Below are 72,089 nucleotides of genomic sequence, written 5' to 3'. Positions count from 1 at the left end.
ATTAGTTTAACTAGTGCAGATGTAAATTTAATACTGTATGTTATGGGTACCTGCTCCTAGTTTAAACCACTGTCCCAGGTTAGAAAGTAAACAAACCTAAATACTCACCAACCAATCAGTACCTGCTCCCTGTGACGTCACGCCTTATTTGTTTGGAAATAATGTGCAGGCCCACCGCTGCTGATACCGCCTCTGATTAGATCAGCACTGTTTCCCTGCTCTTTCCTTTATGTTCCAACGCTGCTGGTTTCTCCGAGAGCAAGTATCATTTAGGCAACAGTGATCACAGTATCGTAAGATTTACATTAGCGATGGAAAAAGAGCGGGAGCAATCTTGAGTAAAATTACTGAATTGGAGGATGGCCAATTTCAGTGGTTTGAGAATAGATCTGGCCTGGTTGAAATGGAGTCAAAGATTGTCAGGCAAAACTGTAATTGAACAATGGACTGCATCAAAGAGGAGATGGTTCGGGTGCACTCAAGGTACATTCCCAACGCCAGGGCTCTCTGGATGAAAAAAGAGATAGAGAGTAAGATGAAGTGGAAAAAGGGCACTTATGCCTGATGCCAGGTTGATAATCTAAATGAGAACAAGGTTGTATATTGTAAGTTCAGACGGGAAGTGAAAAAGGAAACAAGAGTTGAATAGGGAGAGCCTGAGAATTGATTGGCAGCTAACATAAAAAGGAATCTTAACGTCTTCTTTCAGCATAAAAATAATAAACGGGTATTAAGAGGAGGGGTGGGGATGATTAGGGACCAAAATGGAGACCTACGAATGGAGGCAGAGGACATGGCTGAGGTATTAAACGAGTACTTTGCATCTGTCGTTACCAAGGAAGAAGATGCTGCCTACGTCATAGTGAAAGAGTAGGTAGTTGGGATACTGGATGAGATAAAAAATGAGGAAGAAGAGGTAATAGAAAGGCAGGCTGTACGTAAATTAGATAAACAACAGTATGGATGGGATGCATCCTAGGATTGTGAGGGAAGTAAAGGTGGAAATTGCAGAGGTATGGGCCATAGTCATCCAATCCTCCATGGATAGGTGGGTGGTGCCACAGGACTGGAAAATTGCAAATGTTATACAACTGTTGAAAAAAATTGGATGGTTAAACGCAGCAGCTACAGGACAGTCAGAATTATCTCAAAACTGGGCAAGCTTTTAGAAACGATAATCCAGAACAAAATGAACAGTCACTTGGACAGGTGTGGATTAATTCAGGAATGCTAGCAATATTTGTCAAAGTCATATCGTGTTTACCTAACTTTATTGTGTCATTTGATGAGGTAAGAGAGAGGGTTGATGAGGGCAATGCGTTTGATGTGGTGTTCATGGACTTCCAAAAGACGTTTGATAAAGTGCCACGTAATTGGCTTGACAGCAAATTTGAAGCCCATGCAATAAAAGGGACAGTGGCAGCATGGATACCAAATTGGCTAAGTGACAGGAAGCAGGGAGCAGTGGTGAACGTTTGTTTATCGGACTGGTGGAACATATGCAGTGGTGTTCCCCAGGGCTCGATGCTGGGACCATTGCTTTTCTTAATAGATATTCATGACCTGGACTTTGGTGTACAGGACACAATTTCAAAATTTACAAATGACACAAAACTTGGAAATATAGTGAACAGGGATGAGGTTAGTGATTGACTACACGAGGAGATAGACAGGCTGTTGGAAATGGTGGACAGATGGCAGAATAAATTTAATGCAGTAAAGTGCGAAGTGATAAATTTTGTTCAGAAGAACCAACAGAGGCAATGTCAACGAAGGGGTACACTTATAACTGGGGTGCATTAACAGCGATACCTGGGTGGATATGTACATAAATCATTGAAGGTGGCAGGACAGGTTGAGAAATCGGTTAAGAAAGCATACAGGATACTGGGCTTCATAAATAGAGGCATAGAGTACAGAAGCAAGGAGGTTGTCTTGAAGCTTTATTAAACACTGGTCCAGCCTCAAATGCAGTATTTGTCCAATCCTGGGCACGGCCCTTTAGGAAGAATGTGAAGACCTTAGAGAGGGTTCAGAAAAGATTTACAATAATGGTTCCAGGGATGAGGGATCCAGGGATGAGGGAACTCATTTACGTGGATAGAATGGAGAAGCTGGGGTTATTCTCTTTAGAGCAGAGAAGGTTGAGAAGCGATTTGATAGAGGTGTTCAAAATCATGAGGGGTATAGACGGAGCAAGATACTTTTCTAGATCAGTATATTGTGGAACCAACTACGGTACAGGCTATTTTAGAACTAGTATTGTGCATCGAGATAGTGTTAATAAATAATCTTGTAGTAAAGGGGCATTTAGGGATGACAGACCATAATATGATAGAATTATTTTAAGAGTTTGAAAGTGAATTGGCTGAATCCGAAACAAATGTCTTTATTCTTAACAAAGCCAGCTACATAGGTATGAGGAGCGAGTTCACTAAGGTAGATTGGGAAATTACATTTAAATGTGTGACGGTAGACGAGCAATGGCTAACATTTAAAGTGTTATTACATAATTTACAACAAATATACATTCCTTTAAGGCACAATAACCCCACAGGAAAAGTGATCAAACCGTGTGTAACAAGAGAATTAAAGATAATGACATGACACAGTCATTCATGAAAGAAAGACTTATGAAATAATACTGAGCGGCCTGCGGGTGGCGCTGTCCAGGGAATGTATAAATATTCAGGCACGGGCCCAGATTGCACAGGACATTCTTAACAGGTACTAGTGAAGGGCACAACTTGACCTACATGTTGTAAAAGAGTTGATTAAAGCTTTGTTTAACGCTTAGACCAAGTGCCTAGTAGTTTTTTTTATGTCAGATACTATTATAACAAAGGAAGAGGTTGATAATGCTGACATAAAGAATAGTAAGCCTGGGGATTGGGATGATTTTAGAATTCAGCAAAGGAGGACCAAGAAATTGAGAAGGAAATGTAAGATAGAAAGTGATAGTAAACTAGCGAAAGACATAACAATAGACTGTAAAAGCTTCTATAGGTATGTAAAAAGGAAAAGTTCAGCAAAAGTAAGTGTGGGTAATTTACAGGATGAGAGAAGAGAAATTATAATTGTGAAGAAGGAAATGGCAAAGAAATTAAACTAATATTTTGTGTCTGTCATCACGGAAGAAGACGCAAAAAAAATTTCTGGAAATAGCGGACATTCAAGGGAATGCCGAAAATGAGGAACAGAAAAATATTTGTATTAGTAGTAAAGTAGCAGTAGAGAAATTAAAGGGACTGGAAGCCGATAAATCCCCTGGAGCAGATGGTGTACACCCTAGGGGTTTGAAAGAGATCTCTATAGAAATAGAGGATGCCTTGGTTGCCATTTTCCAAAATTCCATAGATCTAGTATGGTTCCCGCGGATTGGAAGGCACCAAATGTAGCCCCACTTTTTACAAAAGGAGGGAGAAAGAAAACGGGGAACAACAGACCAGTTAGCCTGACATCAGCCTGACATCTGGAAACAGCAACAGATCTCGAGAGCAAGACAGCAGCTCAACAGAAGCCTGAAGGCCGAGGTCCAACAAAAAACTTGCGACCTAAAGAACAGATGGTGTGTGGAGAAACTGCAGGAGCTCCAGCAGCTAGCCAATAACCACCACATGCGTGGATTCTTTAGAGCAGTCAAGAACATCTACGGCCCAAGCACTCAAGTTAATACCCCACTGCGGGCCAAGAACGGAGAGGTAGTCATCAAGGACAGAGAGGAGTCAGTGCCTGCTGGAAGGAGCACTTCTGAGATCTCCTTAAAAGTGACTCTGTCTTCGATGCGAGTGTCCTCAACTCCATCCCACAGCATGCTACACGCCACTGTTGTATCCGTGTGTTAATGGAGACACGGAATGCAGGAGTTGGTTTAACAGGTGTTTACTGAACAAAGTCTGGAGGTGAACTAAAAGATACAAGACGCTATACAGGCTTATATACCCGAGTGGTCACTACCGGTATTACAGTACACAGGGACTCTTAAAGGTACATACACTACAATTCCTCCCCTTTTAGATAATTAGTATATAACATTTTAATAATCATTAATTAACATGTTTACAAGAACAATAATCTACACATTTGCTGCAGTTAATCAATTATAAGTCAGTCTCTCTGGAGGCTTCCTGACTCGGTCCAGATAACGCCTCGGTGGTGCAGTAGTTTTCGGTGGTGTAGTAGGTTCTTTTGCAAGGTCGATTCGGTCGATTCGGCTTGAATGCCAGTATCGGGTTCATCTGGTTCCAGTATCACCGGATCGGAGGTAGATACTATGGGTATCTCTGCTTCATCATTAGGTGTATAGAGTTGTGGTGTAGGTTGTCACTTTTCAGATGACTCTGTGATCTGGTCAGCATGGCTCCTTATTATGCTTTCACCAATGTCCACGGTATACATCAGCAGTCCTAGTCATGTGCAAATAGTTCCAGGCTGACATTTCTCGGTACGGCAGTCCCGGGCCAAAACTTGTTGACCTATCTGGAAGGTTCTAGTTGGCCTTTCATTCATGCCTTGAAATTGTCGGTTCTCTACGTCCCTTATGATGTTTGGCTTGATCAAATCCAGCCAGCATCTTAGTCTTCTATTGCAAAACATCATGGCGGGAGTTTGGTTTGTAACCACATGTGTTGCATGCCTGTACGCAAACAAGAAGTTATCTACCTTATGTTGTAGATTTATGTCTTCATTAACCATGGCCTTTCTGGCCTCCTTGAAGGTCTAGACAGACCTTTCAGCTAATCCATTGGTGGCGGGATGGTATGGGGCGGACGTGTAGTGCTTAACCCCATTGGTTTTTAAGAACTTCCTGAATTCTTTGGACCCAAATTGCGGTCCATTATCAGAACAGATCTGTTCAGGCAGCCCATTCCTGGCAAATATGGTCCTTAATACTGTGATGGTTTTTTCCGTGGTGGTGGAGGACATCTTTATTACCTCCGGCCACTTGGAGTGTGCATCAACCGCGATTAAGAACATTGAGTCCATAAATGGACCAGCAAAGTCGATATGTACCCTTTGCCATGGAGATGAGGGCCACTCCCATGGATGTAGAGGGGCTTGTGGTGGGGCGTTTTGGACCCTCTGGCATCCTAGACAGCTCTTAGTCATTTCTTCGATGTCTCCACCGATACCTGGCCACCACACAAACGCTCTGGCTAGGTTCTTCATTTTCACTCAACCCAGATGCCCCTCATGAAGCTCCTTTAGCACTTTATCCTGGAGTTTGGGTGGAATCACCACTCTGGATCCACACATCAAGATTCCTTGGCACACTGACAGCTGTTCTCTTCTTTGCGAGAATGCTGGCAACAGTGGTTCGCCATGTGCTGGCCATCCCTTCACCATTAAATCGTAGACTAGTGAGAGAGCCGGGTCATTTCTCGTTTCCTTTTCAATGGTAGAATTTGTTACTGGTAGACATTCCACTATGGTTGAGTGGAACATCTCCACTGGGTCCACTGTAGGTGCCCCTTCTACCGTTGGCAACGGTAGGCACGATAAACCATCAGCATTCCCATGCTGTTTTGATCCTTTGTATTCTATGTCATATTGGTGTGCCCCGAGGAAAAGGGACCACCTCTGTAGCGTTTGCGCTGTCACAATGGGAACGCCCTTTTTAGGGTTGAATATGGAGATGAGTGGTTGATGGTCAGTCAACAAGGTAAATTTTTGTCCGTGTAGGTAATGGTTGAATTTCTTCACTCCCATACCAGGCTGAGTGCTTCCCTGTCGATCTGGGCATAGTTACGCTCAGCTGAGTTCAATGAGCATGACGCAAAAGTTATCGGCCACTCCGAGCCATCAGGGGATCTATGCAAAATACCGCTCCTATGCCGTAAGGGGATGCATTGCACGCCAGCCTGATTGGCAGTGATGGGGTGTAATGAGCCAACACTTCCTTGGACGTGATCAAGCCTTTGCATTTATGGAAGGCACGTTTACAGTCTTCGCTCCATTTCCAAATTACTCCCGTTTGGAGCAGTGCGTTAAGAGGGTGCAGAACAGTTGACAAGTTCAGTTAAAATTTATGATAGTAATTTATCAATCCCAGGAACGACCTTAATTGTGAAACATTTTCAGGTGCTGGGGCTTTTATGACCGCTTCATTTTTTTCAGGTGACTCATGCAACCCATCTTCGTTAATTATATGGCCACAATATGATATTTGTTTCTGGAAAAACTCGCACTTGGGGCGATTTGCTCGTAGGCCCCGTTCTTTCAGCCTAGTGAGCACCTGCTCCAAATTGGCCAGGTGCTCGTTGTCGTTTTCTCCTGTTACAAGGATTTCGTCTAGGTAGCATTGAGTCCCCGGAATCCCTTGCAGGACTTGCTCCATAGCTCTTTGCCAGATAGCTGGAGCTGATGCTACTCCGAAAACCAGTCGATTGTACTGGTACAGGCCTTTGTGTGTGTTTATCGTGAGATACTTTTTAGAGGCCTCCTCAACCTCCATCTGTAGATATGCCTGTGCCAAGTCAATTTTGGTGAAACGTTTCCCTCCGGATAGTGAAGCGAAAATATCTTCTATCCTTGGAAGAGGATACTGTACCGTGTGAAGGACCGGGATTACAGTCACCTTGAAGTCCCCACAGATGCGAATTTTTCTCTGTTCTTCAGATTTATCATTATTCAACGTTTTCTTCATGACCGGGACGATGGGTGTTGCCCACTCGCTCCAATCTACCTTGGATAACACGCCTGCTTTTTCCAAATTCTCCAGCTCTGCCTCGACTGCTGGACGAATTGCGTATGGCACCGGCCTTGCCTTAAAAAACTTGGGAATTGTCGCATCTTCCACTTTTATTGAGGCGGTGACGCCTTTCAAGGTTCCTAGTTTCTGTTGAAACACTTCTTTGGCGTTAGCGAAGATGTCTTTTAATCGTTCAGGTATGACGTCATCATCATTTTTTTTCTTACTGGTCACCGTCAGTGCCTGAATGGGGTGCCAGTCTAAAAGTATCTTCCTGATCCATTCACGTCACAACAACGGTGGACCACCATCTTGCAGAACGTATAAATACAACTTCTGTATTTCCTTGCCGTTGTATACAACAGGCACCCTTATTTTCCCTCTGGGGTATACTTTCTGCCCCGTATATGTCTTCAAGATAATGGATGTGTGTTTCAAAGGTATATGGGGAAATAGCCGCTTGTAATCCCGTCGACTTATGATGGTCAGAGCTGATCCTGTATCTAGCTCCATTTTAACTGAGGAACCCGCTATCGTGAGGGTAACCCAAATGGTCTGGTAATCTTCTTTGGCAATTACGTTATGTAATTTGAGACAGCTTAGTCTCTTGTTTCCGGAGTCACTATCACTCTTCTGGTCTTCGAAGCTACTGTTCGTCATCATTTGTACTTTTCTGTACTTTTCCTTATTGATTTTTTTCTGTCAGTGGATTTTGTTTCCGGATCAGCATAGATGTGCAATGTGTCCCATCTTTCCGCATTGCCTGCATGCTTTGTCCATGAACCAGCAGTCCCTCTGGTCATGGGTGGATCTGCCGCAGCGATAACATCTCTCGAAACCCCGTGTCATTTCATGGGTGCCGAAGCCCTGTGGCTTTTCATGTATCTCTGCAGCTCCTCTTGCTGCTGCTTCGTATGATACAGCCACACTGAAAGCCTTGTCCAGTGTCAAATCTTTCTCAGAAAGTAGCCTTTTCTGTGTTCCTTCTCTTAGGAGACCACAGACGAATTTGTCTCGTAGAGAATCTACCAGTCCTGCCCCGAATTGGCAGTGTTTTGAAAGCTTTCTTAATTCGGTGAGGTAATCAGCGTTACTTTCATTCTTGTGCTGATTCCTCCTGAAGAATTTGAATCATTCCGCTATCAGCAGCGGTGTTGGGTTTAAGTGCTCCTGTAGGGTATCAACAATCTCCTTAAAATTCTTGTCCATCGGTTTGGCTGGAGTGATTATGTTTCGTAACAGCCCGTATGTCCTTGCGCCCATCAGATTTAGAAGTACCGATGCCTTTTTATCATCCTTTACTTCATTCGCTGCGCAATATACCTCCACTCCTTCCACATATGTGGTCCAATCCTCTATATCACTATCGAAAGCAGTAATACTGCCAGTCTTAGGCATCCTGAAAATTAAAAATGGCGCCTCCCGCGCTTTCCTTTCTTCCCTGCCGAGAAAAAATGGCGCCTCCCGCGCATTCCCGCCGCTGCCGCTGCTGACAACGCTGTTCTCTGCGGTTTTTATTTACACAGATATTTTTAATAGTTGGAGACTCGTTCCCGCCGGACTCTCTGGGACTTTTCCCTCCCTCTGCTTGGTCCGAACGCCGACCTGCTTTGCAGCGCCGGCCGTCTCCCGAGTGCTCCACCCACCGTCTCTGTTTGACTCCGCCTTCTGACTCACTGCTCGGCCGCGCTGCAGAGGCGCCCGATCGAGCCCCAATTAGTGCAGTATCTGCCACCAGCCCGGCTAGCTGGTGAAACCAGAGTTTTTTTTTTCTTCGACCTTCGTCTGAGGAATCGATCTCGTTGAGGTGCAGCCGAATTGCAGGTAAGTCCATTTTCAATTCGTCACCACTGTTGTAACCGTGTGTTAATGGAGACACGGAATGCAGGAGTTGGTTTAACAGGTGTTACTGAACAAAGTCTGGAGGTGAACTAAAACATACAAGATGCTATACAGGCTTATATACACGAGTGGTCACTACCGGTATTACAGTACACAGGGGCTCTTAAAGATGCATACACGACAGCCACCATCTCAGCACAACCGCAGCCCGGCATGAGGTTGAAAAGGCCACCCGACAACTGTAGAACATCAAGGCCTCAGGAGCAGATGGACGCCCCGCCGAGGCACTAAAGCATGGGTCAGAAGCACTGCTGGTGCGAGTTCATGAGCTCATTGCTCTTATCTGGAAGAAGGAGAGCATGCGAGGGGATCGTAGAGATGCCGTAATTGAGACCATCATCAAGAAATGTGACAAGTCCGATTGCGGTAATTACAGAGCCGTTTCCCTGCTGTCTGCCACAGGGAAAGTCATCGCAAGAATCCTCCTCAATTGCCTTCTCCCAGTGGCTGTATCGGTGTAGATTCCTGCTCTCGACCCGAACTTGACAATTTCATTCACTTTGCCTCCAATTTCCACCCTTACCTTACCTTCACATGGTCCATATCTGACTCTTCCCTTCCCTTCCTCGACTTCTCCGTCTCCATCTCTGGGGATAGGTTATCGACCAATATTCACTACTAGCCCACTGACTCCCACAGCTACCTGAACTACACTTCCTCCCACCCCGCTTCCTGTAAGGACTCTATTCCATTCTCCCAATTTCTCCGTCTCCGCCTTATCTGCTCCGACGATGCCACCTTCCACACCACTGCTTCAGACATGTCTTCCTTTTTCCGCAACCGAGGATTCCCCTCTACCGTGATTGACACTGCCCTCGACTGTGTCAGTTCTATCTCCCGCACTTCTGCCCTCAGTCCTGCCCCTCCCTCCTGGAACCACGATAGGGTTCCCCTTGTCCTCACCTTTCACCCCACCAGCCTCCACATTCAACGGATCATCCTCCGGCATTTCCGCTACCTCCAATGTGATCCCACCACCAAATGTATCTTCCCCTCCCCTCCCCTTTCAGCATTCCACAGGGGCCGCTCCTTCCGAGACACCCTAGTCCACTCCTCTATCACCCCTAACAGCCCTTCCCCTTCACCTGGCACCTTCCCGTGCAAGCGGAGGAGATGTAACACCTGCCCCTATACCTCCCCCCTTCCCACTGTCCAGGGCCCCAAACACCCCTTCCAGGTGAAACAGCGATTTCTTGTACTTCTCGCAATCTAGTATACTGTCTTCGCTGCTCACGATGTGGTCTCCTCTACATTGGGGAGACCAAACGCAGATTGGCTGACCGCTTTGTGGAACACCTCCGTTCAGTCGATAAGGGTGACCCCGAGCTTCCGGTCGCCTTTCATTTTAATTCAATGCTCCATTCCCACTCGGACCTCACCGTCCTTGGCCTCTTGCATTGTTCCATGGAAGCTCAATGTAAACTCGAGGAACAGCACCTCATCTTCCGATTAGGCACTCTGCAGCCTTTGGGACTCAATATCGAGTTCAACAATTTCAGATCATAACCTCGGCCCCTATTTCATTTTTTCTTGTAATTTTTCCACTCCTTTCCCCCCCCCCTTTCCTTTTGTTTCGCTCTCACACCTGGCAGCTATCCCTTGCCCTGCCAGTACACTTTACACCCAATCTCAGCCTATTGCCATCTCGTCTAACTTCTAACACCTTTTATTGTCTCTTTTTTACTTCTTTTGTTTCTTTTATTCTTTTGTCCGTTTGCAGCCCTGCCTCCGATCTATCTTTTCTTTCCAATTTTGAAGAAGGGTTCGACCCGAAACGGATTTTGCCTGACCTGCTTAGTTTTTCCAGCATTTTCTGTTGTTATTTCGGATTTCCAACATCCGCAGTATTTTGCTATCATATGGCCTTTCAAGATGGACGCCAGGGCATAGGTCAGTAAACATGTGGAGCCTCGCATAAATAGTGTGGTAGCGACTTACAAATTGTGTCAGGTCTCTCACTGCCCTATATTACTGGCACTCAAACTGCTGCAATCTAGGTTAGGGTCTGTGAAGAGTGGGCAGAACCACGCCCTCCTGTTTCCTGTCAGGTGACAAGTAATGCACAAATTGGAATACTTTGACCCATGAGAGTGGACGGCGATTAAACTGAGCACACTGACACTGAGTGTTAGGTTTCTGACTTTGGAGAGAGTGGACGTTCTGTTAAGGACTGGGTGAGTACCAGCTGTAAAAAGCGAAATTTGAACCTAGAGCTTTAAACAGTGTAGTTAAAAGAAATTGCCTATCAGTGGCAGTGAGCTTTCTGTCATCTGTACGTGTCTGTCTTGAATATGTGCTAATTACTGTGAGCAGGGAGCTAAGTCAGCACTGGTAAATTGGGTGCGGCTCAAAGGTGTATAAAAGTAAACACTGTCTGCTGACGCACAGAGTGACCCGCACTGAGCGGTCTTAAATGGAGTGCAGTTTAGGCAGAGTGTTAAAATTGGGAATTTGGAGAGAGTGATAATTCAGTATAGAGGGGATCCAGGCTTCCAGTGGAGGTAGTGGTTTGTGTTATACCTAAATATTTCATTCAATGTACCGAATACTTAAACTATAACGGCCCACACCACTCTTTGAGCCACGCAGTTAAAACTCTGATCAGCTTTTTCCTATTCCAATTTGCTCGTGACTCAGGTAACAATCCGAAGATTATCAGATCTGAGGTTCGGTGTTTTAATTTGGGGCATAGCTCCTTAAATTCTGCCAGCAGAAACTAATTCCTCGTTTTACATATTTTGCTGTTCCTACATGTAGCACAACAATTGGATTATTCCCTGCCCCACTCCAAATCCATCTCCAGCCACGAGCAGATAGCCTTAACCCGGGCAGGCAACCAACTCCAAGCTGCAGGTGCATGGAACGGTATCTACCATAGAGTCATAGAGTCTTTCAGTCATAACGGCACTGAAGGAGGTCATTTGGCCCATCGAGTCTGTGCCGGCTCTATGTAGAGTGAGCCAGTCAGTTCAATTCCCCTGCTCTATGGTCGTAGCCCTTCAAGTTTATGCCCCTCAAATGGCTATCCTGTCTGCCCTTCAAAATATTGAGTGTCTCCACTTCCACCACTTTCATCAGCAGCAAATTCCAGGACAATATCACCCTGACTATACTGTCCCCTCGCACTGCAGCAGTACTTTTCACTGACTCACTTGAAAGGCATCCTCTTCCACTGTGGCGTGATCTGTTTGCTCATCCACCTGTCAGACTTTCCTCTCATCTACACAGGCAGAAAGAGCCTCGTACCTGCTGGATTTGGGCAAAGGCAGAAGCTCAGCCAGCAGTGCAACTGGGGTCCCTTAAGTGTCTGAGTCGGAGTCACACACTCTATCCCTCACAACTAACCAGATCTATACCACGATCTAAGCTAAGTAGTCTTACTGTCACCTGGATCAAATAGTCCATGTTACACTCCCCCTCACTGCTATCGCCAATGTCTGCACCTCGGACACGAGCTCAACAACTGTGAGGTGAAGTTCCTCGAGATGCATACACTTACTCTAGACGTGGTCGTCCCGGATCACAATGCTCTTCCCAAACTCCCACATGCTGCAGTTGCGGCAGACAACGTGCACTGCCACCCATTTATCACCTTGATTTAGTTATGTAATGCATTAAGGTTTATGTATTAAATTAAATTAGCTCATCGTTAATTTCCTTAAGTCATAAAAAAGGAACACGAAAAATGGCACCACATTGATGAACGATAAGATAATGATAGTATTAGATTAAAGGAAGAGTCTTAAAATGTTGCCAAAAGAGTAGGAATCCTGAGTATTTTGCAGATTTAGAATTCAGCAAATGATGCCCAAGAGATTGATGAATGCAAAGAAAATAGAATATGGGATTCACTAGTAAGAGAAATAACATAGATTGTAAAAGCTTCTAATAGTATGTGGAAAGGAAGACATTAGCAAAAGTTAAAGTTGGTCGTTTACAGGCAGACGCAGGAGAAATTATAATGGGGAATAAGGAATTGGCAGAGACATTAAACAAATACTTTGTATCTGTCTTCAAGGAAGAAGACACAAAATCATTCTGGATATAATGGGGAACCAAGTGTTTAGTAAGAATGAGGAACTTAATGATCGAAGTATTGGTAAATAAATAGTACTGCAAACATTAACCGGACTAAAAGCTGACAAATATCCGGGATCTGATGGCCTACTTTCTCGGATTTTCAAAGGGGTGGCTGCAGAGATAGTGGCTGGATTGGTTTTAATCTTCCAATATTCCCTAGATTATGGAATGGTGCCCATAGATTGGAAGGTAGCAAATGTAACTTTGCTTTCTAAAAATGAGGAAAAGAGAAAAGATGTAACATTTGGTCAGATAGCCTGACATCAGTGGTGGGGAAAATGCTGGAATCTGTTATTAGGGACGTGGTAACAGGGCACTTAGAAATTCATAATATGATTGAGCAGAGTCGACACCGATCTATGAAAGGGAAATCGTGTATGACAAATCTAATGGAGCTTTTTGAGGGAGTAACTAGCAGGGTAGATAAGAGGGCCCAGTATATTTGCATTTTTAAAAAAGCTTTCGCATAAAGGGTCACACCAGAGATTTTTACTCGAAAATAGGAGAGGGGCCTGTACTCACTGCGACCAGCCGAGGAGGAGCGGTCCTAGCCGGGAACTGAAGCAGAGGCCAGTAAATAAAGAGCGCGGTCGTAGAGGGGCCTGTACTCATTGCGAGCAGCCGAGGAGGAGCGGACGGAGCCTGAAACCGAAGCAAAGAGGAAAAAATCCAGGAGTCCAAAAAACAAGGAGTGACGTCACATGAAAGCAGGGAAGTGATTGGTTGGTCCGTATTTCTCTATTTATCTTGGATATTGGTTTACATTAAGAGCCGGGATTAAAAACTAAACGTTCAATAAGAGGGAGCTGATCTGTGAGTATCTGGTAAGTGGCTTTACTTGGGTTTCTTGAAGTTTATTAAGTATATTCCAGCTAGGTTAGTAAACAGTCTGTTAATTAGATGTATGGCAGGAAAGCTCATAGCCGTGCTGTGCACATCCTGTGCCATTCATGGACACCTCCCGTAGTCTGGACGACCACATGTGCAGGAAGTGTGGCCAGCTACAGCAGCTCGAGCACTGGGTTACGGAGCTTGAGCGGAAGTTGCAGTCACCACTGTGCATCCGCGAGGTTGAGAGCTACGTCGTTTGCACGTTTCGGGAGGTGGTCACACGCAGCTTAAGGGTGCGCAGGCAGAGAGGGAATGGCTGACCGTCAGAGAGAAGAGGAGGATCTGGCAGGTAGTGCAGGAGTCCCCTGAACCCATCTTGCACACCAACCAGTATTCGGTGCTGAGTACTGGTGAGGGTGATGGATCCTCTGGGGATTGCAGCCAGGGGCAAGTCTACAGCACCATGGAGGGCTCAGGTGCACAGGCGGGTGTGAAGAGAAGAAGGGGAGCAATAGTGATAGGGAATTCAATAGTTAGGGGAACAGACAGGCGTTTCTGCGGCTGCAGACGTGACTCCAGGATGGTGTGTTACCTCTCTAGTTCCAGGGTCAAGGATGTCACTGAACGGCTGCAGTGTCTTCTGAAGAGGAGGGTGAGCAGCAAGAGGTCGTGGTCTATATTGGTACCAATGACATAGGTAGGAAGAGGGATGAGGTCCTGCAGGCAGTATTTAGCGAGCTAGGGAAGAGGTTAAAAAGCAGGACATCAAAGGTTGTAATCTCCGGATTACTGCCAGTGCCACGTGCTAGGGATTACATAAATAGAAAGATAGAGCCAAAGAATTCGTGGCTGGAGAGATGGTGGAGGAGGGAGCGATTTAGATCCCTGAGGAATTGGAACAGTATCTGGGGAGGAGGGAACTCTATCAGCCACAAGACGTGCAGCTCAACGGGAATGAGAAAACTATCTTTGCGGGTGGGTCTCCCAGTGCTATTGGGGGGGTTTAAACCAGATTGGCAGTGGGATGGGAACCTAAGTATAAAGTCAATATTGAGGGAAGAAATACTGGAATTGGAAACAAAAAGGTAGAAAGTAAATTGTAAGGACAGAGGAATCAAGGGCTAGATACTAGTCAACAATGAGGTTTGCCTGTATTAAACGGTATATACTTCAATGCAAGGATTATAGCGAACAAGGCCGGTGAGCTGTCAGCACAGGTAGATACTTTGGATTATGATATTATAGCTATTGCAGAGACGTGGCTGAAAGACGGCCAGTTATGGCAGCTCAACATTCCTGGTTACAGAATTTTCAGGTGGGATAGAGAGGGATCTGCAAAAGGGAGTGGGGTTCATGGTAATGTTTTAAGAAACTATTACACCTTAGAGGAGGGATGATATGATGGAGGGATTATCAAAAGAGGCCATATGGGTCGAATTGAAAAACTATAATGGGGCGATCACACTGCTGGTAGTGGGCTATAGACTTCCAAACATTTAGAGAGAGATTGAAGAACAAATATTCAGGCAAATTTCTCAGAAGCACAAAAACTATAGGTCAGTAATAGTAGGGGCTTTCAACTACCCCAATATTAACTGAGTAAAAATTAGTGTGAAGGGTGTAGAGGGTGCTGAGTACGTAAAATGCATCCAAGAAAAACTTTTTAGCCAGTATGTAGCAAGCCCAACAAGGGAGGGGCGGTTCTGGACTTGGTATTCAGGAATGAAGCTGGGCAGCTGGAAGCCGTATCAGTGGGGGAGCACTTTCGGTCTAGTGACATCAATTCTGTTAGATTAACAGTATTTATGGAAAAGGACAAGGATAGACCAGGAATAAAAATTCGAAATTGTGGATAAGCAAATTTTGCTAAGCTCAGAGGGGATTTAGCCATAGTGGACTGGTAGCAGCTACTTGAAGGTAAATCTGTGTTGGAGCAGTGGGAGGCATTCAAGAAGGAGATCCGGTGGGTTCAGAGCAAATATGTGCCCTGAAAGAAGAAAGGTGGGACGAATAGATGTAGAGCTTCCTGCTTGTCTAGAGACATACAGGTTAGGATAAAGAATAAACGGGAGGTGTATGACAGATAACGAGAGTTAAATACTCCAGAATTTTTACAGGAGTACAGAAAGTGCAGGGGTGTAATTAAAAAGGATATTATGAAAGCAAAGACAGAGCATGAAAATTTCTTGGCAAGGAAATTCAAGGAAAACCCAAAGATGTGTTAAATATATATTAATTTTAAGACGATAACTAAAGAAAGGGTAGGGCCTATTAGAGATCATGAGGATAATCTGTGTGTGGAGGCAGGAGACGTCGGTAGGGATCCCAATGAATACTTTGAGTCTGTATTCACAAAGGGGAGCGGCGAAGTAGACATTCCTATCAGGGGGGAGGAATGTGAAGTATCAGATGAAATATAAATAGTGAGAGAGGAAGTATTAAGGGGTTTTGCAGCTTTAAAAGTAGATAAAACCCCAGGCCCAGATGAAATGCATCCCAGCCTGTTAAGCGAAGGAAAAGAGGAAATTGCAGAAGCCCTGACCATCATTTTTCATTCCTCTCTGGCTTCAGCTGTCGTGCCGGAGGACTGGAGGACGGCTAATGTGGTACCATTGTTTAAAAAGGGAGAAAAGGATAGACCGAGTAATTACCGAACAGTCAGCGTAACCTCGGTGGTGGGAAAATTATTGGAAAGAATTCTGAAGGACAGGATAAATCTTCATTTAGAAAGAGACGGATTATTCAAGGATAGTCAGCAAGGATTTGTTAAGGGAAAGTCGTGTCTGACAAATTTGATTGAATTTTTTGAGGAGCTAACAAGGAGGGTAGATGAGGGTATTTCATTGGATGTAGTGTATATGGACTTTAGCAAGGCTTTTGATAAGGTTCCACATGGCAGATTTTCATGAAGTTTAAAGCCCATGGGATCCAAGGCAAACTCTCAAGTTGGATTAAAAATTGCTCAGAGACAGGAGGCAGAGGGTATTGGTTGATGGCTGTTTTTGTGACTGGAACATTGATTCCTGTGGGGTTCTGCAGTGCTCAGTACTAGGCCCCTTGCTTTTTTAGGTATATTTCAGCGATCTAGGCTTGAATATAGGGGTTATGATAAAGAAGTTTGCAGAAGATATTAAAATCGGCTGTGTGGTTGATACTGAAGAAGGAAGCTGTAGACTGTAGGAAGATATCAATATATTGTTCAGGTGGGCAGAAAAGTTTCAAATGAAATTCAATCCGGACAAGTGTGAGGTAATGCACTTGGGGAGGGCTAACACGGAAAGGGAATACACATTAAATGGTAGGACACAGTAGTGCAGAGAAACAAAGTCGCCTTGCTGTTTGTAGTGTACATTAATGATTTAGATCTAAATGTAGGAGTTATGATGTGTAAGTTCGCAGATGACACGAAAATTAGTGAAGTGGTAAATAGCGAGGAGGGAAGACTCAGGCTACAGGACAATATAGACGGGTTGGTCAGATGGGCAGAACATTGGCAAATTGGATTGAACTAAAAAGTGTGAGGTGATGCATTTTGGGAGGGCTAACAAGGCAAGGGAATAAGCAATGGATGGTAGGGCCCCAGTTTAGACAGAGTATTAGTGGGACCTTGGTGTGCATGTACATAGATCATTAAAGGCAGTAGGACAGATAGATAAGGTGGTTAAGAAGGCATATGGAATACTGGCCTTCATTAGCCAAGGCATAGAATATAAGAGCAGAGAGGTTATGATGGAGCTGTACAAAACGCTAGTTCGGCCACAGCTGGAATACTGTGTGCAGTTCTTGTTGCCAAACTATTGGAAGGATAAGATGGCATTAGGGAGGGTGCAGAGGAGATTCACCATGATGTTCCCAGGGCTGGAGCGTTTCAGCTATGAAGAGAGACTGGAGATGCTGGGGTTGTTTTCCTTAGATCAGAGAATGCTGAGGGGGGACCTGATTGACGTGAACAAAATTATGAGGGGCATAGTTAGGGTAGATAGAAAGGAACTTATACCATTAGCAGAGGGGTCAGTAACAAGGCGGCATACATTAAAGGCAATGGACAGGAGGTTTAGAGGGGATTTGAGGAAAAACTTTTTCACCCAGGGGGTGGTTGGAATCTGGAACTCACTGCCGGAAATGCTGTTAAAGGCAGGAACCCTCACAACATTCAAGGGGCATTTAGATGAGCACTCGAAACGCCATAGCATACAAGACTACGACCCAAGTGCTGGAAAATGGGATTAGAATTGATAGGGCTTGATGGCCGGCACAAACACGATGGGCCAAAGGCCGCTTTCTGTGCTGTATAACTCTATGACTCTATGACTTTGGATTGCATGTCCACAGATCCCTGATGGTAGCAGGCCAGGTAGGTAAGGTGGTTATGGAGGCATACGGAATGCTTGAATTCATTAGCCATGGCATAGTATAGAAGAGCCTGGGGTTTATGCTTCAACTCTATGAAACACTAGTTAGGCCTCAGCTAGGGTACTGTGTGCAATTCTGGTCACCTCATTAGAGGAAAGATGTATTTGCACTGGAGAGGGTACAGAGGAGATTTACAAGGATTGCCAGTTGTAGAGAATGTTAGCTATGAGGAAAGACTGGATAGGCTGGGTCTATTTTCCTTGGAACAGAGGAGGCTGAGGGGAGACCTTACTGAGGTGTACAAAATTATGAGGGCATAGCTAAAGTGGATAAAGTATTTTGCAAAGTGTTATTCGAGCCATTCGTTCTGACTGCCAGGCTCCAGACAGAGCTCACAGTGAACAGACAGGGCTCACCCTCGTGGGTTAGGACCTTGTCCCACACCACAAAAAACTTTCTGCCGCCCAACAACTTCCTGACATTCCCCTCCAGATCCTGACCTTCTCCCTCTCCTCAAATTCTTGACCTTCACCCCTGAGTTACTGACCTCCTTTCACCCTGCTTCCTGAACCCTTCCCTGCCCCCCGGGGTCCTGACCTTCTCCCCCTGCCCATAAACCTGACCATCCCCGTGGCTTTGTTGGGATAATTACTAGTCCTAGCCCCTTTAGGGTTACCCCTGATCTGGTGTATTTCTCAGACGTTCACTATCAACTAAAGTCTGAGGTAGCCGAATCCTAAAGACGCTTAATTGGGCCTAAAGGTCCAGATTATCTCTGCCTAATGGAAAGGAACAACCTGAAAAGGTTACCGTCCTCCAGATGGCACTTTTAATAAGATTAGCTGGACTGTAATGTTCCGGATATTATATGGGTCCGGAAACTCCCCCAGAATTCTGCAACTCCTCATTAAAAAGTGAACAGATATTGAGTTCGCGATTTTTTGATACAGAAGACTTATTTGAGAATTCTGAAAATATATTGATTTATTAAAGAACCAACATGTAATTTACAGGTGGTGAGTCAATTGCAAAATTAACAGGTGCATAAAGAGAAAACTTGCAGTCTTATTATCAGAGAACCTTACTTTCAAATCTTCACTTCGCTACACTTTTACAGTTCTTTGAAGTCTACAGGATATCCACCAACAACAAACACCTTTGATCCCCAAGGCACCAAGAGTTGGAGACTTACAGAGCCGCCTCTGAAGCCGAGAATTGCCTTGCCGTTTAAAGCGACTCTGTTATCCCATTTGACAGTTCAACATTTATACCGTTTTCCAGTGGCATTTCGTTTAAGGTTTTCTGCTGATGTAAGCTAATTAACTCTAGTCATTTTTCTGTTGACCTCTGCCAGACTCATGTCTCATCTCGAGGTGTTCTAATTTTACCATATAAAAGATGGTGTGACAGCAGGTGTTCCTTACTTTATGTCAATTTTACTAGGGCAGATGTTCCTTACTTTATGACATCTTTACGATGTGTAAATTAAACCACCTTATCCAGGGTGAGTCATTGTTTCGTTCCAAACATTTCAGCCTGTCAGAGCCCTTAACCTTCTGTTTCGATAAGGTTATTTATGCAGGGTCCACAACTATCTTATCTTAATAGCCAGAATGATTTCATCGGTATTTAATAGTTAGGTTTCTAGATTTCCAAACCCATGTAGTCATGTTTTAATAAGGCCAGAGATATGTCTTAAGATAGTGCATTTTTCTGAATAGGTTATATGCCTTATTCCTGCACAGCTTCTTGACCTTCTCCCCCAACAAGTTCTGGACCGTCCCCACCCTTAGATGGGGTACAGTGTGTGGCTCACGGAATAAGAACATATTTATTGGGTATAAAGTGAATGGTGACAGTTTCATGACTTCCGGATTTTGCCCAGTCCAATGATGTCACTTTCCTCACATGGGCCGGGCTTTCCAAGAAATCAACCAGGTCTCAGGGAGGAGAGGGAGAACGTGGTTCGGGTGCAAATATGGTGGGATTGGAAGAACGTGATCGGTCTTACAATCTGGATCACGTTCTCGCTCTCACTCCCCTTTAGACATAATCACGTTCTTGCCCCAACCTCAATATGCTCACGTGCTCCACCCCTGAGTTCCTGACAATGTTTTCCCCGAGTTTCTTACCTGCTCTCCCACCTCCAAGCTTCTCTCCTCTCCCCTCCGATCCACTCTCATTCCCTTGGATCCTTTCTCTCCCCCAACGACCTCCACTCTCTTTCCCCCTTCGATCTCCTCCCTTTTCCCTCCCTTCGATAATCTTACATTCCCCCTCTGATCTCTGCTCTTTCTAATTTTCTCTTGCTTTCTCTGACCTCTCTCTCTCCAACCTCCCTCCTCTCACATCCGATCTCTTCTTTCTCTCCAATCTCTCTCTTTATGCAATCTCGTCTCTCACTCCGATTGCCTCTCCCTCACACTGCTCTCTCTCTCTCCGAATTCCTCGCTTTATCCAATTTCCACTCTCTCCGCTCCGACCTCCTCCCCCCAGCACTTCCACACTCTCTCCCCCTCCGAGAGAAAACGGGGAATTATAGATTGGTAAGCCTGACATCGCTAGTGGGGAAATGCTAGAGTCCATTATAAAAGATGTAATAGCAGAGCACTTGGAAAACAGTGACAGGATCGGAAAAAGTCAGCATGGATTTACAAAAGGTAAATCGTGCTTGACTAATCTACGGGAATTTTTTGAGGATGTAACTGGTAAAATGGATAAGGGAGAACCAGTGCATGTGGTGTATTTGGACTTTCAGCAGGCTTTCGATAAGGTCCCGCATAAGAGGTTAGCGTGTAAAGTTAAAGCACATAGGATTGGGGGCAAGTCATTGACTTGGATAGAGAACTGGTTGGCAGACAGAAAGCAAAGTGTTGCAATAAGCGGGTCTTTCTCCGAGTGGCAGGCAGTGAGTAGTGGGGTACCGCAGGGATCGGTCCTTGGGCCCCAGCTACTCAAAATATATATTAATGAATTAAACAAGGGAACTTGATGTAATATCTCCAAATTTGCAGACAACACAAAGCTGGGTGGGCGTGTGTGCTGTCAGGAGGATGCCGAGAAACTCCAGGATGATTTGGACAGGTTGGGTGATTGGGCAAAAGCATGTCAGATGCAATATAACGTGGATAAATGCGAGGTTATCCACTTTGGTGTCAAAAACAGGAAGGCCTGTTATATCTGAATAGCAATAGATTGGGAGAAGGGGAAGTGCAACGAGAGCTGGGTGTCCTTGTGCACCAGTCGCTGAAAGTAAGCATGCAGGTGCAGCAGGCGGTTAAGAAGGCAAACGGCATGTTGGCCTTCGTATCGAGAGGATTTGAGTACTGGCACAAGGATGTCTTGCTGCAGTTATACAGGGCCTTGGTGAGACCACATCTTGAGTGTTGTGTGCAGCTTTGGTCGCATTATCTGAGGAAGGATGTTCTTGCCATGGAAGGTGTTCCGTGAAGATTCACCAGGCTGATACCTGGGATGGCAGGAATGATGTATGAGGAGAGATTGGGTCGATTGGGTTTGTATTTGCTGGCGTTTAGAAGAATGAGAGGGGATCTCATTGAAATGTATAAAATTCTGAAAGGACTGGACAGCCTAGACGCTGGAAGGATGTTCCCAATGGTCGGGAATCCAGAACCAGGGTTCACAGTCTAAGCATAAGGGGCAGGCCATTTTGGACAAAATGAGGAGGAATTTCTTCACCCAGAGAGTGGTGAACCTGTGGAATTCTCTACCACGAAGGCAGTAGAGGCCAATACATTAAATATATTGAAGAAGGAGTTCGATATATTTCTTAAGGCTAAAGGGATCAAGGGGTATGTGGAGAAAGCAGGGACCGGGTACTGAATTTGGAGGATCAGCCATGATCGAATTAAATGTCAGAGCAGGCTCGAGGGGCCGAATGGCCTACTCCTGCTCCTATCTTCTATGTTTCTATGTTTCCCTCTCTCTCCCGCCTTCGATCCTCTCTCTCCCCTTTCGATCCTCGATAGTCCCCTGCCCCAAACCCCGTCACCAACGGACCCACTGAACTTCACCGCACGGAACCGAGGAAAGAGTGGCCCACATGCAGACCGCAATTGTGTACTGCACATGCGCGGCTCCAGTATAAAGCGCACATGCACAGAAAGGGATCGGGCGTGCATGTGTGGCTCCAATATACAGTGTGCATGTTCAGAAGGCCACAAAGATGTTCATGCAATTAATCACAGCGATTGTAGTATGAGAGTAAATAAGTCTTACTGCAATTATGTAGGGGCCTGGTGAGATCACACCCGAGTATTGTGTACAGGTTTGGTCTCCTTACCATGGAAGGAAATAATTGCCATAGAGGGAGTGCAACAAAGGGTTACTTGACGAAGGTTCACCAGAGTGAATCCTGGGATTGTGGATTGCCTTATGAGTACAGACTGAGGAGAGTTCGCCTGCAAGGTGATCTCATTGAAGCATTTTACGGGGCTTGAATCATACATGCTCAGGGGAAGATGCCTCTGGCTGGGGCCTGTAGAACTAGGGGTCACATACGGGTCCGCAATTTAGGTTTGAGATGATGAGAATTTTCTTCGCTCAAAGGATTGTGAATCGTTGCAATTTTCTAACCCAGGGATCCTTTACATGTCCACAGTCAGTGGTCAGTCTTTGAGTAAATTCATGACAGAGATCGATCGGTTTTTGGATTTTCAGGGAATGAAGGGATATGGGGTTAGTGCGCAAAGGTGGAATTGACGTATAATTTCAGCTATACCCTTATTGAATGGTGGAGCAGGCTCGACGAGCCGAATGGCCTACTCCTTCTCCTATTTCTTATGTTCTTATGTAGTCAAATAAGACTCTTCATCCACCTCACCATCAGGACTGTTCACACAGCTCAACACTGGGATCATAGAAAAATAATTTGTAATTAAACTTTGCATGAAATTTTAAAGAAATTATTAATTATTTTGTTTGGCCTATCCTCAAATGAAAATATCATATTGCAAACAAATCCTTGGAGGAAAGGCGGTTCATTAAATCTGTTTGTTTGGTGGACTGTATCAAATATCCCTGATCACTCTCCCCAAATGACTGTCTCCGTGGAGATTTCTATATGGTTTATCTAAGGGCTCATCTGTTTCAGCCTTTACATTCACACAGTCAGAGCTGTGTGCCTGGCCGAGCAGATATTGGTGCTTCACGTAAGAAATGGGATACCCAGTCATTTTCCAGATAGAACTCATTTACTACCCGGTTCTTGCAACCCTCGGTGTACCTGGTAAGACAGTAAAACGAGACAGTAAAAGTTGAATATTAATGTGTGATGTTCAGGCTATCCGTTCCATGTTTGTTGTTATCAGTTACTTAACTGATTGTCTTGTTTTCTTAATGTGATGTCTTAATTGAAATTCTAAAGTTGCTTGAATTTTCTGCACAGACAAGCTTGAAACAATGATCCCCTTTATGGTTTTCAGCAGAAACTCTTCCCGAGAGTTGACACTGACATTCGATCAGACATGAATTAGTAACACTTTTAATATCCTGATGTTGTTAATTGTGTATGACAGGTAACGTGGTTATTTTAATAATTGTTGCTTTGCAGCATTATTTCATGTTTACATTGGCTTTCACTGCAGATGATTATCTTGTTGTCTTGGCCGTCACTTCAGCTCCAACTGTTTTTCTGGTTGCTTTAAATGGAAGGAAAAATCCGGTGATTTCTGTTAGCGGTGTGCAATCTAACCCGCCTGAGTTACTTTCTCACCGAACTTTGTATTGTCAGCAAACCTGCATGCAGTACAGTGGGTCCGTTCATCTAAGTCATTGATAGAGATTGTAAATAGCTGAGGCCCAATCACTGATCGTTACGCTTCCTCACTAGTTACATCCAGGCAACTCAAACATGACCCGTTTATTCCTAATAATTTTTTTCTGTCCGTTAACCAATCCTCAATCCATGCAACAATATTATCCCTAATTTCATGAGCCCTAATGTTGTGCGGCACCGGATCGAATGTTTTTTGAAAATCCAAATACAATACATCTACTGGTTCCCCCATAACAACCCTGCTAGTTACACCCTCAAAAACACTAACAAATTTGTCAAACACGCTTTCACTTTCGTAATTGAGCGTTGAATCTCCCCAGTCATATTATGATTGTCTGTTACCACAGCCCTAATAATAGATTCTAACTATTCCGTGCAATAGTACAAAAGGGGCGGTGTCGGATTGGCCGCCCATTAAACATAGCACCGGATGTTCATTTTCAGTGCAGTCAATGCCTCTGAATATCAGGTGCTGCCGATAATAGGCGGCCGATCCAATACCGTCCATTGTGTTCAACTGCCCGACACGGCCTTCTACGCTACATATATTGCAATGGGATGAGAGAGCGCATTCCATGCAGTACAGACCATAATCTAACAATGTGAGGGAGTGATCTCCATGCTGTACAGACCATAATCCAACAAAGTATGAGAGCGCACAGCATGCTGTAAAGACCATAACCCAACAATGTGAGAATGCACACTGCGTGCAGAACAGATGTTAACCTAGCAATGTGAGAGAGTTATCGCCATGCTGTACAGGCCATAATCCAATGCTGTGAGAGAATGCACTCTATGCTGTACAGCGCATAACCCGACAATGTGAGAGAAAGATCTGCATGCTGCATAGACCATAACCTAACAATGTGGGAGAATGGTCTCCATGCTGCTGTACAGACCATAACCTAACAATGTGAGAGAGTGATCTCCATGCTGTACAGACCATAAGCTAACAATGTGAGAGAGAAATCCCCAAGTTGTACAGACCATAAACCAACCATGTGAGAGAGTGATCTCCATGCTGTACAAACCAAATCCAACAATGAGAGAGTGATCTCCAAGCTGCACAGACGTTAGCCCAACAATATGAGAGAATGATCTCCCTGATGTACAGATTACATCCAAAAAATGTGAGAGAGTGATCTCCATGATGTACAGGTTACATCCAAACAATGTGAGAGAGTGCTCTCCCCGCTGAACAAACCATAACCCAACAAAGTGAGAGAGAGATCTCCATGCTGTGGAGACCATAACCCAACAATTTGAGAGAGCGATCTCCATGATGTACAGACTATATCCAAGCAATGTGAGAGAGTGAGCTCCACGCTGTACAGACCATAAACCATCAATGTGAGAGAGCGATCTCCATGCTGTACAGACGATAACATAACAATGTGAGAGAGAGATCTCCATGCTGTACAGACCATAAGCTAACAATGTGAGAGAGAGATCTCCATGCTGTACAGACCATAAGCTAACAATGTGAGGGAGAGATCTCCATGCTGTACAGATCATAACCTAACAATGTGAGGGAGTGATCTCCATGCTGTCGAAACCAAACTCAACAATGTGAGAGAGCGAACTCCAAGCTGCACAGACGTTAACCCAACAATGGGAGAGAGCGCACTCCATGCTGTGGAGACCATAACCCAACAATTTGAGAGAGCGATCTCCATACTGTACAGATTATATCCAAACAATGTGAGACAGTGGTCTCCATGCTGTACAGACCATAATCCAACAATGTGAGAGAGCGATGTCCATGCTGTACAGATGATAACACAACAATGTGAGAGAGTGATCTCCATGCTGTACAGACCATAACCCAACAATGTGAGAGAGTGATCTCCATGCTGTAGAGACCATAACCCAACAATGTGAGAGAGTGGTCTCCATGCTGTACAGACCATAACCCAACAATGTGAGAGAGTGATCTCCATGCTGTGCAGACCCTAACCCAACAATGTGAGAGAGTGATCTCCATGCTGTACAGACGATAACACAACAATGTGAGAGAGTGATCTCCATGCTTTAGAGACCTTAACCTAACAATGTGAGAGAGTGGCCTTCCTGCTGTACAAATCATAACCCAACAATGTGAGAGACTGATCTCCAAGCTGCACAGATCTTAACCCAACAATGCGAGAGAGTGAGCTCCATTCTGTACAAATCATAATACAACAATGTGAGAGTGTGATCTGCAAGCTGCACAGACGATAACCGAACAATGTGAGAGAGTGATCTCCATGCTGTACAGGCCATAACACAAAAACGTTAGAGAGTGATCTCCATGCTGAACAGGTTATAAGCCAACAATGTGAGAGAGTGACCTCCAAGCTGTACAGACCAATACACAACAGTACAGACATAATTCGCAGGTACATTGATTTGGAGAAGCTGGTACAAGATAAAGGGGCCGCTGACTTTTCAGTCTCTCACATTCTCCAGAAATAGCTCAATAAATTTTAGCTCAGTACCATTGTCTGCATCTGATCTCAACCACGTTTTCATTCATCCCTTACATTCAGCTCCAACATTTGTCACTGATTTCTCTGCCCGGCAATGAACAGATTTTAAATTAACAACTATATTTAATTCGGAGCTAGAAAACTGATGTTTCAATACTTTCTTAATGAAGATCAGATGGTTCATTTTGAAAAGAAACTGTTTTGGGACATTCTGGAGGTAAATTTGTTGCTTCCTGTTTCTTGCAGTGAACCTGCTGGCGATTGTGATTCTGTCACGAGGAAAGTGCGGTCTCTCCAAATGCATCACTCGCTACCTGGTGGCCATGGCAACGGCGGATCTAATGGTGGTTATCATCGACGTGATATTAGATCGGCTTAATAGATTTTATCTGTCAATTAGTTTCCTGTTTCTGACTCCTCTCTGTGCTTTGAATATTGTCGCATATATTGTCGCTGTAGACTGTTCAGTTTGGTTTAGTGTCGCCTTCACATTTGATCGCTTTGCAGCAATTTGCTGTCAGAAGCTGCAATCAAAATATTGCACCGAGAAAACAGCGACCGTAGTTATCGCCACTGTGTGTGTGGTGAGCTGTGTGAGGAGTGTTCCCTTTTACTTTATAGTGGAACCTTCCTTTATCATTGACAACGTGCCCTGGTATTGTGTTCCAACAGCTGATTATTTGACTTCCCCCTTGTGGAACGCATTCGAGTGGATCGACAGCCTCATCACCCCTTTATTACCAATACTTTTAATTCTGTTGTTCAATGCTCTGACCATCAGACATATTATAGCAGCAAATCGAGTGCGCAGGGGACTCTGGAACAACAGTGAGAATCAGAATGATGTGGAGATGAAGAATCGGAGAAAATCCATGATCTTGCTTTTCAGTATTTCTGCCAATTTCGTACTGTTGTGGATGACGTATGTTGTTCATTCGGTGAACTGGCCAGTGATAAACTATTACGCAGACCTATATCTCAGTAATCCGATATATATCACTCAGCAAGTTGGGTTTATGCTGCATCTGCTCAGTTCCTGCACAAACACTTGTATCTATGGACTGACACAGAGGAAATTCAGAGAGGAGCTGAAGAAAGGGGTGAAATATTTGTTCACACTAAATGGGAAGTTATAAGAAAGAAATAACTTGCATTTCTATCACGCCTTTCACCAGCTCAGGCCGTCCCAAAGCACTTTACAGCCAATGAAGAAATTTTTGAAATGTAGTCACTGTTGAATTGTAGGCATCACGGCATCCAAACTGCGCACAGCAAGTTCCCACAAACAGCAAGATGATAATGACAACATAATCAGATTTGTATTGATATTGTTGGAGGATAAATAAGGCGAGGACACCGAGGAGAACTCCCCTGCTCTTCTTCGAAACGGTGGCAGTGGAACCTGTGGCGTCCAGCTGAGAGGGCAGACCTGGCCTCGGTTTAATGTTTCATCTGAAAGGCAGCACCTCCGACAGTTCCGCACTCCATACTATCCTGGAGTGTAACCTAGATTGTTATGCTCAAGTCTCTTGTAATGGGATTGTGAGCCCACAACCTTCTGAGTCGAGAAGCGAGTGTGCGGCCCACTGAGCCCCATCTAATAGATCAACAAGCAGTGACTGACATCGAACTGGATCAGCGTGTATAGTTTTACACATCACTCTGTAGGCAGTTGAAGGGAAATAGGAGATTATGTATCTTCGTCCAGATGTTATTATAATTGTGTCAAATGGCAACAATATTAAACATAAATTTAACTATCAGCTCAAAGTCTAGTTCCTGGCTCACATATTGGTTGATATTTAACACGTGTCGCTCTTCTCAGCTTCAGCCCCCTTTTTTCAAAAGCGCTGTTATCATCCGTTACTCAAAAATCCACCCTCAGTCCCCCTCATAGTCATAGATAGATAGAGTCATAGAGTTATACAGCAAAGAAAGAGACCCTTTGGGCCATCGTGTCTGCGCCGGCCATCAAGCCCTATCTATTCTTCTCCCATTTTCCAGCACTTCGACCGTATCCTGGTAGGCTATGGCGTTTCAAGTGCTCATCCAAATTATTCTTGAATATTATGAGGGTCGCTGCCTCTACCAGCCTTTCAGGCAGTGAGTTCCAGATTCCAACCACTCTCTGGGTGAAAACGTCTTTCCTAAATCCCCTCGACACCTCCTGCCCCTTAACTTGAAGCTATGCAGCCTGGTTATTGACCACTCTACTAAGGGGGAACGTTCATTTCTATTTAAGTTTTCTATGCCCCTCGTAATGTTGTGCACCTCAATCAGGTCCCCCTCAGCCTTCTCTGCTCTAAGGAACACAATCCCAGCCTCTCCAGTCTCTCTTCATAGCTGAAACGCTCCAGCGGAGGAAACATCCTGGTGAATCTGATCTGCACCCTCTCAAATGCAATCACATCTTTCCTATAGTGTGGCGACCAGAACTGCACACAGTATTCCAGCTGTGGCCTAACTAGCGTTTTATACAGTTCCAGTATAACCTCCCTGCTTTTATATTCTATGCCTCGGCTAATGAAGGCAAGTATCCCATGTGACTTTTTAACCATCTTATCTACCTGTCCTGCACCTTCAGGGGTCTATCTGCCTGCACACCAAGCTCTCTCTGATCCTCTGTCCTTCCTAGGGTCCTGCCATTCATTGTGTATTCCTTTGCCTTGTTAGTCCTCCCAAAATCACTCACCTCCCACTTTTCAGGGTTAAATTCCATTTGCCACTGTTCTGCCCATCTGACCAACCCGTCTGTATCGTCCTGTATTGTGAGGCTTCCCTCCTCTCTATTTACCACTCCACCAAATTGTCGTGTCATCTGCGAATTTACTGATCATATATTCTACATTCATATCTAAATCATTATTGTTCACTACAAGCAGCAAAGGACCCAACACCGATCCCTGTGGTACACCACTGGACACAGGCTTCCATTCACATAAACAACCTTCTGCCTCCTGCCACGAAGCCAATTTTGGATCCAATGTTTGGAATTGCTCTGGATCCCATGGGCTCTGAACTTCTTCACCAGTCTCCCATGCGGGACTTTGTCAAAAGCCTTACTTAATCCAGGCAGACTACATCAACTGCACTACCCTCATTCGCACACCTAGTCAACCCTTGAAAAATTCAATCAAATTGGTTAGACGTGACCTCCCCCTGACAAAGCAATGCTGACTCTCATTGATTATTTTTTGCCTCGCCAGGTGGAGACTAATTCTGTTCCTCACAATTTAATCCAATAATTTCCCTACCGTTGATATTAGGCACACTGGCCTGTAATTCCCTGGTTTATCCCTACTACCCTTCTTGAATAATGGTAGGACGTTAGCTGTTCTCCAGTCCTCTGGCACCTCCCCTGTGGCCAGAGAGGTTCTGAAAAGTTGTGTCAGAGCCCCTGCAATCTCCTCACTTGCCTCACACAGCAGCCTTGGATACATCGCGTCTGGGCCTAGGGATTATCCACTTTTAAGCTTGATAAAACTGCTAGTATCACCTCCCTCTCAATGCTAATTTGTTCAAGTATATCACAACCCCCCTGCCTGATTACTATACCTACCTCGTCCTTCACCATAGTGAACACAGGTGCAAAATATTAATTTAAAACCAGACCCACATCTTCCGGCTCTGCTCACAGTTTGCCACTTTGGTCCCTAATGTACCTTATACTCTTTGCCTGGTTATCCTCTTGCCCTTAATATACTTATAAAACACCTTGGGATTTTCCGATATTTTGTCCACCAGTGTTTTTTCTTGCCCCCTCTTCGCTCTCTTATTTCTTTTTTAAGTACCCCCTTTCTGTAGTACCCTTCCTGTTTCTGGTCATTGCCTGCTAATTCATAAGAACATAAGAAATAGGAGCAGGAGTAGGCCAATTGGCCCCTCGAGCCTGCTCCGCCATTCAATAAGATCATGGCTGATCTGATCCTAACCGCCAATCCACTATGACAGGACTATCTCCTGAATCTAACAGCATTAGACACACGAAAACAGGAGCAGGATCAGGCTACACGGCCACTGGGCCCGCTCCGCTACCCACAGGGCCATGACCTATCCGAACCTAGACTCATGTCCAAATTCCTGCCCGCTCCCCATAACCCTTAATTCCCTTTTCTACTAGGAAACTGTCTATTTCTGTTTTAAATTTATGTAATGATGTAGCTTCGACAGCTTTTTGGGGCAGCATATTCCATGGACCTACCACCCTCTGAGTGAAGTAGTTCCTCCTCATCTCAGTTTTGAAAGAGCAGCCCCTTATTCTGAGACTATGCCCCCGAGTTCTAGTTTCACCCATCATCTGGAACATCCTCCCTGCTTCCACCCGATCCAACCCCTTCATAATCTTATATGTTTCAATAAGATCGCCTCTCATTCTTCTGAACTCCAATGAGTAGAGTCCCAATCTACTCAACCTCTCCTCATATGTCCATCCCCTCAGAGTGAACCTTCTTTGTACTGACTCGAGAGCAAGTATGTCCTTTCTTAAGTATGGACACCAAAACTGTATGCAGTATTCCAGGTGCGGGCTCACCAATACCTTGTACAACTGAAGCAATACCTCCCTATTTTTATATTCTATCCCCCTAGCAATAAAAGCCAACATTCAATTGGCCATCTTAATCATTTGCTGCACCTGCATACTAACCTTTTGAGTTTCGTGCACCAGGACCCCCAGATCCCTTTGTACTTCAGTACTTTCAAGTTTCTTGCCATTAAGATAATAACTTGCTCTACGATTTTTCCTGCCAAAGTGCATAACCTCACACTTTCCAGTATTGTATTCCATCTGCCATATCTCTGCCCACTTACTTAGCCTGTCTATGTCCCCTTGCAGGTTTTTTATGTCCTCCTCACTCACTACTTTACCTCCCATCTTAGTATCATCTGCAAACTTTGACGTGTTACAATCGGTCCCCTCCTCCAAATCGTTAATATAGATTGTAAAGAGTTGGGGATCCAGCACTGACCCCTGCGGAACACCACTGGTTACTGATTGCCAGTCTGAATATGAACCATTTATCCCAACTCTCTGCCTTCTGTTAGATAGCCAATCCTCTATCCATGCCAGAATATTACCCCCAATCCTGTGACTTTTTATCTTAAGCAATAATCTTTTGTGTGGCACCTTGTCAAATGCCTTTTGGAAGTCTAAATACACTACGTCCACTGGTTCACCTTCATCCACCCTATATGTTACTTCCTCAAAGAACTCCAGCAAATTTGTCAAACATGACTTCCCCTTCATAAAACCATGCTGACTTTGTCTTATTAAATTATGATTATCCAAATGTCCTGTTACTGTCTCCTTAATAATGGACTCCAAAATTTTACCTACCACAGATGTTAGGCTAACCGGTCTATAGTTTCCAGCCTTCTGTCTACTGCCCTTTTTAAGTAAGGGTGTTACATTAGCAGTTTTCCAGTCTGCCGGGACCTTTGCTGAGTCCAGGGAGTTTTGGAAGATTATTACCAATGCATCCACAATCCCTACCGCCACTTCCCTCAAAACCCTGGGATGTAAGCCATCAGGTCCAGGTGATTTATCCGCCTTGAGTCCCATTATTTTACCAAGTACTACTTCCTTATTGATTTTAATCGTATTTAGCTCCTCCCCCCCTATAGCCCCCTGCTTGTCAAGTGTTGGGATATTCTTGGTGTCCTCTACTGTAAAGACTGATGTAAAATATTCATTCAGTGTTTTTGCCATCTCCATATTTCCCACCATTAATTTCCCGGTCTCATCCTCTAAGGGACCAACATTTACTTTAGCCACCCTTTTTCTTTTTATATAACTATAAAAACTCTTAATATCTGTCTTTATATTTTTTGCTCGTTTACTTTCATAATGTATCTTCCCTTTCTTAATCAATCTTTTTGTTATTTTTTGCTGTCTTTTAAAGTTTTCCCAATCCTCTATCCTCCCACTAGATTTGGCTACATTATATGCCCTTGTTTTTAGTCGAATACTATCCTTAATTTCTTTACTTAGCCACGGATGGCTGTCTTTTCTTTTACACCCTTTTTTTCTCAGTGGAATATATTTTTTTGGAATTTGTAAAATAACTCCTTAAATGTACACCACTGATCATGTATCGTCTTATCCTTTAACCTATTTTCCCAATCCACTTTACTCAATTCCGCTCTCATACCTTCATAGTCTCCTTTATTCAAGCTTAGCACGCTTGTTTGAGATACAGCCTCCTCACCCTCTAACTGAATATGGAATTCAACCATGTTATGGTCACTCATTCCAAGGGGATCCTTTACTGGGACATTTTTAATTAATCCTGTCTCGTTACACAGGACCAGATCTAAGGTTGCTTGCCCCCTGGTTGGTTCAGTTACATACTGCTCAAGAAACCCATCCCTAATACACTCAATGAACTCATCCTCAAGGCAGCCCTGCCCAATTTGATTCGCCCAATTTATATGATAGTTAAAATCCCCCATAATTATAGATGTTCCCTTATTACAAGCCTCAACTATTTCCTGATTGATACTCCGTCCAACCGAGTTGCGACTGTTCGGAGGCCTAAATACTACACCCACTAGTGTTTTTTTCCCCTTATTATTCCTTATCTCCACCCAAACTGTTTCTTTATCCTGATCCTTTGACCCAATATCATTTCTCTGTATTACAGTGATTCCTTCCTTTATTAACATAGCCACCCCACCTCCCCTTCCTTCCTGCCTGTCCTTCCTGATTGTTAAATAACCTGGTATGTTTAATTCCCAGGCATTGTCACCCTGCAGCCATGTTTCTGTAATGGCCACAAGATCATACCCATATGTAGCTATTTGTGCCTTTAACTCGTCTATTTTGTTACGAATGCTACGTGCATTCAGATAGAGAACTTTCAAATATGTTTTGTGACACTTAGTTCCTGCTATTGCCCTTTTTATTACTTTACCTTTTACTCCACACCTTCTACCCCTTCCTGACACGCTCTGGTTTTTAATTTCCCCACTGCTACCTAAGTCTATGACCTTCTCTGTTGCCATTTGTATTATTTGCTCTCTGGGAACCTCCCCCCCACTAGTTAGTTTAAAGCCCTCTCTACAGCCCTAGTTATATGATCCGCCAGGACTCTCGTCCCAGCACTGGCCAAGTGAAGCCCGTCCCAACGGAACAGCTCCCTCCTGTCCCAGTACTGGTGCCAGTGTCCCAGGAAGCAAAACCCATTTCTCCCACACCAGTCTTTGAGCCACGCATTTAACTCTCTTATTTTATTTGTCCTAGCCAAATTCGCTCGTGGCTCAGGTAATAATCCAGAGATTATTACCCTTGTGGTTCTGCTTTTTAATTTGGCCCCTAGCTGCTCAAACTCCCTCAGCAGAACCTCCTTCCTTGTCCTATCTATGTCGTTGGTACCAACATGGACCACGACAACTGGATCCTCCCCCTCCCTCTCCAAGTTTCTGTCCAGCCCAGAGGAGATGTCCTTATCCCTGGCACCGGGTAGGCAACACAGCCTACGGGACTCTCGCTCTTGGCTGCAGAGAACTCTATCTATCCCCCTAATAATACTGTCCCCTACCACTACAACATTTCTATTTACTCCCCCCTCTTGAATGGCCCCCCTCTCCACGGTGCTGTGGCCAGGTTGCTCATCCTCCCTGCAGCCCCTGCTTCCGTCTCCACAGGGAGTAAGAAGCTCGAACCTGTTGGACAAGAGCAACGGCTGCGGCTCCTCCAACACTACCTTCTGGATCCCCGTACCTGCCTCACTCGTGGTCACACCGTCCAGTCCCTGACCATGGGCTACATCTGAATTAATTAACTTCATAGGTGTGACCACCTCCTGAAACACAGAGTCCAGGTACTTCTCCCCCTCCCTGATGTGTCGCAGTATCTGAAGCTCAGACTCCAGCTCATCAACACGGAGCTGGAGATCCTGTAGCAGCAGACACTTGTCACAGATGTAATCACCATTAGCCTCAATGGGGTCTACCGGCTCCCACATCTCGCAACAGTAACACATCATCTGCTCCATTCTATGTAATTAATTATAAAAAAAATTATTTAATTAGATTAAATCAATCCCTCTAAATTAGACCAGTTTAATGGTTAACCAACTGTCTCCCTTACAGCACAGACCCTAGAAAAAAAACGCCGAATTTAAGCTTGTAATAAAAAGAAGAAATACTCACAAACCAATCCAACCAATCACCTACCTGCTTCCTGGTGACGTCACTCTTGGATTATTTTTTACCTCTCTCCTCTGCTGTTGATTTGGTATGCCTCTGGTCGCTGCCGCTGGTTTTTATGCCGGTTATAGCTCCTCCTCCTGACCTCGCTGCTCACTCCTAGGTCCGATGCTGGTCTCGGGCCTCTGGTCGCTGCCGCTGGCTTTTATGCCGGTTATAGCTCCTCCTCCTGACCTCGCTGCTCACTCCTAGGTCCGATGCTGGTCTCGGGCCTCTGGTCGCTGCCGCTGGCTTTTATGCCGGTTATAGCTCCTCCTCCTGACCTCGCTGCTCACTCATAGGTCCGATGCTGGTCTCGGGCCTCTGGTCGCTGCCGCTGGCTTTTATGCCGGTTATAGCTCCTCCTCCTGACCTCGCTGCTCACTCCTAGGTCCGATGCTGGTCTCGGGCCTCTGGTCGCTGCCGCTGGCTTTTATCCCGGGTTATAGCTCCTCCTCCTGACCTCGCTGCTCACTCCTAGGTCCGATGCTGGTCACTTTCAATTGGAAGGCTGTGATAGAAGGACTTGCATTTCTACAGCGCCTTTCACGACCTCAGGACGTCCCAAAGTGCTTTCCAGCAAATGAATACCTATTGAACTGTTTTGCATCTGTGACAGGTAGATTGGTCAGGAGGAGGACAAGTAGGATTTCCCCCACGTGTTGGTTTACTGACCACCTGCCGCAGGCCCGGACTGGCAGCCATGTCCTTCAGGACTAGGCATGCTCTGTCAGTAGTGCTGCTACCGAGCCACTCTTGGTGATAGGCATTGAGGTCCCCCACCCAGAGTACATTCTGTGCTCTTGCTGCCTTAAGTGTTTCTTCCAACTGGTGTTCAACATGGAGGATTAATGATTCATCCGCTGAGGGAGGGTGTTAGGTTGTAATCAGCAGGAAGTGTCCTTGCCCATGTTTGACCGGATGCATTGCGACTTCTTGAGGTCCAGAATCAATGTTGAGGACTCCCAGTGCTTCTCCCTCCCGACTGTAAACACTGTGCCGCCTGGTGGATCTGTCCTGCTAGTGGGACTGTATACCCACATCCTGTTCCTCTGTAACAGGCTTGAAGGTCTAAATGGACTCCTCCTATTCCTATATAAAATGTTCGAGGGGCTGAATGCCCTCCTCTTCTTCCTCTGTAACAGTTTCGAAGGGCTGAATTGTGTCTACATATTCCTTTTAAACAGTCTTGAGTGGTCTAACTTGATTCCTCCTGTTCCTATGCAAGAGTCTCGAGGGTCTGATTGGCCTTGACCTGTTCTGTGTAAAAGGCTAGGCGGGCTTACTGGCCTCCTTCTGCTCTTGTGTAACATGCTTGAAGGCATAATGTCCTCCTCCAGTTCGTTTATAACAGACTCCAGGGGCTCAATAGTCTCCTCCTATTGCTGTGTAACCGGCTCAAGTGGCTGAGCAGCCTCCTCCTGTTCCTGTGTATCAGGCTCAAGAGGCTGAAGGTCCTCCTCCTGTTCCTCAGTAACAGGATCAAGGGGCTGAATGGCCGCCTTCTGTTCCACACAAAGAGGCTTGATATTCTAAATCTGGTGTGTCTCTGGATTATTGGTTCAGAAACTCCACAGGAAAGGTTAACAAATCGAGGCTAACTAAAGAAGTCAAGGATAGCATTACATTGAAAGAAGAAGCTTATAATGTTGCAAAGAATAATATTAAACCTGAGGATTGGGAGAGATTCAGAATCCAGCAAAGGTTGACCAAAAATTGTTAAAAAGGGAAAAAAATAGGTTATGAGAGATACCTAGCAAGAAATATAAAACCGATTGTAAGAGATTCTACAAGTATGTAAAATGCAAAAGAGTAGCAAAAGTAAACGTTGGTCTCTTAGATGCTGAGACAGGAGAAATTATTCTGGGGAATTAGGAAATGGCAGGCAAATTAAATAAGTATTTTGTATCAGTCTTCACAGTAGAAGACACAAAATGTGTACCAAAAATGGTGGGGAACCAAGAGTCTAATCAGGGTGAGGAACTTCACATAATTAATATAAGTAGAGAAAAAGTACTAGAGAAACTAATGGGACGAAAAGACGACAGATTCCCTGGACCTGACGGCCTACATCCTCGGGTTCTAAAAGAGGTGGCCGAAGAGATAGTGGATGCATTGGTTTTGATCTTCCAAAACTGAAAGCAGTCATCAGGAAAATGCTGGAGTCCATTGTTAAGGAAGTGTAATCAAGTTACTTAGAAAATCATAACATGATTAGGCAGAGTCAACATAGCTTTATGAAAGTCTAATCATGTTTGACAAATTTATTGGCGTTTTTTGAGGATGTAACTAGCAGGGTAGATAAAGGGGAAACAGTGGATGTAGTACATTTGGATTTCCAAAAGGCATTCGATAAGGTGCCACATAAAAGCTTATTACACAAGGTTAGGGCTCATGGGATTGGGGGTAATATACCAGCATGGATCGAGGATTGGTTAATGGAAAGAAAACAGAGAGTAGAAAGAAACTGATCTTTTTCAGGTTGGCAGGCTGTAACTAGTGGGGTGCCACAAGGGTCATTGCTGGGGCCTCAGCTATTCATAGTTAATATTAATGACCTGATGAAGGGGCCGAGTGTAAATTATCCAAGTTTGCTGATGATACAAAGCCAGGTGGGACAGTAAGCTGAGAGGAGAACACAAAGTGTCTGCAAAGGGGTATAGATAGACTAAGTGAGTGGCCAGTAAGGTGGCAGATTAAGTATAATGTAGGGAAATGTGTGGTTATTCACTTTGTGGGAAGAATAGAAAAAGATATTGGCCCAGAAATTCGGGTCTCCATGGGTGAGTACGCACGGGGTATTCACCCGTAGGCCCAATGGAAGTGCCGGTTTCCTGCATGCACTGCGCATGCATGGGAAACCTGCACTTCCGTTCCCCTGAAAGGAGGGGTTACGAAGTCGAACACGTGTGCAGTAGAGGCTGCACGTGCGCATCGAACTTTGGTTCATTTTACAGATATTCCCGGGAGGGTGAGTCTCCAGAAGTTAGACATTTAAAAAGCAGGCGTAAGGCCTGCTTTTTACAAGGTAAGTGGTGAATTAATTAATATTAAAATATTTTTTCCCACAGGTTATTTATTTTTAAATACTTTAAAGCAAGGTTAGTTCATTTTTAGCCCCGTCTGAAAATAAAATTATTTTTTTCAAAAATTTAATTTATTGTTTAGAATAGTTATTTCATGTAATTTATGGTTTATTAAAAAATCTGATGTTTTTTTTAAATTTATTTGAAACTTTAGTGCTGTTTTGGGGCTGTAGCATTTATAAGCACTTCCTGTCAGACTTATTAATGGAGCTTTCCCTGCTCCGATCGGCTACCCGTGGCCCACGTGAACCCAGGGGACGCATCAAACTAACTGTGCCCCTGGGATACACAAGCACTGCGTGCTGGCAGCTGGAGCAGGCCCCAGATGGGAATTCCACGGGGGTCCACAGCTCAATGGCCGGCGCACAAGGTAAGTGCAGATCGGGGGCTTGCACCCGCGGGAAGCCCTCGACCCGAATTTCTCGGCCAATAATTTTTAATTGGTGAGAAACTTTCAAATGTTGGTGTTCAGAGAGATTTGCATGTCCTCGGGAAAGAAACACAGAAAGCTAGCTTGCAGGTACAGCAAGCAATACAGAAGGCAACTAGCATGCTGGCCTTCATTGCAAAGGAGTTGGAGTAAAAGAATACAGAAGTCTTATTACAATTGAACAGGGCCTTGGTGAGGCCACACCTATAACACTGAGCACAGTTTTGGTCTCCTTATCTAAGGAAGGATATACCTGCCTTGGAGGCGGTGCAACGAAAGTTCCCTAGATTGATTCCAGGGATGAGCGGGCTTTCCTATGATGAGCGATTGTGTAGAAACGGCCTATACCCTCTGGAGTTTAGAAGAATTAAGGTGATCTCATTGAAACAAAGAAGATTCTGAAGGGTGTTGACAAGGTAGATGATGAGAGGTTGTTTTCCCTGGCTGGATTGTGTAGAATTAGGGGGCATAGTCTCAGGATAATGGGTAGGCCATTTAAGTCTGAGATGAGGAAGAATTTCTTCACTCAGAGGGTTGTGGATATTTGGAAGTCTCTGTCCCATAGGGCTATGAGTGCTGTGTTTTCAGTATACTCAAGGAAGTGATACATACATTTTTGGAATCAATGGATATGGAGATGGGGTGGGTAAGTGGAGTTGCGGTTGATGATCAGCCGTGATCTGAATGAATGGTGAAGCTGGCTCGAGGAGCCGTGTGGCCTACTCCTGCTCTTATTTCTTATGTTCTTATATTCTTATAACCACTATACAACTATGATTGGCCTCCACCTGTGTAATGTGCTTACAGGGCTGAATGGCCTCCTCCTGCTCCTTTTCAGTAAGCTTGAGGGACAGAATGGGATCCTCTTGGTCCTTTGTAACAGACTCGCACAGCTGAATAGCCTCCTCCTGTTCCTGGATAACGGGCTTGATGGGCTGAATGGCCTCCCACTTTTCCTGTGTAACGGACCCGAGGGGCTGATTGGACTGCTGCATTTCCTGTGTAACAGGATCGAGGGGCTGTATGGCCTCTTCCTGTTCGTGTATAACAGATTCAAAGGGCTTAGTGGTCTCCTCCTGTTCCTGTATAACAGACTCGAGGGGTTGAATGACCTCCCCCTGTTCCTGTGTAACAGGCTCTAGGGTGTGAATGGCCTCCACCTGTTCCTGTATAATAGGCTAGAGGGGCTGAATGTTCTCCTCCTGTTCCAGTATTACAGACACGAGGGGCTGAATAGTCGCCTCCTGTATCTTCGTAACAGGTTCGTGGGGCTGAATGGCCTCCTCCTGCTCATGTATAACAGGCTTGAGGAGCTGAATGGGCTCCTCCTATGCTTGTATAACAGGCTCGAGTGGCTGAATGGCCCCTTCCTGGTCCTGTGTAACAGAGTCAAGGTGCTGACTGGTCTCCTCCTGTTCCTGTATAACAGACTGGAGGGGCTGAATGGCGTCCTCCTGATTATGTATAACAAGATTGAGGGGCTGAATGGCCTACTCCTGTTAACATAGAAACATAGAAGATAGGAGCAGGAGCGGGCCATTCGGCCACTCGAGCCTGTTCTGCCATTTAATGAGATCGTGGCTGATCATCCAAATACCTTACCCTCTCCCTGCTTTCTCCCCATATCCCTTGATCCCTTTAGCCTTAAGAAAAATATCCCTCTCCTTCTTGAATATATTTAATAAGTTGGCCTCAACTGCCGTCTGTGGTAGAGAATTCCACAGGTTCACCACTCTCTGGGTGAAGAAATTCCTCCTCATCTCAGTCCTAAATGGCTTACCCCTTATCCTTAGACTGTGACCCCTAGTTCTGGACTCGCCTGCCATCGGGAACATCCTTCCTGCATCTAGTCTGTCTAGTCCTGTTAGAATATTATAAGTTTCAATGAGATCCCCTCTCATTCTTCTAAATTCTAGCGAATATAAGCCTAATCGATTCAATCTCTCTTCATATGTCATTCCTACCATCGCAGGTATCAGTCTGGTGAACAGGCTGTATAACAGTCTCGAGAATGGGCCTCATTCTGATCCTGTGCAATAGGCTCGAAGGACTGAATGGCCTCCTCCTGTTCCTGTGTAGCAGGCTTGAAGGGCTGAATGGCCTCCTCTTTTCCCTGTGTAACTGGTTCGAGGTGCTGAATGGAGTTCTACTGTTATTGTACAGATTTTGTATAGCTGAACGGCTTCCTCCTGTCCAATGCAACAGGCTTGTGGGACTGAATGGGCCGCATTCTGATCCTGTGCAATAGGCTCGAAGGGCTGAATGGCCTCCTCCTGTTCCTTTGTAAAAGTGCCATGGGACGGAAAGGCCCCCTCCTGTTCCTTATGTAAACGGGTCATGGGACTGAATGGCCTCCTCCTATTGCTATGCAAAAGGCTGTGTGTCTGAATGGCATGCTCCTGCTCCTTTGTAACAGGCTCGAGGGGTTGAATTAAATCCACCTGTTCCTGTGTAACAGACTCAGTGGTTGAGAGGACTCAGAGGGAAAGTGGGGTGGGACTGGAGACACTTGGGCAACAGGAAGTGTAGGGGCAGCAGTTACCCTTCACTGAATTACCGATTTACTGCAAAATGCACCGTCAATGTAGGAGGAAACACGGAACACTGACCCAAAATCCAACACTGGTGGGACTCGAACCGACGAACTTTGAATGTGTTAATCTACTATACAACTGGAAGTCCAATGCGCTATCCATTTCACCACAGAGCAAAATGCATGCAGTCATATTACAAAAGCAAAATAGTGTTGATGCTGGAAACCTGAAATATAAAAAGATAAAATGTTGCAAACACTCTGCAGGACAGCTAGCATTCTATGTCTGTTTAAAAGCGATCTACTTTCAGTCCCGGATCATTCTATGTCAGTTTAAAAGGGAACTACTGTCAGTCCCTTATTTTGTGTCTGTTTAAAAGGGATCTGCTGTCAGTCCCGGGATCATTGTGTATATGTGTAATAGAGATGTGCTGTCAGTCCCGGATCATTATGTGTCTGTTTACAAAGGGCGTTCTGTCAGTTCCGGATCATTCTGTGTCTGTTTAAAAGGGATGAACTGTCAGTTCCGGATCATTCTGTGTCTGTTTAAAAGGGATGAACTGTCAGCCCTGGTTCATTCTGTGTCTGTTTAAAAGGGCTGTACTGTCAGCCCTGGTTCATTCTGTCTCTGTTTAAAAGGGAGGTGCTGTCAGTCCCGGATCATTCTGTGTCGGTTTAAAACGGATGTGCAGTCAGCCCTGGATCATTCTGTGTCTTTTTAAAAGAATGTGCTGTCAGTCCCGGATCATGTTGTGTCTGTTTAAAATAGAGTCAAAGCGTTATGCAGCACAGCAAGAGGCCCTTCGGCCCATCGTTTCTGCGCGAGACATCAACCCCTGTCTATTCTAAGCCCATTTTCGAGCACTTGGTCCGTAGCCTTGTATGCTATGGCGTTTCATTTGTTCATCTAAATGCTTCTTGAATGTTATGAGGATTCCTGCCTCTGCCACCCTTTCAGGCAGTGAGGTCCAGATTCCAACCACCCTGTGGGTGAAAAAGCTTTTCCTCAAATCCCCTCTAAACCTCCTGCCCCTTACCTTGAAATTACGCTCCCTGTTTACTGAATCCTCTACTAAGGTGGACAGTTCCTTTCTATCCATCCTATCTATGCCCCTCATAATTTTGAACACCTCCATCAGGTCCACCCTCAGCCTTCTCTGCTCTAAGAAAGACAACCCTAACCTGTCCAATCTCTCTTCATAGCTGACGTGCTCCATCCCAGCTAACATCCCAGTGAATCTCCTCAGCACCATCTCCAATGCAATCACATCCTTCCTATAGTGTGGCGACCAGAACTACATACACTATTGCAGCTGTGGCCTAACTAACGTTTTGTACAGCTCCATCATAACCTCCCTGCTCTTATATTCTATGCCTCGGCTAATGAATACAAGTATCCCATATGCCTTCTTAACCAACTTACATAAGAACATAAGAACATAAGAAACAGGAGCAGGAGTAGGCCAATTGGCCCCTCGAGCCTGCTCCGCTATTCAATAAGATCATGGCTGATCTGATCCTAACCGCCAATCTCCTGAATCTAACAGAATTAGACACACGAAATAGCAGCAGGATCAGGCTGCACGGCCCCTGGGCCCGCTCCGCTACCCACAGGGCCATGTCCGATCCGAACCTGGACTCATGTCCAAATTCCTGCCCGCTCCCCGTAACCCTTAATTCCCTTTACTTCTAGGAAACTGTCTATTTCTGTTTTAAATTTATGTAAATATGTAGCTTCTACAGCTTTTTGGGGCAGCATAGTCCATGGACCTACCACCCTCTGAGTGAAGTAGTTCCTCCTCATCTCAGTTTTGAAACAGCAGCCCCTTATTCTAAGACTATGCCCCCTAGTTCTAGTTTCACCCATCATCGGAAACATCCTCCCCGCATCCACCCGATCCAACCCCTTCACAATCTTATATGTTTCAATAAGATTGCCTCTCATTCTTCTGAACTCCAATGAGTAGAGCCCCAATCTACTCATCCTCTCCTCATATGTCCATCCCCTCATCCCCGGGATTAACCGAGTGAACCTTCTTTGTACTGACTCGAGAGCAAGTATGTATTTTCTTAAGTATGGACACCAAAACTGTATGCAGTATTCCAGGTGCGGTCTCACCAATACCTTGTACAACTGAAGCCATACCTCCCTTTTTTTATATTCTATCGCACTAGCAATGAAAGCCAACATTCCATTGGCCTTCTTAATCACTTGCTGCACCTGCATACTAACCTTTTGAGTTTCGTGCACCAGGACACCCAGATCCCTTTGTACTTCTGTATTTTCCAGTTTCTTGCCATTAAGATAATAACTTGCTGTACGATTTTTCCTGCCAAAGTGCATAACCTCACACTTACCAGTATTGTATTCCATCTGCCAAATCTCTGCCCACTTACTTAGCCTGTCTATGTCCCCTTGCAGGTTTTTTATGTCCTCCTCACTCACTGCTTTCCCTCCCATCTTAGTATCATCTGCAAACTTTGATATGTTACACTCGGTCCCCTCCTCCAAATCGTTAATATAGATTGTAAAGAGTTGGGGACCCAGCACTGAGCCCTGCGGAACAACACGAGTTATTGATTGCCAGTCTGGGAAAGAACCATGTATCCCAACTCTCAGCCTTCTGTTAGATAGCCAATCCACTATCCATGCCAGAATATTACCCCCAATCCCGTGATTTTTTATCTTAAGCAATAATCTGTTGTGTGGCACCTTGTCAAATGCCTTTTGGAAGTCTAAATACACTACGTCCACTGGTTCCCCTTTATCCACCCCCTATGTTACTTCCTCAAAGAACTCCAGCAAATTTGACAAACATGACTTCCCCTTCATAAAACCATGCTGACTTTGTCCTATTAAATTATGATTATCCAAATGTCCTGTTACTGTCTCCTTAGTAATGGACTGCAAAATTTTACCTACCACAGATATTAGGCTAACCGGTCTATAGTTTCCAGTCTTCTGTCTACTGCCCTTTTTAAATAAGGGTGTTACATTAGCAGTTTTCCAGTCTGCCAGGACCTTTGCCGAGTCCAGGGAGATTTGAAAATTATTACCAATGCATCCTCAATCCCTACCGCCACTTCCCTCAAGACCCTAGGATGTAAGCCATCAGGTCCAGGTGAATTATCCGCCTTTAGACACATTATTTTGCCGAGTACCACTTCCTTAGTGATTTTGATCGTGTTTAGCTCCTCCCCCCTATCGCCACCTGTTTGTCCAGTGTTGGGATATTCTTAGTGTCCTCTACTGTAATGACTGATACAAAATATTCATTCAGTGTTTTTGCCATCTTCATATTCCCCACCATTAGTTTCCCGGTCCCATCCCCTAAGGGACCAACATTAACTTTAGCCACCCTTTTTCTTTTTATACAACTATAAAAACTCTGACTATCTGTTTTTATATTTTTTGCTAATTTACTTTCATAATCTATCTTCCCTTTCTTAAACAATCTTTTTGTTATTTTTTGCTCTCTTTTAAAGTTTTCCCAATCCTCTATCCTCCCACTAGATTTGGCTACCTTATATGCCCTTGTTTTTAGTCGAATACTATCCTTAATTTCTTTACTTAGCCATGGATGGCTGTCTTTTCTTTTACCCCCTTTTCTTTTCAGTGGAATATATATTTTTTGGAAGTCATAAAATAACTCCTTAAAAGCACACCACTGTTCATGTATCGTCTTACCCTTTAATCTATTTTCCCAATCCACTCGACTCAATTCCGCTCTCATACCTTCATAGTCTCCTTTATTCAAGCGTAGCACGCTTGTTTGAGATCCAACCTTCTCACCCTCTAATTGAATATGGAATTCAACCATGTTATGGTCACTCATTCCAAGGGGATCCTTTACTCGGACATTTTTAATTAATCCTTTCTCGTTACAAAGGACCAGATCCACGGTTGCTTGCCCCCTGGTCGGTTCAGTTACATACTGTTCAAGAAACCCATCCCAAATACACTCAATGAACTCATCCTCAAGGCAGCCCTGCCCAATTTGATTTGTCCATTCAATATGATTATTAAAATCCCCCATAATTATAGATGTTTCCTTATTACAAGCCTCAACTATTTCCGGATTGATACTCCGTCCAACAGAGTTGCCACTGTTCGGAGGCCTATAGACTACGCCCACTAGTGTTTTTTCCCCTTATTATTCCTTACCTCCACCCAAACTGTTTCATTATCCTGATCTTTTGAGCCAATATCATTTATCTGTATTACAGTGATTCCTTCCTTTATTAACATAGCCACCCCACCTCCCTTTCCTTCCTGCCTGTCCTTCCTGATCGTTAAATAACCTGGTATGTTTAATTCCCAGGCATTGACACCCTGCAGCCATGTTTCTGTAATGCCACAAGATCATACCCATATGTAGTTATTTGTGCCATTAACTCATTTATTTTGTTATGAATGCTACGTGCATTCAGATAGAGAACTTTCAAATATTTTTTTTTAAATTCCTTGATGGGATGTGGGCGTCGCTGGCGAGGCCTGCATTTAGTGCCCATCCCTAATTGCCCTTGAGAAGTTGGTGGTGAGCCGCCTTATTGAACCGCTGCAGTCCATATGGTGTAGGTACATCCACAATGCTGTTAGGAAGGGAGTTCCAGGATTTTTGCCCAGCGACAGTGAGGGAACGGCGATACAGGTCCAAGTCAGGATGGTGTGTGGCTTGGAGGGGAACTTGTAGCTGGTGATGTTCCCATGCGTCTGCTACCCGTGTCCTTCTACGTGGTAGAGGTCGCAGGTCTGGAAGGTGCTGTTGAAGGAGCTTTGGCGAGTTGCTGCAGTGCATCTTGTAAATGGTACACACTGCAGCCACAGTGCACCGGTGGTGGAGGGAGTGAATGTTGAAAATGGTGGATGGAGTGCCAATCAAGCGGGTTGCTTTATCCTGAATGGTGTCGAGCTTCATGAGTGTTGTTGGAGCTGCACTCATCCAGGCAAGTGGAGAGTATTCCATCACACTCCTGACTTGTGCCTTGTAGATGGTGGAAAGGCTTTGGGGAGTCAGGAGGTGAGACACTCGCCGCAGAATTCCCAGCCTCTGGCCTGCTCTTGTAGCCACAGTATTTATATGGCGGCACCAGTTCAGTTTCTGATCAATGGTAACCCCCAGGATGCTGATCGTGGGGGATTCAGCGATGGTAATGCCATTGAATGTCATGGGCAGATGGTTCGAGTCTCGCTTGTTGGAGATGATCATTGCCTGGCACTTGTGTGGTGCGAATGTTACTTGCCACTTGTCAGCCCAAGTCTGAATGTTGTCCAGGTCTTGCTGCATATGGACACGGACTGCGTCAGTATCTGACAAGTCTAGAATGATGCTGAACAGTGTGCAATCATCAGCGAACATCCGCACTTCTGACCTTATGATGGAGGGAAGGTCATTGATGAAACAGCTGAAGATGGTTGGGCCTAGGACACTGCCCTAAGGAACTCCTGCAGTGATGTCACGTGATTGAGATGAATGACCTCCAACAACCACAGCCAACTTCCTTTGTGCTAGGTATGATTCCAACCAATGGAGTGTTTTCCCCTTGATTCCCATTGACTTAAGTTTTGCTAGGGCTCCTTGATGCCACACTCGATCAAATGCTGCCTTGATGTCAAGGGCAGTCAGTCTCACCTCACCTCTTGAGTTCAGCTCTTTTGTCCATGTTTGGACCAAGGCTGTAATGAGGTCAGGAGCTGAGTGGCCCTGGCGGAACCCAAACTGGGCGTCAGTTAGCAGGTTATTGCTGAGTAAGTGCCGCTTGATAGCACTGTCGACGACACCTTCCATCACTTTGCTGATGATTGAGAGTAGACTGATGGGATGGTAATTGGCCGGGTCGGATTTGTCCTGCTTTTTGTAAACAGGACATACTTGGGCAATTTTCCACATTGCCAGGTAGATGCCAGTGTTGTAGCTGTACTGGAATAGCTTGGCTAGGGGCGCAGCTAGTTCTGGAGCACAAGTCTTCAGTACTATTGCCGGAATGTTGTCAGGGCCCATAGCCCTTGCAGTATCCAGTGTCTTCAGCCGTTTCTTGACATCACGTGGAGTGAATTGAATGGGCTGAAAACTGGCATCTGTGATGCTGGGGACCTAAGGAGGAGGCCGAGATGGATCATCCATGCGGCACTTCTGGCTGAAGATAGTTGCAAATGCTTCAGCCTTGCCTTTTGCACTCACGTGCTGGGCTCCAACATCATTGAGGATGGGGATATTTTTGGAACATCCTCCTCCTGATAACTCTTTAAGTGTCCACCACCACTCACGACCGGATGTGGCAGGACTGCAGAGCTTTGATTTGATCCGATGGTTGTGAGATCGCTTAGCTCTGTCTATCGCATGTTGCTTCCGTTGTTTGGCATGCAAGTAGTCCAGTGTTGTAGCCTCACCAGGTTGACACCTCGTTTTTCGTTATGCCTGGTGCTCTCCTGCACTCTTCGTTAAACCAGGGTTGATCTCCCGGCTTGATGGTAATGGTAGAGTGAGGGATATGCCGGGCCATGAGGTTACAAATTGCGGTTGAATACAATTCTGCTGCTGCTGATGGCCCACAGCGCCTCATGGATGCCCAGTTTTGAGTTGCCAGATCTGTTTGAAATCTGTCCCATTTAGCACGGTGGTAGTGCCACACAACACGGTGGAGGGTATCCTTAGCATGAAGACGGGACTTCGTCTCCACAAGGACTGTGCGGTGGTCACTTCCACCAATGCTGTCATGGACAGATGCATCTGCAACAGGTAGATTGGTGAGACGAGATCAAGTAGGTTTTCCCCTCTTGTTGATTTCCCTCACCACCTGTCGCAGACCCAGTCTGGCAGCTATGTCCTTTAGGAGTCGGCCAGTTGTGGTGCTACCGAGCCACTCTTGGTGATGGACATTGAAGTCCCCCACCCAGAGGGCAGTTTGTGCCCTTGCTACTCTCAGTGCTTCTTCCAATTGGTGTTCAACATGAAGGAGTACTGATTCATCAGCTGAGGGATGGTGGTCCGTGGTAATTAGCAGGAGGTTTCCTTGCCCATGTTTGACTTGATGCCATGAGACCTCATGGGGTCCTGAGTCAATGTTGAGGACTCTCAGTGGTACTCCCTCCCTCCCGACTATATACCACGGTGCCACCACCTCTGGTGGGTCTGTCCTGCCAGTGGGACAGGACAAACCCAGGGATGTTGATGGTGTTGTCTGGGACATTGGTGGTAAGGTATGATTCGGTAATTTTGAATATGTCAGGCTGTTGCTTGACTAGTCTGTGGGACAGCTCTCCCAATTTTGTCACAAGCCCCCAGATGTAGGTAAGGAGGAATTTGCAGGGTCGACAGGGCTGTGTTTGCCATTGTAATTGTCGGTGCTGAGTGGTCTGTCCGGTCTTATTCTTATTGTTTTTTGTAGCGTTTGTTTTCAACTGAGTGGCTTGCGAGGCCATTTCAGAGGGCATTAAGAGTCAACGACATTGCTGTGGGTCTGGAGTCACATATAGGCCAGACCAGGATAAGGGAGACAGATCTCCTTCCCTGAAGGACATTAGTGAATTGATGGGTTTTTGCAACAATCGACAATGGTATCATGGTTGCCATTACTGAAACTAACATTTAATTCCAGAATTAAATTGAATTGAATTTAAATTCCACCAGCTGTACGTGGTGGGAATTAAACCCATATTATCAGAGCATTTGACTGAGCTTCCGGCTTACTAGTCTAGTAACATAACCACTACACCACCGCCTCCCCGTGTGACACTTAGTTCCTGCTTTTGCCCTTTTTATTAATTTACCTTTTACTCCATACCTTCAGCCCCTTCCTAACACCCTCTGGTTTTTAATTTCCCCACTGCTACCTAAGTCTATGACCTTCTCTGTTGTCGTTTTTATTATTTGCTCTCTAGGAACCTCCCCCCCACTAGTTAGTTTAAAGCCCTCTCTACAGCCCTAGTTATATGATCCGCCAGGACTCCAGTCGCAGCACAGGCAAAGTGAAGCCCGTCCCAACGGTACAGCTCCCTCCTGCCCCAGTACTGATGCCAGTGTCCCAGGAAGCAAAACATATTTCTCCCACACCAGTCCTTGTGCCACGCATTTAACTCTCTAATTTTATTTGTCCTAGACAAATTCGCTCGTGGCTCAGGTAATAATCCATTATTACCCTTGAGGTTCTGTTTTTTAATTTGACACCTAGCTGCTCATACTCCTTTAACAGAACCGGCTTCCTAGCCCTATCTACGTCGTTTGTACCAACATGGACCACGACAACTGGATTCACCCCCTCCCACTGCAAGTTTCTTTCCAGCCCAGAGGCGATGTCCTTAACCCCGGCACCGGGTAGGCAAGACAGCCTTCGGGACTCTCGCTCTCGGCTGCAGAGAACTCTATCTATCCCCCTAATAATACTATCGCCTACCACTACAACATTTATATTTACTCCCCCCTCTTGAATGGCCCCCCGTTCCACAGTGCTGTGGCCAGGTAGCTCATCCTCCCTGCAGTCCCTGCTCCTGTACCCACAGGGAGTAAGAACTTCGAACCTGTTGGACAAAAGCAAGGGCTGCGGCTCCTCCAGCTCTACCACCTGGATCCCTGTACCTGCCTCGCTCGTAGTCACACCGTCCTGTCCCTGACGATGGGCTACATCTGAATTAATTAACTTCATAGGTGTGACCACCTCCTGATACACAGTGTCCAGGTACTTCTCCCCCTCCCTGATGTGTCGCAGTGTCTGAAGCTCAGACTCCAGCTCATCAACACAGAGCTGGAGTTCCTGTAGCAGCAGACAATTGTCACAGACATAATCACCGTGAGCCTCAATGGGGTACACCGGCTCCCACATCTCGCAACAGTAACACATCACCTGCTCCATTCTATGTAATTATTTACATTTTTTATTGTTAGTTATGGACACCCTCTGCCCGATTTTAGATGCTAGTACCCCCTTTAATTAATTGGATTTAAATTAAATCAATCCCTCTAGTTACACCAGTTAAATGGTTTAGCAACAGTCACTCTGCACCAGAAAGGCCTTATTAACTGCAGCCCACAGAGTTAAAGTTTGAAAAGAGCACCTAACACCCCACTTACCCTAACTCACACTTATACAAACTCACAGCACGCTTTGATGACTCGCACTCAGTGCTTGCTCGCACTAGGACTGGTCTTCTTATACTGTTTGTTTGTTTACAGCCAAATGAGTCACCCCTGCAGAATGGTTAGAAAACTGGTTTCCACTGCCTGCTGTGCCAATTTACTCCTACTGAAGTGTAACATTTTTTTACTCTTCTTAAACCAACAGAATCCCAAATATTTATCTTTTAACTTTTCCCCTTTACTTAAACTGCTTAAGCAATCTTATCAAGAATGATTTAAAGAGAAATAACAATTTAAGAACTCTCACACTTACCCAAACTCACAGCACGCTTTGATGACTCGCACTCAGTGCTTGCTCGCACTAGCTGTCCTGTCCTGCTGCATTCAGGGATCTATGTACATGCACACCAAGGTTCTTTTGATCCTTTGTCCTTCCTAGGGTCCTACCATTCATTGTGCATTCCCTTGCGTTGTTAGTCCACCCAAAATGCAAGACCTCACATGTTTAACTGTTAATTTTCATTTGCCACTGTTCTGCCCATCCAGCCAACCCCTCTAAAGCGTCGTTTAGCCTGAGGCTTTCCACCTCGCTATTTAGCACTCCACCAATTTTCGTGTCATCTGCGAACTTACTGAACATAGCTCCTACATTCATATCTAAATCATTAATGTACACTACAAGCAGCAACGTAACCAGCACCGATCCCTGCAATACACCACTGGAAACAGGCTTCCAGTCACAAAAACAACAGGATGTGTTGTCAGTCCCAGATCATTCTGTGTCTGTTTAAAAGGAATGTGCTGTCAGTCCTGGGTCATTCTCTGTCTGTGTCTATTAAAAGGGATGTGCTGTTAGTCCAGGATCATTCTGCGTCTGTTTGAAAGGGGTGTGCTGTCAGTCCCGGATCATTCTGTGTCTCTTTACAGTGGTGTGCTGTCAGTCCCGGATCATTCTGTGTCTGTGTCTATTAAAAAGGGATGTGCTGTTAGTCCTGGATCAAGCCGTGCCTGTTTGAAGGTGCTGCACTGTCAGTCCCGGAGCATTCTGTGTCTGTTTAAAAGGGATATGCTGTCAGTCCTGGATCATTCTATGTCTGTTTGAAAGGGAAGTGCTGTGAGTACCGGATAATTCTGTGTCTGCTTACACATTATTATGCTTACATAATATTCTCGAGTCTGCATCACAGAAACAGTACATTTGCCCGAACTCGTCTCCACACGTGGCTCCTCCAACTCTACTTCACCTCACCAAAAGAAAGCTAGCATCAGTAATTGTAACCATGATACTGTCCCATTGTTGTACAAACCCATCTGGTTCAATAATGTCCATTAGGGAAGGAAATCTGTAGTCCCTACCTGGTCTGGCCTATATGTGACTTCTGACCCATAGCAAAGTAGTTGACTCTTAGCTGCCCTCCGAAATGGCCTAGCAAGACACTTAGTTGTAACAAACCGCTACGAAATAAAATAATAAAAATGAAACTGGACGGACCACCCGGCCTGATCCATATCAGCCTCCTCCTGAGGTCCCCAACATCCCAGAAGCCAGTCTTCAGCCAATTCGATTCACTCCATGTGATATCAAGGAACAGCTGAGCGTACTGGATACAGCAAAAGCTATGGTCCCTGACAACATCCCGGCTACCATGCTGAAGAATTGCTCTCCAGAACTAGCCATGCATTTAGCCAACCTGTTCAATACAGCTACAACACTGGCATCTATCCAAAAATGTGGAAAACTGCAAGGTATGTCCTGTCCACAAAAAGCAGGACAAATCCAATCTGGCCAATTACCACCCCATCAGTCTACTCTCCATCATCAGCAACGTGATGGAAGGTGACATCGACAGTGCTGTAAGGCTGCACTTACTCACCAGTAACTGCTCACTGATGCCCAGTTAGGGTTCTGCCAAGACCACTCGGCTCCCAACTTCATTACAGCCTTGGTCCAAACAAGGACAAAAGAGCTGAAATCCAGAGGAGAATTGAGAGTGATTGCCCTTGACATCCAAGCAGTATTTGACCGAGTGTGGCATCAAGGAGCCCCAGTAAAACTGGTCATTGGGAATCGTGGGGAAAAATCCCCAATGATTGGAGTCATACCAAGCACAAAGGAAGATGGTTGTGGTGATTGAAGGGCAATCATCCCAGCCCCAGGACATCGCTGTAGGAGTTCCTCAGGGCAGTGTCCTAAGCCCAACCATCATCAGCTGCTTCATCAATGGCCTTCGCTCCAACATATGGTCAGGACTGGGGATGTTCGCTGATGACTGTACAGTGTTCAGTGCCATTCACAACTCCACAGATGATGAAGCAGTCCATGCCCACATACAACAAGACCCGGACGATGTTCAGGCTTGGGCTGATAAGTTGCAGGTAACATTCACGCCACAGTGTCGGGAGAAGCCGGTGAGTATTTAAACTCACTTTTGCAGGTTTTTTACAGAGGCCCAGTGTCGGGAGAAGCCGATGAGTATTTAAACTCACGTTCACGGGCTTTTTCAGAGGCTGACCAATCTCACAGACCAGCAATGGCGTTCTAGAGCCACGTCATGATTGAAAAAGTGACGCGGGCAATAGGAAGCAGCTGATTGAGTGCGTACAGCCAGGTGAGTATTTATGCTACTCTATAGTTTGATAGTTAAGATTAATAGTTTATAAAGTTTAGAAGCTTTAATTTTTTGTCATTATAGTTTGTAAGGTCTCTGTTGTGTAGCGGAGAGTGCTAGTAAACAAGGGCCCTTAAGTATATCATTTAATTGTAGTGTAATTGGTGGTATTGAATTGATTTAATTTTAATTAATTAAAAGGCAAGTCATGACAGCACAGTTCGGCCCCGTTGCATGCTCCTCCTGCACTATGTGGGAAATCAGGGACAATTCCTGTGTCCCTGACGACCATGTGTGTGTGAAGTGTAACCAGCTGCAGTTACTGGCAGTCCGCATTGCGGCGCTGGAGCTGTGAATGAATACATACAGGATTATTAGCGATGCTGAGGACACCGTGGATAGCACGTTTAATGAGTTGGTCACACCGCATTAAAGGCTGCACAGGCAGGAAGGGAATGGGTGACCACCAGGCAGAGTAAAAGGCGCAGGCAGGTAATGCAGGGGCCCCTGTTGGCATTCCCCTCTCTAACAGATACACAACTTTGAATATTTTTGAGGGAGATGGATAATCGGGGGAAGGCAGCAGCAGCCAACTTCCTGGCACCATGGGTGGTCCTGCTGCACAGGACGGGAGGAAAAAGAGCGGGAGAGGTCTAGTGATAGGGGATTCTTTTGTAAGGAGAATAGATAGGCACTTCTCCCACTCCCCACAGAGAGGACAGTGGACATGGTGAACCTGCGCAGTAAGTCGATTGATGATCATAGGATCATAGCTTCCTCAAGCACAGAATGAGGCCATTCGGCCCAACTTGCCTGTGCTGGCTCTTTGAAAAGCACGGCACTAACTATGAGCCGGTTTGTAAGATGTAAGTGTGTAAGAGACCTCAGGGGGATATAGACATTTTGACCAAGTAATTCATCTCGGGCGGTGGAGGAAACCATCGCTGTTGGATCTGCTGCCCTCTGTGCGCAGCGCCTGATATTCAGTTCCTAAGACTGCACATGTTTTGTGCCACTGCCCGAGACAAATTTCTTGGCCTTCAGGAGGATACAGTCATTTTAGTAGATCAGGCAGAGAGAAAAGAGAAAAAATGGATTGCAGCATAAAATGAAAGGAATGGAGCAACTGAAAGACTTGAAGGTTTATATCTATATATATGTAAATATATATATGTACATATATATATGCGTGTTTATAAAGAGGGATAAAGAAAAGCAAGATATAAAGAAAGAAGTAAAGAGAGAAAGAAAGAGAGAAGGAAAGAAAGAGAGAAACGAAGGAAGAAAGAAGAGAGAGAAATAGCGTAATAAAGAAAGAAAGAGAGAAAGAAAGAAGGAAAGACAGAGGGAAAGGAAATAAGAAAGGAAGAGAAAAAGAAAGAATAAAAGCAGGAAAGACAGCAAGAAAAAGAGAATGTAATAAAGAAGGAAACAACGAAAGAAAGGATGAGAGAACGAAAGACAGAAAGAAAGAAAGAAAGAATGATCCAAAGCGATAAAGAAAGTAAGAAATAAAGAAAAATAGAAAGGTAGAAAGAGAGAGAAGGAAAGAAGGAGAGAAGGAAAGTAAGAAAGAAAGAGAGAAAGAAAGAATAAAAGAAGGAAATATAGAAAGAAAAAGTGAAAGTAAGAATGAAGGAAAGAAAGAAAGAGAGAAAGAAGGAAAGAAAGAGAGAGAGAAAGGAATAGAGAAAGAAAGAAACAAAATCTTCCATTCCTCCAGCGCGCTTCACTTCTTCCGAAGCTGCCAGAACTCTTCACAGCCATATGAAATGATTTTGAATTGCAATCATCTTGTTTTTGGAGGGAAATCTGAAAAAACAATCCGCCCACAACAAGGTCCCACAAACAGCACTGAGATAAATGACCAGTTAATCTGATGTGTTAATCCGGTCTAAACGTTGACCAAGTTAAGATGACTCAAAGGGTCAGAGTCTTTAGTTATGAACGCAGACTAGAGAAAGCTTTGGAAGAAATAATTGGAGAAAAGTCTTTCCACATGTTGACGAACTGCAAACGAGAGTCCACACATTTAATCTGACCGTCGAAAGAATGAAAACTTGGTGAAACATCACCCCAAACCCTCTTATGCAACATTTCATCCAAAACATGATGTTATTTAACACAAACATTAACCACATATATTCTGGAGTAAATTCCACAACATTCACAGCTGAAGTTAATTTTCTTTAGGATTCTACGTGGCAATTCCCACATTTCAACAGTGACTACACTTCAAAAGGTACTTCATTGGCAGTAAAGCACTTTGGGACGTCCTGAGTTGTAAAAGACGCTCTAGAAATGCAAGTTTTTGTTTCCTACAATCTTTCGTTCTTTCTACCATAGACATCGATAGAAGTTAAAACACAAAACCAGGGCATTTGGCCCAATCAATCGATGCTGGCGTTCATGACCCACAGGAGCACGTGGTTCTGATCACATTTAGTCACACTGTTCCGCTATCCCGTCAACCACCTGTGCGTCATCCGCATATCAGTTTACTCTTGATCATTGACGTGGTTTCGGCCTCAAGCACTAACCAGGAGGTGAATTTCACAGCCCCAGAATTATCTGTGTAAGGAAGTTTCTGCAGCTCTCTGTTCAGATTCCCTGGAATTATATTATTGCATCCATAACTTCCCGCTCCTCTCCCCTCAACTACTGAACCAGTCTGCTTCTATCTATCCATCCCTTCATTTAATACTTTAAAGTCTTCAGATCAGTTCAGCCCGTAATATGTTGTTTTATTGAAAAGAGACCCATGTTATCCACGCCTTCTGGTGTTCAAGAGAAAGAAGCAGTGCCGGTGATCCACTTCCACCTTAAAGGGCCGAGGGCAGACAAACTAATCTTTAGAACTTGAACTTGCTTCTCCCCAGGAGCCGTTAAAGGACAGTTCGTGAATCAGTTAGTCCTCGCTGTGACATGCGCCTTTCCATCAAACAAACCAATGTGGAAGTTGGGTAGAAAAGTAATGCACTGTTCATAAAAACAACCTGATTAAATGATCATCGGTTACTTTTTAGGCCTAGAATATTGTCTCGGACGCTGACCCTAAACGGGCGGTATGGCATCGCTCTATATGTGCAGCCCAGCTTATCCAATCTTTCCTCATAGCTAAAATTCTCCAGCCCTGGCAACATCCACCCTATAAATGTTTCCCTTCCAGTATTTATCCAAGTCTCTTTCGAAAGTTGCTCTTGAATCTGCTTCCAACGTCCTTTCAGTCTATGTCTTCCAGGTCACAACAACTCGCTGTGTAAAAAAAGTACCTTATCTCCCCTTCTGGTGCTTTTACGAATGATCTTAAATCTCCGTCCTCTGGTTCCCAACCCTTCTGGATACAGTTTCTACATACTTCCTTCATGATTTTGAACCCTTTTAAAGAATCTCTCCTTAACCCTCTCTGCTTTAAGGAGAACAACACAAGCTTCTCCAGTCTATCCACATAACTGCAGCTCCCCATTCCTGGTGCCATTCGAGTAAATCCCCTCTGCATCCTCTCCAAGGTTTTGCTCTCCTTCCTAAAGTGTGATGCCCAGAATTGGACAGAATACGCCGGCTGGTGCACACCAGCGATTTATAAAGGTAAGGCATAACTTCCTCACTTTTGTACTCTATGCCTCTATTGAAAACGCCGAGGATCACACATGCATTTAAACAGCATTATCAACTCGTCCTATTACCTTCAAAGATTCGGTTGGAGAACCCCAGGTCTCTCTGTTTCTTCAGGCCCTCGTAAATTACACCGTTTCGTCTACTTTTATGTGGGAAATTACGGAGTTTAAGTCCCAGGCATCTGAAGGCACAGCGGCCAATGGTGGGGTGATGGAAATCAGGGGTGTGCGAAAAGTCAGAATCAATGTAGTGCAGAGATCTCGGAAGGTAGAAGAACTAGAGAAGGTTATAGCAATAGGGAGGGGCGATGCCATGGCGGGCTTTGAACATGAGGAGTTCAAAGGGGTTAACGGATCGTGAGCAAGTGCAGGTCAGTGAGCACAGGGGGTGATGGATGGACATAAGAACATAAGAAATAGGAGCAGGACATTTACCCATCGAGCCTGCTACGCCATAAAATAAGATCACGGCTGACCTTGTATATCAACTCCACTTTCCTGCCCCATCCCCATTTCCATTGATTATCTTAACATCCACAAATATATCGATATATGTGACGTAATAAAGACTCACTACGCACTTGGTTGTACATAAAGCAAGGCTTTAATCGACTTGTAACAAAACATGGATGTCAAGTTAGTAGTCACTAGTTTCCTGTTTCCAGATTGTCTCTGGCCAAGTTGGGCCCACGCCCGAGTATTTATACTCCTCGGATGGCGCCCTCAGCTGGCCGTTCTGTAGTACTTCCTGAGTTACTTCTTGTAGAAATTGCGATTTATGAAATTCTTCCTCCCTAAAATGTTTGGAAGTCCTGTCTTCCTTTAATGGACTAGGCAGACCAAATATAGCAGTAGTCATTTAGCTCTCTGCTTGTGACCAGCAGGCACGTCTCCCAGGACCGTGTCCTGGTCCCTGGATCGCTTGGCCCATATCGGTAAGTCGGTAGAGTCCGTGTCGTCTTGATCATCCTGTGGAGGCCTGGGAATATCAAGACTCCAGGTGCAGGTCACCACAGGCACAGAGCTGGCCTCATCCTGGGTCGTAGCTGGAGATTGTACGGCATCCTGATTTCGGGTGGCCATCCTTCAGGGAGCGTTCAGCTCCCTGAGTTGATCCAGTAGCACTGCCGGCAGATCCCTCGATGTCCCAGGTAGGGCATCATCTTCATAGGGGTGCGGAATGTTGATATCATCCTCGTGGGGGCCTTCATCATTCGGGCCCGTGTGACCGGTTGGGGAGGGAGCCAGATCTCTGAGTGAGACGGTGGAATCACGGCCATCGGGGTACCGCACGTGCGCATACATGGGGTTTACCTCTGTTACCTCCACTTCGTGAATGAGAGGTTCGTTCTTGGTAGTCTGGGCGAACCTCCGGCGTAGCACAGGGCCTGGAGCCACCAACCATGATTGTAGAGATGTCCCATATATAGAGCGACGCTGGAACTTGAATAATCGCTCATGAGGTGTGACATTAGTGGATGTGGAGAGAAGAGGCCTGATAGAGTGTAACACGTTGGGGAGCAGAGTTTCCCACTGCTGGTCTGGTAGGTTGCGTGACCTCAGTGCCAGATGTACAGCGTTCGAGATGATGGCATTGTATCGGTCAACCTGTCCATTGCCGATTGGGTGATATGGTGTCATCTTAATCGAGGTGATTCCCCGTTGGGAGAGATAACTTTTAAGTTCACTCGACATAAAGGAGGGACCCGGATCCGTGTGGATATAATTGGCCATCCCGCAAAGGGATAGGACCTGATTGAGGCATTTAGTTACCCTAGAGGTAAGCATGTTAGGACAGAGGAAAGCAAAGGGAAAGCATGAATACCCGTCTACCATCGTAAGGAGGTAGGCATTCCGCGTCGTTGAAGGCAATGGCCCTTTAAAGTCTACGCTGAGCCTCTGCATAGGCTGCATTGCATGTATGAGTAAATCATCTGATGGGCGGAACAATTGTGGTTTCAGTGCTGCACAAATCCTACAGGAGGAGTATGTTTTCTTCATGTCCTCCATTGAGAATGGTAGATTTTTGGAGCGCACAAAGTGCAACATACGGGTAACGCCAGGATGGTATAAGTCCATATGCAGATCCACCAGAGTCAATTTTGTCATTGAAGAGCAAAATGCCCATGTGACGGTATCTGGGGCCACATTTTGTTTGCCGGGTCGGCAACGGATAGTATATCCAAAGGAGGCCAGCTCCATCCTCCAGAGTTCAATTTTATTATTTTGATTCTCGTGCGCTTCTGGTGATCCAACATGAAGGCCACGGAGCGCTGGTCAGTTATGAGCATGAAATGACGCCGAGCAAGGAAATGATTCCATTGGCGTACAGCCTCGATGATGGCTGTAGCCTCCTTCTCGACGGGGAGGGGGGGGTGGTAATGGGTCACGCTACCCTGTAAGGTTCTGGATAGGAATGCCATGGGTCGACCACCTTGATTCAAGGTAGCCGAGATCGCCTCTTCCGATGCATCGCATTCGACCACAAAAGGAAGGTTTTCATCAATGGAGTGGAGTGTGGCTTTCTCCAGCTGTCGTTTGAGGAGGTTGACTGGAGGCATAGCCGTTGCTTCCAATGGAAAAGACTTCGCATGAAGCAGGGGCTGTATTTTATTGAAGAAGTGAGGTATCCACTTTGAATAATAAGCCAACATCCCAAGCACCCGATGAAGAGAGCCGAGATTTGTAGGGGGAGGGAGCTCCTGAAGTGGACAAAGTCGCTCTGGGTCTGGTTTAATAGCACCGTTGCCCACCCACTAGCCGAAAATGTTCACTGATGGCACCGATTTCACTGATTTGGATTCGTTTAACGTTAAGTGAGGACGACGGAGAACGTCAAAAATTCTCTGAAGATTGGTGTCATGCTCCTTTTGATCATGGCTGGCAATAGTGATATTGTCTAAATACGGAAAGGTATCCATCAAGTTATCTATCCATCCATTGCCCGTTGGAAGTCGGCCACCCCATTGGTGACCCCAAATGGAAGGCAACGAAACTGATAAAGCTGACCATTGGCCTCAAAGGCCATATACTTTATGTCAGAGTCTTTCAGCGGTACCTGATGGTATGTGCTCTTTAAATCGAAGGTTGAAAATACCTTGTATTTGGCAAGGTTGTTGACCATGTCATCTATGCGTGGTAGCGGGTAGCCATCCAGATCGGTATATTGATTAATAGTCTGTGAATAATCACTACACAGACGTTTCTTATGTTGTTTTAAAGTGTTTTTCACAACAACGATTTGAGCCCGCCAGGGGGATGAACACGGCTCGATAATACCATCAGCTAAAAGGTGAGAGTTTTCTGCCTCAATAAATGCTCAGTCATCTTGGCAAAAGCGCTGCAATTTGATGGCTATGGGTTTACAGCGGGGAGAGCGATTGGCAAGCAGGGAGGGCTCATCGAATAAGGCCGCTGAGAGCGCACAAAACGGCACCTTAGAAATCCTATGCGCTGGCTTCGACTCTCCAAACTCAAAAGTGAGTCTTTTGTGCTGCTTCTGGAAGTCCTGTCCCAGAAGCACATCGCTGCATAAGTTTTCGAGTACTCCGACCCGAGTGGAGGGATACGTGCGCCCATTGAGGATGAGCTTGACAAGACAGAAGCCAGAAGAATTGGTGGTCAGAGTCGTCAGAGCCATTGCAATCTCCCTGTCCGAGGGATAAATGCGCAGTTTTAACCTGCTGACAGTCCCCTTACTAATGAAGCTGTCAGAGCTGCAGGAGTCAATTAGCACGCTTAGAGTGAGCCCATTTACTGAAACCTTCGTGGCTGCATGGGAAAAACTTTAGGGAAAAGCAGCTGTGATGGGAGGAGGGGTAATTTTCCCTTCGGCAGCTGTAGACTTTGCAGTGGTTCTTGGGGGAGGAGCAGCTCCATAGATAGCAGCTGTGAAGCTAACAGGAGCTCCCGACCAGTATACTTCAGAGGAGCGGCCTTTCTTGTTAGCTGAGGCCCGTGACTGGCATACCTTGTCATTGTCCTTTCTTGCTGCAATAATTGCAGGTCGCATTACGAGCCGGGCAAAATTTTCTGTAATGGAATGTTCCTCCACAAAAGAAAGACTTGCTTCCTGATTGCCAGGATACTGCTAGGGCAGCGTCGTCATCAGCAAAGGCCTCTAGGGTAGGGTCATCGTCCATTAGAGTAGAGTCATCATCAGTGGGGGCATCCACGCGAGACCTATCGAAAGATTAATTACAGGTGATAGCCGCCGCCCATGCACGTGGTGGGAGGTAAGTGTCTGCATTCTTCTTGGCTAAGTCCAGGGAACACGCCTGGTCATAAGCAGCCTGTAAATTGAGGGTTTTATTTTCCAGCAGGCGCTCACATATAAGAGGGGACGCAAACCCATTGATAAAGGAATCACAGATTAGTTCGTCTTGATACTGTTCAGCTGTAACCGCTTTAAGGTTACAATCTTTGCTGAGCCTGTGGAGTTTCTGGAGCAATTCATCGAGTCATTCCCCAGGCTGCTGCCGAGTTGTGGCCAGTAGGTGTCGTGCAAAGATTACATTTGGGGACTTGACATATAGCTGCTGTTAAATTTCGTTAGCAGCGTCATAGTCTATACAGTCCTCAATATAATCATACACATGAGGGGATACATAGTTAATAAACATTCATAACTTATTAGGGGCATCCGCCCCACATTCTTCAAGAAAGTTGCAAAAGGTACGAAACCAATGCTTTCATACCTTCGCTGCCGCAGGTGCATTCGGATACAGGTCGAGATGAGCGGGTCTAAGGAGTTTTTCCAGGATGGATGAGTTTCTTGCCCAAGTTCCTTTCTGTGTTTCGAGTTGCAGCTGGTTGTTCCGATTCACCCAAAGCGTGGAGATGATAACAAGTCGATTAAATTGACATAATAAAGACTCACTACACACTTGGCTGAACATAAATCAAGGCTTTAATCGACTTGTCACAAAACATGGAGGTCTAGTTAGTAGTCACTAGCTTCCTGTTTCCAGATTGTCTCTGGCCAAGTTGGCTGCACACCCGAGTATTTATACTGCTCGGATGGCGCCCTCAGCTGGCCGTCCAGTAGTACTTCCTGAGTTACTTCATGTAGAAGTTGCGATTTATGACAGCCCGTATGGGGCAGAAAGCAGCAATCTATAGACCAGTTAGCCTAACAGCTGTCGTTGGGAAAAGGCTGAAGTCCTTCATTAAGGAAGCAGTAGCAGGCTATTTTGGAAAATCATAATGCAGTCAAGCAGAGTCAGTATGGTTTTATGAAAGGGAAATCTTGCTTAACAACTTTGCTGGAGTTCTTTGAGGATGTGACGAGAAGGATGGACAAACGTGAGCCAATGGATGAGGTGTATTTGGATTTCCAGAAGGCTTTCGATAAGGTGCCACATAAAAGGTTACTGCATAAGATAAGACCTCACGGATTTGGGCGTAATATATTAGCATGGATAGAAAATTGGCTGACTAAAAGAAAGCAGAGAATTGGGATAAATAGATCATTTTCCGGTTGGTGAACGGTAACTAGTGGTGTGCCACAGGGATCAGTGCTGGGGCCTCAACTATTTACACTCTACATTAATGACTTGGATGAAGGGACCGAGTGTATTGCAGCCAAGTTTGCAGATGGGTGGGAAAGCAAGTTGTGCAAAGGACTCAAAAAATCTGCTTGGGATATAGACAGGCTAAGTGAGTGGACAAACATTTGGCAGATGGAGAATAATGTGGGAAAGTGCGAGGTTATCCACTTTGGCAGGAAAAATAAAAAAACGAATTATTATTTAAATGGAGTGATTACAAAATGCTACAGTTCAGAGGGACCTGGTTGTCCTTGTGCATGAAACACAAAAAATTAGCATGCAGGTACAGCAAGGAGTCAAAAAGGCAAATGAAATGTTGGCCTTTATTGCAAAGGTGTTAGAGATAAAAAGCAGGGCAGTCCTGCTACAAATGTACAGGGAATTGGCGAGGCCACAACTTGAGTACTGTGTGCAGTTCTGAGGAAGGATGATCTTGCCATGGAGGGAGTGCAGCGACGATTCACCAGGCTGATTCCTGGGATGGCAGGAATGACGTATGAGGAGAGATTGGGTCGATTGGGCTTATACTCGCTGGAGTTTAGAAGAATGAGAGGGGATCTCATTGAAACTTATAAAATTCTAACAGGACTAGAGACACTAGATGCAGGAAGGATGTTCCCGATGGCGGGGGAGTCCAGTAGCAGGGGTCACAGTCTAAAGTTAAGGGGTAAGCCACTTAGGACAGAGATGTGGAGGAATTTCTTCACCCAGAGAGTGGTGAATCTGTGGAATTCACTACCACAGAAGGCAGTTGAGGCCAAATCACGAAATATATTCAAGAAGGAGTTAAATATATTTCTTAAGTCTAAGGGGATCAAGGGGTATGGGGAGAAGGCAGGGACAGGGTACTGACTTTGGATGATCAGCCATGATCTCATTGAATGGAAGAGCAGGCTCGTGGGGCCGAATGGCCTACGCCTGCTCCTATCTTCTATGTTTCTATGTTTCTATGTTTAATACAAGTAACGGTATGTGTGCGCACCCCCTGCAGGCCTAAGTTGCGTGGTGCATGTTAACAGGACTGCATTATATGTAACAGCAAGTGTGCGTCCCCTGCTGGTCTTCTGCGCACGGTGTACGTTAGCCGGTCTGCAGTAAAAGTAACGGCAAGAGAGCGCCTCCTGCTGGTCTAATGTGCGCAGTGCATGTTAACAGGACTGCATTATAAGTAACGGCGAGTGTGCGCCCCCTCCTAGTCCAATGCGCACAGTGCACGTTAGCCGGTCTGCAGTATAAGTAACGGCGAGTGTGCACCCGCTGCTGGTCTAAGGTGCCCGGTGCATGTTAGCAGGTCTGCAGTATAGGTAACAGCAAGAGTGCGCCTCCTGCTGATCTAAGGTACACGGTGCATGTTAGCAGGTCTGCAGGATAGGTAATGGAGAGAGCACGCCCCCTGCTGACCTAATGCTCATGGTGCAAGTTAGCGGGTCCGCAGTAAAAGTAACCACGATTATGCGCCCCCTGCTGGTCTAAGGTGCATGTTAGCCGGTCTGCAGTATAAGTGCGAATGCAAGAGCGCCCTCTGGTGGTTTAATGCAGACAGTGTGATGCATTCAACCGTTAACGTGCTTGTGTTTGAGTTATTTTTTAATTTTTTAATAAAATGTTTATGAAGACATTAAGTTCCTGACACTGAAATAATTCAACTCAGTGGGAAAAAATGAGCAATTCTTACAGCAGATAACTTATTCTATGGGTGGAAGGAATGTCTAAGGGGGTTACCGAGTGATGGTGAAAACGTGATTAACTTTTCTGCCATTCAGCCGAATTGTGATGAACTTTGTGGTTTTTCTCAATTTAAAGACTGTATTTTAAGGGGTTCATTAAAAATGCTCAGTGTTTATGACACTGGAGTTCTGTGTGAGGAGCTGGTGAGTTTAACAGGGTCAGCACTGAATGCTGGAAGTTCTCTGACAGTCTCTGTCTCTCTGAATACTGCGGGTGGTGTGGGCGGGTCAGGGTTGATTGACGGCTGAAGGCTGTTTCTGGTTCAGTAAATGTAGAATGTTCCTTCCAAATGATTCTTGATTGACAGGTGCAAACGACTTATTTGTCTCAGGTCACATTAAGTGAATCATTCTTTGATCATTCCGTCTCTGCTTTAAAGCGGTTTGCTGTCAGTCACGGAACATTCTGAATCTGCTTGAAATGGGTTTACTGTCATTCTCGCAATCTCTGTCTTCTTACAATGGGTTAGCTCTCAGTCCCGGATCACCCCGTGCCTGTTGAATATTGGTGTGCTGTGAGTCACGGAACACAACCATATAATAAATAGGAGCAGGAGTAGACGATACGCTCCATGCAGCCTGCACCGCCATTCAATAAGATCATGGCTGAACTTATACATCCATGCCACTTTCCCGCCCTATCCCCCTATCCCATGTTTCCCTTAGTGCCCTAAAATCTATCGATGTCAGTCTTGAATATACTCATTGACTGAACATCCTCAGCCCTCTGGGTTAGAGAATTCTAACGATTCAAATCCCTCTGGGTGAAGAAATGCCTCCCCATCTCAATCCCAAATGGCCGACCCCTTATCCTGAGACTCTGCCCCCTAGTTCTTGATCTCCAATCAGGGCAAACAGCCGCTCTGCATCTACGCTGTCAAGCCCTTTAAGAATTATACACGTTTCAATGAGACCTTCTCTCATTCTTCTAAACTCCAGTAAAAATAGGCCCATTCTGCTCAATTTCTCCTCATCTGGCAGCCCTCCCTTCCCAGAAATCAATCTAGTGAACATTCATTCCACCGCCTCCAAGGCAACTATATCCTTCCTTCTGTAAGGTTGACAAAAAGTGTCCATAGTACTCCAGATGTGTACTCAGCAAAGCCCTAAATAATTGCAGCAACACATCCTTACTCTCGTACTGCAACCCCCTTCTTCTAAAGGCTAAAATCCCCTTTACGTTCCTAATTGCTTGCTGTACCTGAATGTTAACGTCCTCTGATTCGTGTAGAAGGACATCCAAATGCCTCTGAATCTGAAAACTCACTACTTTCTCACCATTAAAAAAAATCTTCTGTGTTTCCATTCTTCCTAGCAAAGTGGATAATTTCACACTTCCCCACATTATACTTCATCTGACAACTTCTTGCCCATTCTCTTAACAAGTCTATATTCCATTGCTCACTATTTGCGTTCTCCTCACAGCATCCTTGCCCACTTAACTTCGTACCATCAGCAATCTTGAAAATATTACACTCGGGCCCTCATCTAAGTCATTGATATAGATTGTAAATGGCTGAGGATCAAGCACTGATCTTTCAGCATTCCACCAGTTAGAAACTGCCATTGCGAAAATCACCCGTTTATTCCTGCTCTCTGCTTTCTGTCCGTTAACCAATCATCAATCCACGCTACTATATTACCCCCCAATCCAATGAGCATTAATCTTATGTAACAACCTGTTGAGTGGCACCTTATTTAACGCCTTCTGAAAATCCAAATACTTTACATCCACTGGTTCCCCCTTGTCTACCCTGATAGTTACACCCTCAAAAAATTCTGATTGCTGTGTGAAACGCGATTTCTCTTTCATAAAGCAGTGTTGGCTCCGCCTAATTTTTTCTGATTTTCCAAGTGCCCTCCTACCACGTTCTTAATAATGGATTCCAGCATTTTCCCTTCTAATGATGTCAGGCAAACTGGCCTAATGTTCTCTTTTTTCTCTCTCCCTCCTTTCTTGAACAGCCGGGTCACATTTGCTACCTTCCAGTCCACGGGGACCGTTCTAGAATCTAGGGGATTCTGGAAGATCAAAACCAATGCACGCACTCTCGCTGCAGCCACCTGTTTTAAAACTGAAGAATGTAGGCCATCAATCCCGGGCATTTGTCAGCTTTTTGTCCCTTTAATTTCTCCAGGACTTTTACTTTACTAATATTAATTACTTTAAGTTCCTCGATCGAATTCGACTCTTGGTGCCACATAACTTGAGCTATGTTCTTTGTGTCTTCTACTGCAATGACAGATACAATATGTTTGATCCACGTCATGCCATTTCCTTATTCCACATTATAATTTCTCCTGTCTCTTTCTCTAAGGGATCCAACTTTAATTTCACTAATCTCTTCCTTTTTACACAATTAAAGCTCTTACAATCTGCTTTTAAAATGTCTTGCTAATTTACTCTAATTCTATTTTCTCCCTCTTTATCAATCAATTGGTCATCTTTTGCTGATTTTCAAAACATTCCCAACCCTCAGGCTTACTACTATTTTTGTAATATTGTAAACCTCTTTTTTTAATCTAATACTATCACGAACTTCTCCAGTTAGCCATGCTTGCACCACTTTTCCAGTGTCGTTTTTGTTGCATCTTGACCGAACAGTAATGAATAGAGGAGACGGAATGTACCTTTTACTATTTACTGAATAAATGGGTGGACATTACAGCACATTGTCTGCATGGCAGAACCCGAAACTGAAAGTGAAAGACAAAGTAAAACCGAGCACCCCCCCAGCACCCCCTTCAGGTAACACCCGGGAACTGGGACAAATTTAATTGAAGCAAAACTCAAAACACAACACTCCTTTCCCCCAGATAAAACCCCTTAGTCCTCCAGGCGTCTAGGACGGAACCTAACTCAACTTGAGCACCGATGGACAGGCATAGTCGGGGTGCCACTGCTAGCCGCAGGAAAACCTTCCTACGTGGTTGATGACTCCGTGACACCTTCTGTCGATGTGGCTTCCGTCGTTGTTACAGGAAGCAGGCCATCACTGCCTGGCAGAGGTGGCGGAGACAATGGCCCAGCCTGTGACGTCTCTGTTACTCTCACCGGAGTACGAACCCATAGCTGGTCTATGTGGCATCTGTGTAGCTGGCCATCAGGTGTACGGACGCTGTACGACAGGCGACCCGTGGCCTGCTCCACCACGGCAGGCATCCATTTGTCTCCTATTGCATAGCAATGGGCAAACACAGTCTCTGACGGCTCGAACTACCTGGTGGTGCCCTGGTGCTTCTTAGCCAGCTCCTTTTGCTTTGTGTGCATCTCATCCCTGTAGTTCGGGTGTAGCCGGTCCAGTGCAGTCACCAGCCGGCGACCCATCAGCATCTCGGCAGGACTCTTCCCCGTTGCTGAGCTTGGTGTGGTATGCTGTGATAACAGGAACCTGGCCAATCTGGTTTGCCAGTCCCCCACCGATATCCTCACCAGTGCCTCTTTTGTGGTTTGCACCATCCTCTCTGCCTGCCCATTAGAGGAGGGGTGATAGGGCGCTGTGTTCACGTGGCGGACACAGTTTCTGCCTGCAAAAGCCTTGAACTCCACTGACGTGAACGCAGCTCCATTGTCCAAACCAGCACGTCGGGGACCCCATGAGTGGCAAACAGCAAACGCAACGCATTGATCACTGCACTGGATGTCATGGAGCTCATGATAGCCACCTCCAGCCATTTCGAATGAGAATCCACCACTATCAGAAAGACCTTCCCCTGAAATGGCCCTGCAAAGTCAGTGTGGAGACTTGACCATTTACGAGTGGTCCACTCCCAGGGGTGAAGGGGAGCCTTGGATGGGCTATGGCGTGTTAGCTGACATTTCGCACAGCTCTTTACAACCACCTCCACGTCTCAGTCCAACCCCGGCCACCAGACGTAGCTTCTCGCCAATGCCTTCATGTGCACAATCCCAGGGTGTGAGTCATGCAGCATTTTCAGCACCTCCTCTCTTGCGGCAGCAGGAACCACCACACGGCTTCCCCAGAGCACGCAGTTCTTGTGTGCAGACATTTCATGGCGCTTCTGAACGAAGGGCTTGAATTGCTCCTCCTGGACCTCGGAGGGCCAGCCATGCAGCAGCCAGCGTAGCACCCGTGAAAAGACTGGATCTTTCTGTGTGAGGCTGCCAATCCGCTGGTCATGGAGTGGGGCCTCCGGAACCTCTTCCAGTAGCAGCACCTCCAGGGGTGGTGTCGTCTCAGCCATCGGCCGCTTCAAAGGCAAGCGACTCAGAGAATCAGCATTAGCCAGCATCTTCCCAGGCCTGTAGCAAAGTTCAGAACTGTAGGCCCCCAACATCAGACACCACCGAAGCATACGCGGTGATATCATTTGGGGCATGGGCTTGGAGTGATGCAGGAGCCCCAAGAGTGGCCTGTGGTATGTGTAGATGATGAACTGTCTCACTAACAGGTACTGGCTGAACTTCTTTACCCCAAATATGATGGCTAGGGCCTCCTTGTCAATCTGGGCGTAATTACGTTCTGTTGTTGAGAGTGTTCTTGAGGCAAAACTGATAGGCGCTTCCCAGCCATCCGGCTCTATGTGACCCAACAGAGCTCCCAGCCCGTATGGTGAGGCATCACACACCAACACCAATGGCTTGTTTTCGTCATAGTGTGCCAGAACCTTATCTGCTTGTAGCAGTTCCTTTGCCTGTCTGTAGGCTGTTTCATGAGCTGAGGTCCAGTTCCACACTGTTGCTTGGTCTAACAGCTTGTGCAGTGGCTCTAAGATTGTGGCTTTGCCCTTGAGAAAACAACTGTAGAAGTTTAACAGTCCGAGGAATGCTTGCAGTTCGGTCTTGTTCTTGGGGTTGGGAGCGCTCCTGATAGCCTCCACCTTCTCCGTAGTCGGATGCACACCGTCTTTGTCCACTCGGAATCTCAAGAACTCCAACCCATCGACAGCGAACACAAATTTCTCCATCTGAAGGCCTAGTCCTACCTCAGCCAGCCGGCATAGTACGTCCTGCAGCCGCTCATCATGGGCTTTCTGTGTCTTGCCTGTAATCAGTATGTCATCCAAGTAAGGCTGAACTCCCGGAGCACCAGGCAACAGGGTGTCCATGAACCCCTGAAAGATTGCCACAGCCGTAGACACCAAAAACTGCAGCCTTGTGGCTCGGTAAAGTCCTCTGTGGGTGTTGATTGTCAACAGCTCGGCTGACTCTTCATCCATGACCAGTTGCTGGTATGCTTGCTTGAGATCCAGCTTGGTGAACAGAGTGCCTCCAGCCAGTGTTGAAAACAACTCTGTAACTGTTGGTGAGGGATACACATCTGGTAACACAGCAGTATTAACCGTACATCTGTAATCTCCACAGATTCGCAGGCCCCCATCCTTCTTTGCAATGGGCACGAAAGAGGTGGCCCAACGGGAGTTCTTCATAGAAACATAGAAGACAGGAGCAGGAGTAGGCCATTCGGCCTTTCGAGCCTGCTCCGCCATTCAATGAGATCATGGCTGATCATCCAAATTCAGTACCCTGTCCCTGCCTGCTCCCCATATCCCTTGATCCCTTTAGCCTTAAGAAATATATCCAACTCCTTTTTGAATATATTTAATGAACTGGCCTCCACCGCCCTCTGTGGCAGAGAATTCCACAGGTTCAGCACTCTCTGGGTGAAGAAATTCCTCCTCATTTCAGTCCTAAATGGCTTTCCCCTCATCCTTAGACTATGACCCCTGGTTATGGACTCCCCGGCCATCATAAACATCCTTCCTGCATCTAGTCTGCCCAGGCCTTACAGAATTTTATACGTTTCGATGCGATCCCCTCTCAATCTTCTAAACTCCAGTAAGTATAAGCCCAATCGACACAATCTCTCCTCATACGTCATTCCTGCCATCCCAGGTATCAGCCTGGTGAATCTTCGCTGCACTCATTCCATGGCAAGAACGTTCTTCCTCAGGTAAGGCGACCAAAACTGCACACAATACACAAGGTGCGGTCTCACCAAGGCCCTGTACAACTGTAGCAAGATATCCTTTTTCCTGTACTCGAACCCCCTTGCTACGAAGGCCAACATACCATTTGCCTTCCTAACCGCCTGCTGCGCCTGCATGCTTACCTTCAGCGACTGGTGCACAAGAACACCCAGGTCTCTTTGCACTTCCCCTTCTCCCAATCTATTGCCATTCAAATAATAATCTGCCTTCCTGTTTTTGCCACCAAAGTGGATAACCTCACATTTATCCACATTATATTGCATTTGCCATGTTTCTGCCCAATCACCCAATCTGTCCAAATCGTACTGGAGTTTCTTGACATCCTCCTCACAGCTTACCCTCCCACCCAGCTTTGTGTCGTCTGCAAATTTGGAGATATTACATCCAATTCCCTCGTCCAGATCATTAATATATATTGTGAACAGCTGGGGTCCTAGGACCGATCCTTGCGGTACACCACCAGTCACTTCCTGCCACTCGGAAAACGACACGTTCATTCCAACCCTCTGCCTTCTGTCCACCAACCAGTTCTCTATCCAAGTCAATACCTTGCCCCCAATCCCATGTGCCTTAATTTTGCACGCTAATATCTTATGTGGGACCTTATCGAAAGTCTTCTGAAAGTCCAAATACACCACATCCACTGGTTCTCCCTTATCTACTTTACCAGTTACATCCTCAAAAAATTCCAGTAGATTAGTCAAGCATGATTTACCTTTTGTAAATCCATGTTGACTTTGTCCGATCCTGTCACTGCTTACCAAGTGCTCTGCTATTACATCTTTAATAATAGATTCTAGCATTTTCCCCACTACCGATGTCAGGTCTATAATTCCCCGCTTTTTCTCTACCACCTCTTTTGAATAGTGGGGTATCATTAGCTATCCTCCAATCCATGGGTACTGTTCCAGAGTCTATCGAGTTCTGGAAGATGACCAGCAATGCGTCTACTATTTCTCGGGCCACTTCCTTAAGTACCCTGGGATGTAGATTATCAGGCCCTGGGGATTTATCAGCCTTCAGTCCCATCAATTTTCCTAACACCATTTCCCTACAAATACTGATTTCTTTCAGTTCTACCCTTTCATCAGGCCCTATGTTCCCCGACATCTCTGGGAGGTTATTTGTGTCCTCCTTTGTGAAGACAGAAACAAAGTATGAATTTAGTTGGTCTGCTATTTCTTTGTTTCCCATTATAAATTCCCCTGATTCTGACTGCAAGGGACCTACGCTTGACTTCACCAATCTTTTTCACTTCACATATCTATAAAAGCTTTTACAGTCAGTTTTTATGTTCCCCAGAAGCTTACTCTCATATTCTATTTTCCCTTTCTTAATTAATCCCTTTGTCCTCCTTTGTTGAATCCTAAACTACTCCCAATCCCCAGGATTATTGCTATTTCTGGCCAATTTTTATGTCGTCTCCTTGGATCTTATGCTATCCCTAATTTCCCTTGTTAGCCACGGTTGAGTCACCTTTTTTGTTTTATTTTTATGCCAAACTGGAATGAACAAATTCTGTAGCTCATCCATTCGGTCTTTGAATGTTTGCCATTGCCTATCTACCATCAACCCTTTCAGTGCCATTCCCCAATCAATCCTACCCAACTCGCTCCTCAGACCATCGTAGCTTCCTTTATTTAAATTGAGGACCCTAGTCTCTGAGTCAACTACTTCATTCTCCATTTTAATGAAGAATTCGATCATATTATGATCGCTCAGACCCAAGGGGCCTCGTACAACAAGATTGCTAATTAATCCTTTCTCGTTAGGTAATACCCAGTCTAAGATGGCCTGATCTCTGGTTGGTTCCTCGACATATTGGACCAGGAAACCATCCCGTAAACACTCCAGGAATTCCTCCTCCAGAGTATTCTTCCTAATTTGGTTGGCCCAATCTATATGTAGATTAAAGTCACCCATGATGACTGCTGTGCCCTTATTGCACGCTTCTTTAATTTCCCTTTTCATGCCATCCCCAACCTCCGCCTTACTGTTGGGAGGTCTATATACCACTCCCACTAATGTTTTTTTTCCCTTAGTATTTCTCAATTCTACCCATACAGATTCCACATCATCAGAGCTAATATCCTTCATTACAATTGTATTAATCCCTTCTTTAACCAGTAATGCTACCCCACCTCCCTTTCCTTTTTGCCTATCTTTCCTGAATATCGAATACCCCTGGATGTTGAGTTCCCAGTCTTGGCCATCCTTGAGCCACGTTTCCGTAATCCCAACCAAATCATATTCAGTTACCTCTATTTGCGTAGCCAATTCGTCCACCTTATTACAAATGCTCCTCGCATTAAGACACAAAGCCTTCAGGCTTGTTTTTTTAACGCTCTTAGACCTATTAGAATCATTATTTACTGTGGCTACATTTGATTTAAACCGTTGATTTCTCTGACTGCCACTTTTGTTTTTCTCCTTTATCTGTTGCTTTTAACCCTGTTTCCCTTTCCTCTGTCTCCCTGCTCAGGTTCCCAAACCCCTGACATTTTAGTTTAACCCCCCCCCCGAACAGTGCTAGCAAACCTCCCCGCAAGGATATTTGTCCCGCTCTGGTTCAGGTGCAACCCGTCCTACTTGTACAAGTCCCACCTTCCCCAGAAGCAGGCCCAGTGATCGAGGAAACTAAAGCCCTCCCTCCTGCACCAACACTTTAGCCACGCATTCATCTGCTCTATCCTCCTATTCCTATACTCACTAGCACGTGGCACCGGGAGTAATCCAGAGATTACAACCTTTGAGGTCCTGCTCTTTAATCTGCTACCTAGCTCCCTAAATTCTTGCTGCAGGACCTCATCCCTCTTCCTACCCATGTCATTGACCCGAATGTGATCCACGACCTCTGACTGTTCACCCTCCCCCTTCAGAATGCCCTGCAGCCGTTCAGTGACATCCTTGACCCTGGCACCAGGGAGGCAACAAACCATGCTGGAGTCACGTCTATGGCCACAGAAACGCCTATCTGTTCCCCTTACGATAGAATCCCCCACCACTATTGCTCTCGCACTCTTTTTCCTCCCTTCCTGAGCAGCAGAAGCACCCCTGGTGCCGGGAAGTTGGCTGCTGCTGCCTTCCTCTGGTAAGTCATCCCCCTCAACAGTATCCAAATCGGTATACCTGTTTGAGAGGGGGATGGCCACAGAGGTCCCCTGCACTACCTGCCTGCCTCTACTGCTCTGCCGGATGGTCAC

Source organism: Somniosus microcephalus, unplaced genomic scaffold (genome assembly GCF_052327205.1).
Source record: "Somniosus microcephalus isolate GS21.2 unplaced genomic scaffold, FLI_Smic_1.0 unresolved_chr8, whole genome shotgun sequence".
Lineage (NCBI taxonomy): Eukaryota > Metazoa > Chordata > Chondrichthyes > Squaliformes > Somniosidae > Somniosus > Somniosus microcephalus.
Note: the sequence above shows the minus strand (reverse complement) of the source record.